The following is a 72,089-nucleotide window of genomic DNA, read 5'->3' as shown; positions in this document are numbered from 1 at the left end:
AGAACCAGTGGAAGAAGCCATCCACTCACCCCATCCTTCCCAGGATGAAGCACACTGGGCACAATGCCCCCTCCAGAACCAGTGGAAGAAGCCATCCACTCACCCCATCCTTCCCAGGATAAAGCGCACTGGGCACAATGCCCCCTCCAGAACCAGTGGAGAAGCCATCCACTAGAGAGACTGTGGCCTTGCACTCCCAGGACCAAGTAGTGGACAAACCACCCACTTGAGAGACTGTGGCCTTGCACTCCCCAGGACCAAGCAGAGGGCAAACCACCCACTTGAGAGACTGTGGCCTTGCACTCCCCAAGACAGCGCACAGGGCATTTTGCCCCCTCCAGGACCAGTGATGTTGTACCATCTTCCAGCTGAGGTGCCCCCCATCCCCTGTCCCCCTAAGGTGCCTGTGTGTTTTCGACCTGATGCCCATGCAGTATTCTCTCCGTGTTGTTGCAGGAGTCAGGTGGGGGCTTGGCCTATGTGTTGGTGCCCTGTGGCCCTATGGCCCAGGGACATTGAGAACTGGCAGTGTCCCTACATTTGTAAATATGTATATACGTTTGTATTTTGATGCACTTATTCATGTTATTTTATCATATTACACTCACTTTCTTCAAATCAGTTTGTCCTTGCATTATTCCTGAGGGGTAGGGGGTGAATATGTAATGTTTGTGCATCTGATTGTGTGTATGGTGTTGGGGTTGTGTGTGTTGCATGTGTGTGTCACTCTCTTTTTCCTCCCCCCTCCCTTGTGTGCTAGGCGGAAGTACTCACCGTGGTTGTCTTCGCCGGCGTTGATGTTCATAATGCCGCAGAAGGTAGATGAGCATCGGAAATATGTGCAGCTCGGGTTCCATGGCGTCATGGTTGTTCCCTGAGTCTCCACAGGTGAGTCCTCTGACTTCTGTGCAGTGTTTCCACCATGCTTTTGATGTCGTTGGTACCGACCCAGAAAAAGGTGGCAGATTGGTCAGTCGTAATAGTGTGGGAGGTACATTGTCTTCTGCCTGGCTGTTGGAGGTTACCCCCGTGGTGCTTGTTGATTCCGCCCTAGCAGTCGGTGTGATAAAGTAGCTGTCTGTCTGAGCAGTTTCTGCCGTAGTTATAATTTCATTTTGGTTACCGCCGGCCTGTTGGCAGTATTACCTCCGCTTTATCACCGACCCCTAGGGTTGTAATGAGGGCCTATAGTTTCTACACAAACCCCTTATTCAGAATACATGAACACTTGTTAAAACTTTTATTTAATACACCTGTGCTTCAATGACACACACAAACCCTGAGCGTTTGCAGGAGGCATTTACACAGATAGCCGATCCTTAGTGGTTGTCTGTTTTCTAAATATCATTAATTAGCAATAATGCATTATTAAAAATGGCAGAACAAAGAGGGATGTTTAAAGGCAAAAAATCTTCTCCTTATATTTATTTAATTGTTCCACGTTCTCTCGAGTTTTAGTGTTCCTAGAGACCAAACATGAGAAATCTCTTTCGCATCCATCACATTCACTTCCTCTATGTCCTCTTGCAATTTATTTTGCTCCATCGACTTGAATCAGTGTCCCAGTTATCAGAATGTCAAAACACATATCGTCTCATGTACTGATACTAGAGTAATAAAATACACCTATTTGAAAAACTTATTTCAACGTGATTTAAATCTTTTGAACTTGGCCAAACATTATTATTTCAAATTGCTCTTTGCTTCTACAAGTAGACGTCCGTTCAGTAATGTTAATAGGCTGGGGTATCAAGAAAGGGATACGGGATAAATGAATAATTTGGTTCATGTGTGGCACGCCTTGATTTAAATGCTAAACATTTTACAATATAATTGAATACAATATAAATGGATTCCTGGAGATTTTGAAACCCACTTTCTTACTGGAGGGGACAGTGGGGTGAAGACAGCATAGCAGATGTTGAAAAGTTGCTAAGGCTTTGTTTACTTTATTTGCCTGTTAGTGTAACAAGTTAATGTGTGCCATTTTGGGTCTCACCTACCTGTTTGTCGAGAGCTATAGAAAATGAAAAAGACACAATAAACACAAGGCACACAACATACATATAAAAACAGATATGTTAACAGAAAAGGACTTTGGCTACTGCAGTTCAGATAGCTTTAGGCATGGCCTAACAGGCTCGCCCATCCAAGCTAGTATCACGAATATAAAATCTTTAAAGTAGCTTCACACACATCAGTGAACATTTATTAATGTATTTCCCTCTAAGCGCCCCTGCTTTCCCTCTACGTGCTCTTACTATACACCATTTCTCTCTAGCTAACTGGGGCTCCCTGCACCAGTCCCATTCTTTATGTTTATTTTATTCCAGTTGTGTGCCAGCTGCAAATTGATGCTGGTCGACTCCTGTTTTCGTGGTCCTGTGTGTAGGAAAGCACCCCTATTTGACATCACCCCCACCTTTTTGCCTGATACATGATGCAATTTTGACTGAAAGTGCACTGGTTTCCTGCTACCAAGGTCCCCAGTAATAGATCTCTTTCCCACAAACTATGCAATTGATCTGCAATTGGCTATACCTTTGGATGCCCCCTTGTAAGTGGTACCCCTGGTACTCAGGGTATGGGTGCCAAAGAGGTTCCCGAAGGACTGCAGCACGTAATGTGCCGCCCTCAGGGATCTCACACCTAGCACAGGCAGACTGCCATTGCTGGCTGCGTGTCTTGGTGCAGCTGAAAGTGAAATCATGACATGGCACACAGTCTGTGTGCCATGTCCCCCAACACTGCATGCAATATACGTGTCACCTCCACACTAGGTCTTACAGCCCTAAGGAAGGGTGCATGATATTACATGTGAGGACATATGTGCAGAAGCAGAAATGACCCTGCTATGTCTTTGTCGATTCGCAAACGTAGTTAGTCAACAAGGAAGCCATTTTAAGTACATATGCTGGACGCTGGTCAGTATGAGTTCCCCAGCTACATGATTACTTCATTGAAAATAGGGATGTTTGGTATCAAACATCTCATTTTAATAAACCCTCACTGACTCCAATGATGGATTTATTCATACATGCACCTGAGGGCACCTTAGCAGTGCCCCCTGAAAACCTACCCTCTACACTTGTGCTGGCTGACTAGTTTTAACTAGTTTGCCACCAACAAACATGTTTCTGACTCTCATGGATGAAAGTCTTTGCTGTCGGACAGACAGAAACAACACCTGCTCTGGAAGGGAAGTCAACACACCCCTCCTAACAGAATGACCTGCAAATCTTCTTTCTAAAACAGGAGCTTCACAGTAACCCACAGCCCGTTGTATGCAGATCTGGCTTCCTTCAGAAGGGAGATGGCGACTCCTCTGCTCCAGGGTACATTTGGCACATGGACAGGCAGGAAATTTAGTATTCAGAGAGGTGTGTCCACCCATCAGGTCAGTTCCACCCCGACAGTGAGCTGCCTAACATGAACACAACACTTAGAAATCTGCCATCTTGGTGTTGGCAGAATAAGGAACTCTGGGACATGGTTATGCCCACTCCCCTAAACAACCCTAAATTCCGTATTTAGGGGAGCCCCTGGTACCAGGAAATCAGATTCCTTCTGCCCTACAAAGAAGGGCACTCACAAGCCAAAAAAACAAATACTGAGGAAGATACACCTGACTTGGCCTCAGCCCTACCTGATGGTATTGACTTTGGTGCCTAAACATATATAAAGATACTTGTTATTTTTGTAAATTGGTGTGAATCTCCTTATTGATTTGTGCATCTCCTTTATTGACTGCGTGTGTATTTGCAGATGTCTAATATTCTCTCTGAAAAGCCTAAGGCTGCATTGATCACACTACCCCCTAAGAAATTACTTTGAGATTGCTAGAGCAAACCCCAGCCCACCAGTAAGGAAAACCCCTGGACTATTTTCTCTATATTTCTCATTTTGATACCTCCTATAAAGAGCCAGCTTCCTACACTGTGCACTTTATTTTTCTATTTCTGCTTTAGAACTCTTGAGAAGGCCATTAGCAATGTGGGAAAGGTAAAGTGAACCGTACAAAATGGCTGGAGTGCTGCAGGGTGAATGCAGGGGCTAGTGCTGTGATTCATGCAAGCACATTGCAGCCTTCATAGAATGCATCAAAACCAAACCAAGATGGCCACCATTTTTCCACTTGTGTTCAGTTCGCAAGCCCACTCAACTATGAGTTCTCTCGGTGGAGAAAACCTGATGCCTCAAGATACCTCTGCACCTGTTGCCCCTGGCCCATGGAGAAGAGGACCTAAGGTGTCCCTACATCCCATGCATCTCAAGATTTGAACCCACTTGTTGGTTCACCTCGACTGGACTCCCAGTGAAAACCTGCAGCCTCTTTTCAATCAGACGATCCCCATTGACTAACATTGCACTTCAGACGCCGTACTACACCTCTGCACCTGCCACCACAGTGCTGTCCAATGTGACCTGTTGGTGTGGCCTTGACCCTTGCCCAATTCTTACCTTAAGTCGAGGAGATTGGACCCGTAAGTCGCTGTACTACACATGTATGCAGTACTTGTTCTTCCTCCATAGGATAACATTGCCACATCTGATAAATGCACTGTTGACTTTTGAAAGCTAAAAGTATCTCTCATGCAAAACATACTTACCTGATGGTATTGATTTTGGTGCCTAAACATATATAAAGATACTTATTTTTGTAAGTTGGTGCCTCCCCTTTATTGACTGCATGTGTATTTTTAGATGTTTAATACTTCTCTCTGAAAAGCCTTAGGCTGCTTGATCACACTACCGTCTAAGTGAGTGCTTTGGGATTGCTAGAGCAAACCCCTGACCACTAATAAGGCGACCCCTGGACTATTTTCTCTATATATTTCATTTTGATTCCTCCTATAAGGAGCCAGCTTCCTACACTGTGCACTTTATTTTTCTATTTCTGCTTTAGAATTCTTTGAAAGGCCATTAGCAATGTGGGATAGGTAAAGCAAACCCTACAAAATGGGTGGAGTGATTCAGGATGAATGCAGGGGCTAGTGTTGTGATTCATGCAAGCACATGGCAGCCTTCTTAGAATGCATCAAAACCAAACCAAGATGGCCACCATTTTTCCACTTGAGAACTGATGGCTGAAGGCCACTTCAGAATGGTAAAAGTAAACAAGCACTGGCAAAGCCACTACGTCGGCTCACCTTTTTAAGATGATACTTATTAGCTATGGCAATGCTTGTTATTACTGCCACAGGAATAGATAATTATTGCTAACCTGAACTCTAAATGCATCCCTAGAAAAAAATGCTCATACCATCCCAATATTTAACTACATAAGTGTAACGTGAATAAGGCCATCTGCAGGAGGGTCGGGGGGAAATAATGTATGTTACTGTAAGAATATTGAGTATGTTTTCTCGGCTCATTTGCTGGACTAGATAGCTAAGATCCCTCTGCCTCCACACCCCTAAAAGGAGCCCCTGTTCCTCAGGCTACTTAAGTTTTCCTTGTGTCCATAGGACCAGTACAGCCCTGTGTAGCCCTGTTTGAGATATCTGTTTAGGTGGAAAGGGAATTTAGAGCATGATTGATTTCTGAAGAAGACTTGGCAACATTTTTTTATTTAGTGGACAGAGAACTGTAGGAGGCCAGTGAGTGTAATATTCTCCTGAATTAGTTAATTGTGGCAATTCCAAACGTGTTTGAATTTTAGAACTTTTGGTCTGCACAGTCAAGCATTTGTGTCAAATGGCGCTCACTAGTGAATTGAATGGTCGACTCTCTGGTTATGGTGCACTTTTCTTTTTTGACAAACATCAACCCCGCAGCCATAATGCACTCTAGCAAACGTATTCATATGTCATACTACTTCGAAAATATTTTTGTGGGTCACAAGTCTTCAGATGGTTGCTTACAGTATAATACGCAAAAGTATCCATCATAATTGCAAGGACTCGAAACACAATAAAACCTCAACGTATTGCCATTAATTGCGTCAATGAACAAAATGATTTAGTGATCAATAAAAGGGAATTTAATTAACTGGTAGTACATATGTGTAGCCAATCTGGGTCAGATAAGGCAGCGTTGTTAGGGAATATAACATATTCTTCTGCTTAGGCATTAACATTGCCAATAAGATGGAGCAGACACTGCCCGTGACAAAGGTTATGGAGAAAGCCATTAATCTAGTGTTGAGTCGTGAGGTTGTTAGGACATTTTGCAATTAGATTACCCCCTTAAAAGCGAAAAGTATTCAATTGTAGGTGAGAGTTATCTGGGTGTTCAGGATGACAGTTTACGGATTTGACTGTCTGAAAATTTAGGAAGAGTTTGCTGATGTAATCAAAATGGATACTGAAGAGGAGTGAGTGATTTTTTCCTGAGGTACTGCATGTAATTTTTGCAAAACGTACACATATGAAGTGAAATATATTTCACCTGTTGTCTGCATCAAAATTGTACATAAGGTACAAAACTCTGGTGAGATACCACAGGCTACTGATTCAAGGAGACATGGCACACATCCATTTCATAGATCCTGCTAGACATTTTCTGCTCAAACCAATCTGCCACGGGCAAAAATGACATGGAGAAACATTAGAGGAGGAAACAGTTGTGCAAAATATGCAAAACTCAGTCAATGATCTGGAATTTTGTGAGATTACTGATGCTGACTCTTGATTGTGATATTGGATTCAGCCCATTATTTTTTGTAGTATGGAAGAGGACTGATTCCGTGCTTAATTGAGAGCAACATACAGCTTATTTCACCTCGTGGACAAAGTGTGCACAGTGTAGTCAAATGTTTAAGTGAAGGCCAAGACCTGGCGAGATATGTTTATTTTATTTCATTTTATTTTAGCTATTTGATAGTGTGCAAATCTTGCTCCAAGGACTAGTTAAGCAGGATCAACACAACTACCCGTAAGAGCAAAAACTTTATGGTGGTCATTACAACCCTGGCGGTCGGTGTTAAAGCGGCGATAAGACTGCCAACAGGCCGGTGGAAAAAAAAGGGAATTACAACTGTGGCTGAAACCGCCTACAAAGACAGCCACTTTAACACTCCGACCGCCACGGCGGTACAAACAAACAGCATGGCGGTCACCGCCAACAGACAGGCGGGAAACAATGTACCGCCCACAGTATCACAACCTATCAATCCACCACCTTTTCCGGGGTGGTTTAACCGCAAACAAAAACATGGCAGAAACAGGACTGGAAAGGGAAAGCGCTCACCTCTGCACACCCCACGAGGAACCAGGACGCTATGGAACCACAGCTCCACATTTTCCAGCCTTTATCTTCTTGCTCCTCTACCAGGAGCAGGAATGCCGGCAGCGAAGACCATGGTGAGTACTGCACCTACGACACAGAGGAGGGGGGAGGCAAAAAACAGTGAAATACACACACAACACGCAACACCCCCACCCCACTCACTACAACACACACACCAATACAGCATGATACATTACAGTTACACCCCCCAGCCCCCCGGAAGAATGCAAAGACAAAAGGAAATGAGCTGAACTATTGTAATATATTAAAATTCAGTAGTCAAATAATATACATACACTATTTACAAATATATACACCAAGAATATTAGTCCAGGGTATTCCACCCTTAAAGTCCGTGGAACACTGGGCCCACACTGCATGGGCGAGGCCCACACAAGATATCCGAACGTGACGGAGAGAACACTGCAGGGGCATCAGATAGAAATAAAACAGGCACCTCAGGGGGAAGGGAAAGGGGAGGGCACCTCAGCCGGTTGAGTGCACGACGCCAAATCCACGAGGGGGCCACATGCCCACTGTTCAATCCTGGGGAGTGCAAAGCCACAGTCTCTCAAGTCTCTACAGTGGGTGGGTTGCCCACTGTTCAATCCTGGGGAGTGCAAAGCCACAGTCTCTCAAGTCTCTACAGTGGGTGGGTTGCCCACTGTTCAATCCTGGGGAGTGCAATGCCACAGTCTCTCAAGTGGATAACAGTCTCCACTGGTTCTGGAGGGGGCTTGGTGCCCAGAGTGCTTCATCCTGCAAAGGACAGAGGTAGTGGAAGTGATACTCCACTGGTTCTGGAGGGGGCTTGGTGCCCAGTGTGCTTCATCCTGCCAAGGACAGAGGTAGTGGATGTAACTCTCCACTGGTTCTGGAGGGGGATTGGTGCCCAGAGTGCTTCATCCTGCCAAGGATAAAGGTAGTGGATGTGATACTCCACTGGTTCTGGAGGGGGCTTGGTGCCCAGAGTGCTTGATCTTGCTCGTGGCCGCCTCAGTAGCGTCAGTGCATTTGGCGCTCATGGGCCTGCGGTGCTTGTGACGGTCCTGTCTTTGGCAGCGGTGCTTCTGGTGGTCCTGGCTTGTGCAGCGGTGCTTGTGGCGGTCCTGTCTTTGGCAGCGGGGCTTGTGGCGGTCCTGTCTTGTGCAGCGGTGCTTGTGGCGGTCCTCTCTGGGCCAGCGGGGCTGCTGCTTGCTGGCTGGCGGTCCTCTCTGGGCCAGAGGGGCTGCTGCTGGCGGTCCTCTCTGGGCCAGCGGGGCTGCTGCTGGCGGTCCTCTCTGGGCCAGAGGGGCTGCTGCTGGCAGTCCTCTCTGGGCCAGCGGGGCTGCTGCTGGCGGTCCTCTCTGGGCCAGCTGGGCTGCTGGCGGTCTTCTCCGCCGTGGTGATCTTCTCAGACTTGCCGGGTTTCTTGTGCCCCTTCTCCACCTTGGAAAGTGTCGCTGCTGACTCCACACTCCCACCTGTGCCCCTGGGAGCGGCTTTGCTGGCTGGTGTCTTCCCCCTCTCCCGCCGGACACTGGCCAACTTTTGATGCTCGACAGGTGGGGGACTGTCCGTGCTTTGGCTCCTTGCCACACTGGCTGCCCTGCTGCCTGGTGCACTCCAGAATCCGGTGACTACTGGCACCACTGTTGCTGGAGATGTTGTGGCTGAGGTGCTAGGTTGGAACCTGGAGAGTCGGGCCCTAGGAGACTGACGGTGTGGGGGACGTGAGGGAAAGAGGTCAAGGGTGGACAGCAAAAGTTTCTTAGGAACACTGGGTTGGGTAGATGGACGGGGTTTGGGAGTGGAGGAAGAGGTTGTGGTTGTAGGAGGTGTACGTTTGGTGACTTTGGGTGAAGGTGCATGTGCTGGAGGCTGTCGTGAGGTGGATGGCTGTTGGGTGGGTGTGTGCCTGCGTTTGTGTACCTTGGAAGGTGGCGTCACAGACACACTGGGAGAGGACACAGGGGATGTGTGAATGGTAGTTGGGGTGGTGACTGCACGTGTGCGGGGTGTGGTGGTGGGTGTGCTGGTGATGGACGTAGTGGCTGTAGATGTAGTGCATGCAGGTGTGAGTGGAGACAAACTGGGAGGGAGGAAGGGGACACAGTGGAGGCAGTGGATGTTGCTATGTCTGCATGTGTGTGATGCTTGCGTGAGTGCCTGTGGGATGTGTGGTGCTTATGTTTGCCTGAGCTTCCCTTGTGTGTTGAGGTGTGTGCATGCTGGTCTGATGGTGTGCTTGGGGTAGGCAGAGGTACAGGGAATTGGGTCTGGGTGGAGGAAGTTGGAGGGGGAGGCTAGAGACAGGGACAATGGCTGCCATCAGTCCTGAGGCCAGAGTCTGAAAAGCTTGCTGAAGGGCTGCCTGACCAGAAAGAATACCCTCCAGGAATGCATTGGTTTGTTGCAACTGCCTCTCTACACCCTGGATGGCATTCAAAATGGTAGACTGCCCAACAGTGAGGGACCTGAGGAGGTCAATGGCCTCCTCACTGAGGGCAGCAGGGGTGACTGGGGCAGGGCCTGAGGTGCCTGGGGCGAAGGAGATGCCCACCATCCTGGGTGAGCGGGCACGGGCAAAGGCTGAGGGGCTGCTGGGAGGGCGGTGCTGGAGGGGGGTGGCGGCTGTACCTGTAGATGCGGGGGGCACAGATGGGGCCACCACCACAAGGCAGCTCCCATCAGAGGACGAGTCCGTATCGCTGGTGTCAGCTCCTGTCCCCACCATGGAGCTCCCCTTGCCCTCTGTCCCACTGGTGAAATCTGACTCCGTAGTGTCACCCTCCAGGGCCATGTGGGATGCAGCTCCCTCCTGCTCCGGTGCCACTGCTCCTCCGTCTGATGATGCTAATGCACACGTACAGGGAGACCACAAAAAGGGGGGGGGGCAGAAGAAAGACATATTGAGTGCATGCATTACCACTACCGTTGCCTGATACGACAGACACAGAAGCCCCCTGCACTACGCCGCGCACTTGGGGTACACTAATCAATGCCTGGTAAATGGTCTACAAGGCTAGGGCTGATATCTGCACACATGGATGTCACAGGAGCCGGACTAGGTGTAGTTGGCACTGTACCCAGGTGGGGAAGGTGCCACAGGGTCTGCCTGAAAAATGGGACTGAACTAGCACACTCACCCTGGCCTAGGGAAACCCACAGCCCACTTCCCCCAGCCGGACATCTCAACTGCGCGCTGAATCGGCAGAATGAGAGTGTACTCACCCCCTTGTTTTGCTGCTGTGATGCCCTCAAGTGCCCATCCAACTCTGGGTACACCACTGCCAGGATCCAGAACATCAGGGGGGTCATGGTGCGATGGGTACCCCTACAACGTTGGGAGGCCATCCCCAGCTGGGCCTCCGCCGTCTTCTTGCTCCAGCGGCAAATGTCCTCCCATCTTTTACGGCATTGGGTGCTCCGTCTGTGATAGACCCCCAGGGTCCGGACGTCCTTGCCAATGGGACGCCAAATATCCTTCTTCTGGTGGGCGCGGACCTACAGGAATTGTACAGGGGAAAAAGAGAAGTTATTACCAACTGCACCGTCACAGTAATTGGCCCGCATCCCTACCCTTGCCATGTGGCACATGCACTCACCGTTGTTTCATGCACGCATCATTCTGCCCCCCTCTCTTTCATTCACCCCACTCCACACAGGCATTGCCCATACAGCATGCTCACAGTGTACTTACCTGTTTGTCTGGAGGACCGTAGAGTAGCGTGTACTGGGGGAGGACCCCATCCACGAGTTTCTCCAACTCCTCCGTGGTGAAGGCAGGGGCCCTTTCCCCAGCCGCACAAGCCATTGTTTCTTCCAGACTGAGGTCACAGCAGCACTTGCAGTGTAGGTCCTCTCCTGTCGAAGATCAGGTATCAAGTGATTGAACAGATAGAAAATGGCAGTCACGTCCACGACGGTGCGTACCATCACCGCCGGCGTACATCGTCGTTGGCTCATGGGACCCATAGGGTCCAATGTTAACCAATGCAGAATTGCGCCGCGGTCTTCGACCGCCTACCGCAACGGTGTACAACGCCAGCGCAGTTACCTCACATCCCATTGTCCCACTTTACAGGTCAGGCAGCCGCCATTTCAGGGGCCCACATGGCTTGATTTATAACTGCGTCACACATACCTAGGCCTTGGCTCAACACTCATACAGGCAAAAATCGGGTTATGAATGGTTTTCTGGGTAAGCTGTGTTTACGTACCTCTGAGTTGGTTGACTCTGTGCTCGCTGATGTCCTTCATAGGCACTGTCTGCTGGGACATGCGAGGAGATGGCGGCATCCTCCGGTGTATAGACCGCTGGTGGACCTGTCGACAATGGAGGAAAGACATGTAATCATCACCTACAGGCTTGATCGTGCCACAATCCTGGAATTGTGTGCCCAGTTGGAGCCAGACCTGATGTCAGCTATCCGCCATCCCACAGGAATCCCCCCTCAAGTGCAGGTGCTGTCAGTACTCCATTTCCTTGCAAGTGGGTCTTTTCAAACAACAGTGGCCATTGCATCAGGGATGTCCCAGCCTATGTTTTCCAACGTGTTGTCCAGAGTGTTGTCTGCCCTGCTGAAACACATGCGGAGCTACATCGTGTTCCCTCACGTGGAGGATTTGCCTACAGTGAAAGGTGACTTCTACGCCCTTGGACATATCCCCAACATCATAGGTGCCACTGATGGGACCCATGTGGCCTTGGTCCCCCCGCAGGAGTGAACAGGTGTACAGAAATCGGAAGAGTTACCATTCGATGAATGTGCAGATGGTGTGTTTGGCCGACCAGTACATCTCCCATGTTAATGCCAAATTCCCAGGCTCAGTGCATGACGCTTACATTTTGAGGAATAGCAGCATCCCTTATGTGTTGGGGCAACTCCAGAGGCACCGTCTGTGGATATTAGGTGAGCAACTGGAACCAAATCGTTGGGAATAGTTGTCTGGGTCTGGGGATATCCCTACAGGTTAGTGTGTGTATAACAGTTGTCCCTCGCTATTTACAGGTGACTCTGGGTACCCAGCCTGTCATGGCTCCTGACCCCAGTGAGGAATCCCAGGACAAGGGCAGAGGAACACTACAATGAGGCCCATGGGCAAACTAGGAGGATTATAGAAAGGACCTTCGGCCTCCTGAAGGCCAGGTTCAGGTGCCTCCATATGACAGGTGGTTCCCTATTCTACTCACCAAAGAAGGTGTGCCAGATCATCGTGGCCTGCTGTATGCTTCACAACTTAGCTTTGCGACGACAGGTGCCTTTTCTGCAGGAGGATGGTCCAGATGGAGGTGTTGTGGCAGGAAGCAGAAGAAGAGGGCGTCGACAACAGGGACTCTGATCCTGCAATACTTCCAGTGAGACACAGGTAAGAATACAAACCTGCCTACTTCATGTACTTTAACAGTACTATCTCTCTACTGTCTGACCTTTTCACCCAGTGTATGGTCACTGAGTTGTCACTTTCCCTTACGATTTCACAGATGTGGGTCCCACTGTGTGACATCTGCTTTGTTTCCTCATGGACTAGAGCTGTGTGACATAAGTATGTTGACATTACAATTGAAAGAGCATTTTGTCACTGTAATTGCTAATACACTATTTTGAAATCACAGACAGACGCCAAATTGTTTTGTGCTTTAAGGTTGTTTATTTAAGTGCTCAATATTGGAGGGGGTTGTAAAATGGTGAGGGGTGATGGTGGAGGAATGTCCATGGCAGAGTCCAGTCTATTAGTCTCACAGGTGCATTGTCCAAAGGGGCACAGGAAGTGGAGCTGGGGCAGTTTGAGAATGGACAGGGTGACAAGGTGGGACACAAGGATGACATTCAGGGTGGTCTCATTTCTTGGCGGGGGTCTTGGCATCATTCTCTGTCTTTGTCCTGGATCTCAGGGACCATTTGCGGGGTGGTTCTCCCTCTGCAGGGGGTGGGGTGCTGGGGTGCTGGTGCTGTGGTGGTGCCTCCTGTCCACTAGCGCCGGCGGAGGTGGTAGGCAGTTCGTCGTCCATGCTAGTGTCCGGGGCCCCTTGTTGTGCCACAGTGCCCCTCCTGGTGTTGAGGACTTCCTTCAGCACCCCTACGATGGTGCCCAGGGTGGAACTGATGGATCTGAGTTCCTCACTGAAGCCCAAATACTGTTCCTCCGGCAGCCGCTGGGTCTCCTGAAACTTGGCCAGTACCGTTGCCATCGTCTCCTGGGAATTATGGTACGCTCCCATGATGTTGGAGAGGGCGTCGTGGAGAGTGGGTTCCCTGGGCCTGTCCTCCCCCTGTCGCACAGCAGCCCTCCCAGTTCCCCTGCTTCCCTGGGCCTCTGTCCCCTGGACCGTGTGCCCACTGCCACTGCCCCAAGGTCCCTGTTGTTGTTGGGGTGGTGGGTTAGCCTGGGTTCCCTGTAGTGGTGGACACACTGCTGATTGATGTGTCCTGGGGACAGAGGTATGGGGCCACTGGGTGGGTGCTGTGCTGGTGTTTCCAGAGGGGGGAAGCTCTGTGGTGGCCTGTGACTGTGTCAGGGGAACCGAATGTCCCGAGGTCCCCGATGGGCCGGGCTGGTCGTCTAGATCCAGTTGGGCAGAGCTGCTGTCATCACTGTGGGCCTCTTCTGTTGGTGGTGTGGACATGTCTGGACCCTCCTGTGCGGTGACGTTGGGTAGGGTTCCTGCAGTGGTAAAAAAGCATGATTATTGCATCTGTGTGTGCCATGGTGTGCAATGGGTGGGTGACCGTGTACCCCAGTGCTTGCATTCCTGTGTGGGACCTTGTATGATGATGGTTAAGGGGTGTGTATGGGTATGTGCAGTGGCCATGCTTTGGTGATGGGTATCCATGCTTTGTTGTTGCATGCAGGGCTTGGTGTTGGGATGTGTGGTTTGTGATATTGGGACATTTGTGAGGAGTTGGAGTGATGGGGGTGAGGGCGAGGGTGGGGGTATGTGATGGCATGCAGGTAGGGTGGGGGATTTAGTAGTAAAGAATTGCCTTACCAGAGTCCATTCCTCCATCTACTCCTGCGAAGCCCTCAGGATGCAGAATAGCCAAGACTTGCTCCTCCCATGTTGTTAGTTGTGGGGGAGGAGGTGGGGGTCCGCCGCCAGTCCTCTGAACCGCAAGGTGGTGTCTTGATACCACGGAATGCACCTTCCCCCGTAGGTCGTTCCACCTCTTCCTGATGTCATCCCTGTTTCTTGGGTGCTGTCCCACTGCGTTGACCCTGTCCACTATTCTTCGCCATAGCTCCATCTTCCTACCTGTGGAGGTGTGCTGCACCTGTGATCCGAATAGCTGTGGCTCTACCCGGACGATTTCCTCCACCATGACCCTGAGCTCCTCCTCAGAGAACCTGGGGTGTCTTTGGCGTGCCATGGGGTGGTGTGAGTGATGTATGGGGTGGTGTGTGTTGTGATGTGTGGGCTGATATTTAGTGGTGTATTGTGTGAGGTGCGTGGAAGTTACGTGGGTGATGGTATTGTGTGCCTGTGGATGGTTGGTTGTAGTTTGTAGTGTCTCTCTCTGTGCTTCGTTCTCAATTTTTGTCGTAGGGGTTTGTGGGTGATGTGGGTGTGTGTTTTATATTGTTGTGTGTGAGTGGGAGTGGTGTGTGTATGTGTATCAGGCGTGTGTATTTGGAATTGTCCAATGTGGTGGTGTTTTGTATATGTGTCTGTATTTTGAGTGTGGCGGTGTGTACCGCCAATGGAATACCGCGGTTGAAAGACTGCCGCGTGGATTCGTGGGTCGTGATAATGTGGGCAAATTTCTGTTGGCGTGACGGTGGAGGTTTTATTTTTGCCAGTTTATCACTAACCTTTGGTGTGGCAGACTTGTGTGGGTGTCTCAATTTTGGCGGATTCCGAGCTCTGGGTCATAATGACCGTGGTGGAATTCCACTGATGCGGCGGTGTGTTGGCGGTCTTCTGCACGGCGGTAAGCGGCTTTTACCGCCAATGTTGTAATGAGGGCCTATGTCTTTTTTTTGGAACTCAAATAACCTCAAGAGGTAATATGCATATGGCTGCGCATAGTTTTTGGAGGCTGGGAGTGTTGATCTGCTGCCCCCCTTAATCTTTGAAATTGTTCTACAAAAGCTCTGAGCAAAATTATCTTGAATATTGAAATCAACAAGGTTGTTTTGGCTGCTGGGATCACTTCACCACCATTTCCAACTCTTGCATTTCATGTTGGACTCTTTTGGGAAAATCTTGATGTTGATGGATCTGAAGAGTCTGCCAAAATTCTGCATACTCCATCCACCAGTACCACAGTTTCCAACTATTAAAGATGCGGAAATATCTGGGTTTCTCCCTGTGTTGCTCCATCTTGATCCCGAGTTGTAAGTACTTGAAGTGAAGATCCTTTTGCCACAGTGCTGCTAGGTCAACCTGGTTGTTGTCTTTCTATTATTGGATAATTTATCTGATTTTACCCAGTCCTGTTTCACTATGAGATGCATATCATACTATACATAGAACACAAGCAATATCCTGACTAGGGAAAAAACCCTGCAATTTGGGCCTTTGTGTTCATATATGTGTAAGAAATAAGGTCAGTGGTTGAGGGGATGAAGCCCTACTCAAGCAGAAACCCCAGTCCTTGTCAGGGTGAAGTCACAAGCAAACCCTAAATTAACCTCTGCTCCAACCTCTGGTAGCTTGGAACAGAGCAGTCAGGCTTAATGTAAAAGTAATGTGTAAAGTATGTATGTAGCACCTGGCACAGTAACACAGTGAAAACACACCACAGAAAGAATCCCACACCAGATTAGGAAAACAGAGTAAATTTGAATAAATATAAAACAAGACAAAACCAATGGCAGTCCTGAGACATGTTTAAAGGGCTACTCATGTAGGTGGCATAATCAATGCTGCAGGCCCACTAGTACCATTTAATATAAAGGCCCCGTGCACATATACTGCACTTTTCTAGCGACTTATTAGTAAATTAAATATGCCAACTGTGGATACACCAATGTTACCATGTTTGAGGGGAGTGAGCACATGCACTGTAGCACTGGTTAGCAGTGGTAGAGTGCCCAGAGTCTTTAGGCCAAGAAAAACGTGTTCAGCAAAAATTGGAGGGAAAAGGGGAAAAGGGGAAAAAGGTAAGGGGTGACCCTGCAGCTGATTACACACCCCACACGTACATTAGCATCTTCACAGTAAACATGGCTCAAGGGCCAGTGGAAAGTCTCTTTTTCTGCAGTGGTATTAATGCATTGAGAGTGATGGTGCATGTGGCAGCAGTGAATATTTAAGCATGATTGCTTTATTTTTGGAGCATTTAGTGAGAAATATGGAAAACTGGGCTGTATGACAGAACCATGCCATTACCACCAGCGGCGTCGACCTGCACGTGGGGGGAGGAGTGCTACTCCGCTAGAAAAATGCACCCAATAACAGAAACATAAAATGGTAATAACTTTGTTTATTACTATTTTATTTCTCAGCACCTTGTCCTGAGTGTCAGGGCGGGCGTGGCAATTGCTGCTGTGTGGCAGTAGGGAGCTGTGCACTTGCTTAAAGTGCATATGTCCCTTTGGCCGGCTGTCCTGTGACGGCCATTCTGACATGCGCACTTTAAACACCTCTAACCCAGCTGTCTTAAAACAGCTGGGTTAGAGAAAGCATAGGCCTCCAGCGCTCTGTTGAGCGCTGAGAGAGTATGCTCCCACCAAACCTGACGCTGATTTAATTCTGGTTACTGGGGGGGGGCTTGGTTGGCAGTGTGCGTGGGGTGGCGCTTGGCTGGCGGTGTGTGGAGTGGCACTTGGCTGGCGGTGTGTGTGGAGTGGCGCTTGGCTGACGGTGCCAGCCAACGTCATTCCACTGTCAGAGTCACCAGATCCTCGGGGTCTGTGCACGTTCCCAACACGTCCACCACTGAACAGCTCCAAGACTCTGATAGATAAATCACAGAGACTGAGAGAGTACAAGAGGGGAAGAGGGGATTAGGAAGGGAACAGCTGGGAAGGAGACCTGTAGTAAGAAAAAGGTTAGAACACACAATATGAAAATTATATCTCCTGAAATCAATACTAGACTATGATTCTAAGCCTAGTCACTCTGAAAACATGAACAATCTAAGAGTTAAGTTTAAAATGACTAAGTTTCAAGATGGCCGGATACCTGGAGGGGAATCAAGATTAATTAAATGAAAACTTTCTTATTCAAGTACTTTCCTTTACATGAGAATCAGAAAAACATTCTGACTAAATTTTAAACCAGTCATATAAATCCTGTTTTGAGAATGTCTACAAGGACCATACAATATTGCATCTAGAAACTCTGGCCTTCTGTGTACTCTTAAAATGTTTCAACACAAATTGTGCATATTGCAGATATATATATATATATATATATATATATATATATATATATATATATATATATATATATAGCAAACACCATAAAAGGATTGTGCACCATGAATAACACAATATGGATACAGGAAACAAATCACATAACTTGTCAACTCGAATATTACATAATAAATATCTTAGAATAGTGGCATACAATAAACAACATGAAATAAACTCGAGGAGAGAATCGTGCGTCTTGCCGATTCGAGTGTTACCATGTAAAATACCAAGAAATGGTAGCACGCAAAGAATATCAAAGTCAAATCATCATTAATCGAATCGCGCGTCTTGCCGATTCGTAAAACCCAATGTAAATGTCAAGAAATAACAGCTCACAATAAATAACAAGATCAAAGTACAATGAAGCGTTTTGCTGATTCTTAAGCCATCATGTAAATGTCAAGAAATGGTAGCGCGCAATGAACAACAAAGTTAAATCCTCATGAAACGAGTTGTGCGCAATGGACAACAATGTTTAAACACCATAAAATGAATTGCGCGTCTTGCCGATTCTTAAGCCACCATGCCAATGTCAAGAAATGGTAGCACGCAATGAATAACAAAGTCAAACCTTTATGAAACAAATCGCGCATCTTGCCTATTTGTAAACTACCATAAAAATGTCAAGAAATGGTAGCGCGCAAGTAATCTGTTACTCATTTAAGAATTAAACCAAGAATATGAACATTCTCAATAACGGTGTCGGGACAGTCCAACCACCGTCTTACTGCCTGGAACAATGATCACCAATGAAGGATGAAGGGCAGAAGACTGGAAGATCCAAATAGGCCTCCGGGACAGGAGCTCAGGAAGAAGCTGCTGCTCTGCACTGGGACCTCTGAATAGTGAGCACTGGGAGTTGGGCTGGCTCTCTTTTATAGAGTCTTGGCCCAGCCCAGAACCACGCCCAGGCATGTTGCAGGGAAAGTCTCTGGAAGGCCCTGGAATGGGGCCACACCCTAACACACTCTGAAAACCTGCAGCAATACATTGCAAAGGAACAGTATTTGTAAGCATATTAAAAATACGTTTTCAGGATTGAACTCTGCAATGCAAAAGGTTAAACCACAACATATCAGCACAATGCATAAATTACTTTGTCTTGAGAGTGCTGGGTTTTTGCATTTTTGTCGCCAATAGAGCGCGTACTGCTCTGGTGTTGACATCCACACACTCCTATCAGATAGTATGATTGCTGTATCAGGCATATGGATGTATGTAAGTGATGGGCCCTTGAGGGGCGCTGTCTGTCGATGCGAGTGTTGTAATGTGCTGGGCCCATGGCTGGCGGCATGAATGGTCTTGTGCATGTCATGTATGAAAGGTGTGTGTGAATGGACTGTTAAGCGGTTGGTGCCTTGACGCGGCTTTACAGCTCACGAGCTGTGAGCCATTGGTTCAGTTTTTTGGCCTTTCTGTTATTAACAGTGCATTTCACTCTTGTGAAATCTCTTGTTAAAAAAATTGGATCTACTGAATCATCATTCACCCTTGTGCCAAATGCAACCAGTATGTGTGGTAAAAATGACAAAACCTGCTCCGCTGTAATAAGGCGTCGCAGCACACTTGTGACACGCTAGGTGTCTCAGGTGGTACCCCGATGACGAAGCATGCCACCAACTTTGTTGGTGGGTGAGGGGTCTTTTTCACATAACCAAAGTGCGTTTCTTTTCACAATTTTAGTGTTTGGCACATCACAGACGTACATGGACACATCAAAATGATAAATTACAAAACTATCTGTGTTTAGGGAGAGGAGGCACTTATGTTTTTGGTCCTAGGTGCGGCCTTCATCTAAAGAAACCTACCAAATGCAGACCTTTTTTAAAACTAGACACCCCAAGGAGTCCAGGGAGGTGTGGCTTACGTGGATCCCCCAAAATTTTCTTACCCAGACTCCTCTGCAAACCTCAAAATTTGCTTAAAAAGGCATATTTTCCTGAATTTTCTTTGTAGGATCACCGCTCCAGCACAAAATTCCTACTCCCCAGCATTCCCCTCAGTCTCCCAAGTAAAATGTCACCTCACTTGTGTGGGTCCCCAAAGCAGAGTCAGCCTAAAGATGTATAAAAGAAAAATATGTGCTATCCCCTCAATCTCTACAGGTCTTTGGCCTTTTTCTGTTGCAGGCACCTGGCCCAACCACACAAGTGAGGTATAATTTTTATCAGGAGACTTGGGGGAATGCTGGATGGAAGGACATTTGTGGCTCCTCTCAGGTTCCAGAACTTTCTGTCACCGAAATGTGAAGAAAATGTGTTTTTTTAGCCAAATATTTATGTTTGCAATGGATTCTGGGTAAGAAAACACTGGGGGATCAACACAGGTCACACCTCCCTGGACTCCCTTGGGTGTCTAGTTTTCAGAAATGTTTGGGATTGTAGGTTTTGCTATATGGCTACTGAACCCAGAACAAAAAACGCAGGTGCCCCCCCCAAAAAAACAGTTAGGGTTTTTTTCGGATAATTTTGATGTGTCCACGTTGTGTTTCGGGGCATTTCCTGTCACGGGCACTAGGCCTACCCACACAAGTGAGGTATCATTTTTATCGGGAGACTTCGGGAAGGCTGGATGGAAGGAAATTTGTGACTCCTCCCGGATTCCAGAACCTTTTGTCACCGAAATGTGAGGAAAAGGTGTTTTTTGGCCAAATTTTGAGGTTTGCAAAGAATTCTGGGTAACAGAACCTGGTGAGAGCCCCACAAGACACCCCATCTTGGATTCCCCTAGGTGTCTAGTTTTCAAAAATGCACAGGTTTGGTAGGTTTCCCTAGATTCCAGCTGAGCTAGAGGCCAAAATCCACAGGTAGGCACTTTGCACCTCTGTTTTCTTTGGGAAAATGTGATGTGTCCACATCATGTTTTAGGGCGTTTCCTGTCACGGGCACGAGGCCTACCCACGCAATTGAGGTATCATTTCTATCGGGAGGCTTGGAGGAACGCTGGGGGGAAGGAAATTTGTAGCTCCTCTTAGATTTCAGAACTTTCTGTCACTAAAATGTGATGAAAATGTTTTTTTTTTAGCCAAAGTTTAAGGTTTGCAAAGGATTCTGGGTAACAGAACCTGATGAGAGCTCCACAAGGCACCCCATCTTGGATTCCCCTAGGTGTCTAGTTTTCAAAAATGCACAGGTTTGGTAGGTTTCTCTATGTGCCAGCTGAGCTAGAGGCCGAAATCCACAGGTAGACACTTTGCAAAAAAACACCTCTGTTTTCTTTAGGAAAATGTGATGTGTCCACATCGTGTTTTAGGGCGTTTCCTGTCACGGACACGAGGCCTACCCACGCAAGTGAGGTATCATTTCTATCGGGAGGCTTTGAGGAACGCTGGGGGGAAGGAAATTTGTGGCTCCTCTCACATTTCAGAACTTTCTGTCACTGAAATGTGATGAAAAAGTATTTTTTTGGCCAAGTTTTGAGGTTTGCAAAGGATTCTGGGTAACAGAACCTTGTGAGAGCCCCACAAATCACCCCATCTTGGATTCCCCTAGCAGTCTAGTTTTAAAAAATGCATAGGTTTGGTAGGTTTCGCTAGTTGCCGGCTGAGCTAGAGGCCAAAATCCACAGGTAGGCACTTTGCAAAAACACCTCTGTTTTCTTTGGGAAAATGTGATGTGTCCACGTTGTGTTTTGGAGCATTTCTTGTCGCGGGCACTTGGCCTACCCACACAAGTGAGGTATCATTTTTATAGGGAGACTTGGGGAATGCTGGTTGGAATGAAATTTGTGGCTCCTCTCAGATTCCAGAACTTTCTGTCTCCGAAATGTGAGGACAAAGTGTTTTTTTAGCCACATTTTGAGGTTTACAAAGGATTCTGGGTAACAGAACCTGGTGAGAGCCCCACAAGTCACCCCATCTTGGATTCTCCTAGGTGTCTAGTTTTAAAAAATGCACAGGTTTGGTAGATTTACCTAGGTGCCGGCTCAGCTTAGGTCAAAATCCACAGGTAGGCACTCTGCAAAAAACACCTCTGTTTTCTTTAGGAAAATGTGATGTGTCCACGTTGTGTTTTGGGGCATTTCCTGTCGCAAGCACTAGGCCTACCCACAGAAATGAGGTATAATTCTTATCGGGAGACTTGGGGGAACGCTGGGTGGAAGGAAATTTCTGTCTCCTCCAGATTCCAGATCTTTCTGTCACCAAAATATGAGGACAATCTGATGTTTGCAAAGGATTCTGGGTAACAGAACCTGGTGAGAGCCCCACAAGTCACCCCATCTTGGATTCCGATAGGTGTCTAGTTTTTAAAAATGCACATGTGTTGTAGGTTTCTCTAGGTGCCGGCTGAGCTAGAGGCCAAAATCCACAGGTAGGCATTTTGCAAAACACACTTCTGTTTTCTTTGGGAAAATGTGATGCGTCCATGTTGTGTTTTGGGGGATTTCCTGTCGCAAGCACTAGGCCATCCCACCAAGTGAGGTATAATTTTTATCTAAAGACTTGGGGTAATGTTGGGTGGAAGGAAATTTGTGGCTCCTCTCAGATTCCAGAACTTTCTGTCACCAAAATGTGAGGAAAAAGTGCTTTTTTGAGCCAAATTTTGAGGTTTGCAAAGGATTTTGGGTAACAGAACCTGGTGAGAGCCCCACAAGTCACCCCATCTTGGATTCCCCTTGGTGTCTAGTTTTAAAAAATGCACAGGTTTGTTAGGTTTCCCTAGGTGCCGGCTGAGCTAGCGGCCAAACTCCACAGGTACTTTGCAAAAAACACCTCTGTTTTCTTTGGGAAAATGTGATGTGTCCACGTTGTGTTTTGGGGAATTTCCTTTTCACAGCTGCTAGGCCAACCCACACAAGTGAGGTATCATTTTTATCGGGAGGCTTGGGGGAACATAGAATAGCAAAACAAGTGTTATTGTCTTTTCTTTCTCTACATTTTTTCCTTCCAAATGTAAGACAGTGTGTAAAAAAGAAGTCTATTTGAGAAATGCCCTGTAATTCACATGCTGGTATGGGCACCCCGGATTTCAGAGATGTGCAAGTAACCACTTGGTCTCCTTCGGGGAACCCACAAACTCTGGGTACCTCTAGAATCCCTGGTATGTTGCAAAAAAAAGGACGTAAATTTGGTATTAAGCACTTTACAGGCCATTCACATACCTTTCATATGTGACACACACAAGACCATTCACACCACCAGCCACTGCCCCAACACATTACAACACTCACATCAAGAGGCAATGTACACCATGGCAAAGAAAGACAGAAAAGACAAATATTACTGCATAACCATCTATTCCTCAAGTACACACACACAATGTTTGGATTTCACATGAGGGTGAGTGTTATTTTTATTAAGAAGAGGCTTCACAAAAATGAAATACTGTTAATAATTTAAAGGTTCGAAAACGGAACCAATGACTCACAGCTCATAAGCTGTAAAGTCATGTCAAGGCACGAACAGCTTTACAGGTAATTCATACACCTTTCATATGTGACACACACAAAACCATTCACACCGCCAGCCGTGGGCCCAGTACATTACAACACTCAAATAAACAGATAGTGCCATTCAAGGGCCCATCACTTTCATATGCCCACATGCCTGACAAAGCAATCACTCTGGGTGGTGGCTGACGGAGTTTGTAACTGGCATTTGGCTACCAGTGTGTGTAGTGACCAGCAGCAAGTCACAACTCACACACTACAAGGCAAATGCCAGCTCATACATCACCAGCCAAGTGCCAGCTCACACACACTGCCAGCCAAACACCAGTCCACACATACAGCCAGCCAAATGCCAGTCCACACATACTGCCAGCCAAGCACCAGAACCCAGCACACTGCCAGCTAAGCGCCTGTCCATGCACACTGCCAACCAAGCGCCAGACCACGCACACCGCCATCACATTTTCTTAACAAAAAAAGATAACTCAAGCCAATTGGAAGTAGATGCATTACTATACCTACAAACACAGCAGCTCTAACTAAATACATCACACTGATGCCAACTCTGAAATCTGAACAAAAAATATAAAATAATACAAACCAAACATTTACGCTGACGGTTGTTTCCAAAAAACTCTGTTGTGTGTGGTACACTATAAAATATGCGGACACACATAGCCCAGGTCTAGAAGGATACTAAGGGCAGTGCATACAAGTCTCCTTCTACACTCCTCTTCACATACAGACTCTACATCTCTTACAGGGATTGTTTTATTTGTCCGTGGGAGGAATGAAATCAGCAAAGTGGAGATCTTTCATTCTACCCACATCCCCCACCACTCCAACCCTAGGAACACTTCCCTTTTCCAATACAATGAGGATGCCTGTCAAAGATTGCTGAACCTAAAAAAAATGTCATATTTGACTCTGGAGAGCAATCTTGAATTACAACAAAAGTATTGAAGGTTGCTAGATTAATCAAATGGATAGCTAACTTCGTATACCAAATGTAAGCAGCAGTGTAGGGTTTCAGCCTCTGATGTACTCTAGCGACACCACCCATGTGCTTATTGTAGTCTAAAATGTACATAGATTTGCACACGTGTCACAGGTGAAGTACTTTCATCATGGTTGGTAGTCAACCTGTAGACATCTGTCCTGTGTGAAAATTTCAGAGATTTCAGTTCATCACTAAGCAAGGCACTGCACTGTCCCCTCTCAAGATTTTTACAGACAAGCTCCTTTGGATAACGGATACGGTTAGAGTAGACTTTTCCACAGGCAACAGTGTCTACTTTGAACAATTTCCTGAACAACTGCACATCAGTGTAGAAGTTATCCATATATAAACGGTGACCTTTGTTAAAAAGTCCTCAACCAATTCCCATACAATTTTCTCACTAGCATCAAAAGTAGAGGGACAACCAGGAGAGTCAATAGTAGAATACCTACCAGTGTATACCCTTAAATTATAGACATTTCATATACTATTCAGACAGTGTATACATCTTAACTCCATAACATGTCCTCTTGCTCGGAATGTTATTCCTAAAAACTAAACAGCATTTTAACATGATCAAAGTCTCATCCATAGCTATTTCTTTCCCTGGCACATAGATCTCTGAAAATCATTCTACAAAGTGATCAAGGACTGGCTGAATCTTAAAAAGATAGACGCAATCATGGTGATCTTGAGGTAACGCTGAACTTTATCAGCAAAATGCAGTATCTGAAGGAGAAGCAAATGCCGATCACAACTCATGATTGCAGGAAATTTGGCTGTTGTCATTAAGGAACTTGTAGACCAATATGAAGAAAGCGACGGCTTCCTTATCAAGCCAAACAACAAAGATAAACCCAAGAACTTCTTCAACTCATCCAGATTTGTGGGGGTCGCTCTATAGCTGGGCTTAAGTGTGGCACTGTTGTCCCTCAAATACCGTTCATCACACAAATTAGTCTGTTAGACAATCTCATCCAAAAATACATCATCCATAAAGAGCTAAAGGAAATTTATAGGCAAAACGTTTTCAGTATTCTATACCCTGCAACACAAGTAAAGCCAGACAACACCAGCTGCACTATGTTTGGGGCAACCCAGAGTTTAGCTCTTCCAATGAGAAGACTTTCATCCCCAGGATGCCTCGTTCTGCACTATCACCACATCAGTGTCCACGTCTAAAAAAGGCACTTCCTCCACACTGAGAGTGGCTTTTTTTTCAGATGATTCCTTTCAGACAGAAAATTCACTGCCAGAATCTTGCACTTCCTCCTTTGCCTCATATGCAGAGTAAGTGTCATAATCATGGTCAGGGGAAGAATCAAAAAGCATACCAACAACCTGCTGAGCAGTAATCCTGCGACCTGCCATAATCCTAACTTATAAAAGTAACTTGACAAATAAGTCAACAACAATGAACACTATGAAAAATAATTAATTTACAGAGTGTGGGTTTATCACAAAAACCTATGATACTCAAAAGCGATACCACTCTCTTGCCAGTGACATCTAGACTCACCAGCAGCTACTTTGCACAAACACAGCAAGCACCAATTATCCCCACTAAAAAGGAAAAACAAAATAAAATTACATATGACAACACAATACACATGATTCACAAATCCAACGAGAATTTCACACACAATAAAAAATAAGCTAAATATGCTGCTATTATCACACAAATACAAAAAATTCATTCATGCATGGCAATGATACGCATTTAGAGTAAACAGTACTAAAACGTTTATCTTATCAAACACATGTATCTACGCAAGCTGCAGATCTACGAGGGCTGAAACCTCAAGCAGGAGTCACAGCAAAGGAACTAAAAGCTTTGCAATAGAACAAAAAGGAGAAATAAAACATTCTGATCACAAATGCAAATAATGCACCAGTTCACACACACCACCAGCCAAGCACAAGTCCAAACACACTGCCAGCCAAGCTCAAGTCCACACCCAGGGGGGCAGAAACAGCCACAACATTCTGCCGCAAAAGGGGAGCGACCCTTGGCCAAGGGGTCCTTCCCCACAACAGCAATATTGCCCAAAAAGGAACTTTCTGGAGTCTAGTGTCTTCTGCCCCCTCTTGGAAGCAGATGGGCCTAAAAGCATATGGCTAATCTGCCTGCAAAATAATCGCCCCCGAAAGGGGAGTGACCCTTGCCCAAGGGGCCGCTCCACACAACAACAACATTAGCCAAAATAGAATCTGTGGTGTCTAGTGGCTTATGCCCCCTGGGGACAAATGGGTCAAAAGCATATGGCTGATATACCCCCAAGGGGGGCAGAAACAGCCAAAATAATCACCCCCTAAAGGGAGCGACCCTCGCAAAAGGGCCGCTCCCGACAACAACAACATTAGCCAAAATAGTATCCCTGGTGTCTAGTGGCTTCTGTCCCCGTCAAGAACAGAATGGGCTTATAAGCATATGGCGGATCTGCCCCCAAGGGAGGCTGAAACAGCCAAAATAATCACCCCCAAAAGCTTAATGACCCTTTCCCAAGGGGCCGCTCCCCATAACAACAACATCAGCTAAAATAGAATCTCTGGTGTCTAGCGGGAATTCCCGCTGTACGATCGCAACCCCATGTGTGATTTTCAGCAGGAATGCACCGCAAAGAGACAGTGTGGAAAATGAAAACCTCATCCTTTCCCCCAATGTCTCTTTGTTCTCCTCGAACCCTCTCTCTGAGGAGAAACTCACCTGTGGGAAGCAAATGGCTTCCAGTGTGTCCTCGGCAACTTCTAATGACGTTGGTGTGATGCACTCACAGACATCATCAGATGCTGAGGAGGGTTGGGGTGGCAGTGGAAGTGCTTTTGCTGCAATTCCTGGTGGGGGGAGGTTCAAGTGGGGGCCCATAGGGAGCACCAGTGCTTCTGCCATGGGTGGGTGCAAGGGCGGCTGGCAGCCGTCCTATGCAAATGCCCACCATGTCATCAGACGGCTCAAGCCATCTAACACACAGAAGCAATTAAAGAGATGCCAAGTTTCATTGCCTACTTGGATCTGCTTATAAGCCAAGACGTTGTACATCTTCAGAAGCCTATGAAAAAAACTAGCTCCACCTACCAAATTCATAATTACTCTATATATATTAACTGCATCCACTAGTTCTAATCCCTTAACTTTAAGAATGCTCCAAATAAATGGATAGTCACGCATTTCATACTAACACATGTCATGCCTTCTTTGCAAACTCATGGAAGAGTATATTTCTAAGTCTCACACAGCTGCTCAATGCACCAAATGTCCATTTAAATCCACTACCTCAACTCAGACAATTGCTCCTTTTAATTTCAGACTGGTTTACCCTACAAGTGAGCCATCAGGTTCAAATGTACAAGGAACCCATCTACTTTAGCATACAGGATTTGATGACATTGGCCCTCATTACAACATCGGCGGTAAAAGCCGCTTACCGCCGTGCAGAAGACCGCCAACACACCGCCGCGGCCGCGGAAATCCGCCACAGCTATTATGACCCACAGCACGGAATCCGCCAAAATTCAGACACCCACACAAGTTCGCCACACCAAAGGTCAGTGATAAACTGGCGAAAACAAATCCACCACCGTCACTCCAACAGAAATACACCCACACTATCACGACACACAAATCCACATGGCGGTCTTTCAACCGCGGTATTCCATTGGCGGTACACACCGCCTCGCTCAATATACACACACATTTACAAAACACAGCCACATGGGACAATTCAAAATACACACACCTGATACACATACACACACCACTTCTACACACCCACTACAATATAAAACACACACCCACATCACCCACAAACCCCTACGAAAAAAACACCGAAAGAAGGCCAGAGAGAGACACTACAAACTACTACCAAGCATCCACAGGCTCACCAGACCATCACCCACATAACTTCCACACACCTCACACAACACACCACTACATATCAGCACACACACCACCCCACACATCACCCACACCACCCCATGGCACGGCAAAGACACCCCAGGTTCTCGGAGGAGGAGCTCAGGGTCATGGTGGAGGAAATCGTCCGGGTAGAGCCACAGCTATTCAGATCACAGGTGCAGCACACTTCCATTGCCAGGAAGATGGAGCCATGGCGAAGAATAGTGGACAGGGTCAACGCAGTGGGACAGCACCCAAGAAATCGGGATGACATCAGGAAGAGGTGGAACGACCTACGGGGGAATGTGCGTTCTGTGGTATCAAGACACCACCTTGCGGTTCAGCGGACTGGCGGCGGACCCCACCTCCTCCCCCACAACTAACAACATGGGAGGAGCAAGTCTTGGCGATTCTGCATCCTGAGGGCCTCTCAGGCGTAGATGGCGGAATGGACTCTGGTAAGTCAAATCTTAACTATTACATCCCCTACCCTACCTGCATGCATCACATACTCCCACCCTCACCCTCACCCCCATCACTCCAACTCCTCACAAATGTCCCAACATCACAAACCACACATCCCAACACCAAACCCTGCATGCAACACCAAAGCATGGACACCCATCACCAAAGCATGCCCACTGCACATACCCATACACCCCCCTAAACCATCATCACACAAGGTCCCACACAGGAATGCAAGCACTGGGGTACACGGTCACCGACCCATTGCACACCATGGCACATACAGATGTAATAAACATCCTTTTATACCCCTGCAGGCCCACTACCCAACGTCACCGCACAGGAGGGTCCACACATGTCCATACTACCAGCAGAAGAGGCCCACAGTGATGACAGCAGCTCTGTCCAACTGGATCTAGATGACCAGCCCGGCCCATCTGGGACCTCTGGACAGTCGGTTCCCATCACACAGTCACAGGCCACTACAGAGCTTCCTCCCTCTGGAAACACCAGCACAGCACCCAACCTGCGGGCCCATACCTCTGTCCCCAGGACACGTCAATCAGCTGTGTGTCCACCACTACAGGGAACCCAGGCTAACCCACCACCCCAACAGCAACAGAGACCTGGGGGCAGTGGTAGTGGGCACACGGTCCAGGGGACGGAGGCCCAGGAACACAGGGGAACAGGGAGGGCTGCTGTGCGACAGGGGGAGGACAGGCCAAGGGAACCCACTCTCCACAAGGCCCTCTCCTCCATCATGGGAGCCCACCACCACTCCCAGGAGATGATGGCAATGGTACTGGCCAAGTTTCAGGAGACCCAGCGCCTGTAGGAGGAACAGTAATTGGGCTTCAGGGAGGAACTCAGAACAATCAATTCCACCCTGGGCACCATCGTACGGGTGCTGAAGGAAGTACTCAACACCAGGAGGGACACTGTGGCACAACAAGGGGCCCCTGACACTAGCATGATGATGAACTGCCCACCACCTCCGCCGGCTCTGGTGGACAGGATGTCCTGCAACAGGACCACCACACCAGCACCCTACCCCCTGCCTGCAGAGGCAGAACCACCCCGCAAACAGTCCCTGAGATCCAGGACAAAGACAGAGAACGATGCCAAGACCCCCGCCAAGAAATGAGACTGCCCTGAATGTCATCCTTTTGTCCCACCTTGTCACCCTGTCCATCCTCAAACTGCCCCAGCTCCACTTCCTATGCCCATTTGGGCAATGCACCTGTGAGACTAATAGACTGGACTCTGCCATGGACAGTCCTCCACCATCACCGCTCACCATTTTACAACCCCCTCCAATATTGAGCACTTAAATAAACACCCTAGAAGCACAAAACAATCTGGAGTCAGTCTGTGTTTCGAAATAGTGTATTAGCAATTACAGTGACAAAATGTTCTTTCAATTGTAATGTCAACATACCTATGTCACACAGCTCTAGTCCATGAGGAAACAAAGCAGATGTCACACAGTGGGACCCACATCTGTGAAATTGTAAGGGAAACTGACAACTCAGTGACCATACACTGGGTGAAAACGACAGACAGTAGAGAGGTAGTAGTGTCAAAGTACATGTAGTAGGCAGGTCTGTATCCTTACCTGTGTCTCACTGGAAATATTTCTGGATCACCGAGTTCCTGTTGTCCATGTCCTCTTGTTCAGCTTCCTCGTCTTCACTGTCCACAGGCTCCACAGCTGCAACAACATCGCCATCTGGACCATCCTCCTGCAGAAAAGGCACCTGTCGTCACAAAGCTAAGTTGTGAATCATACAGCAGGCCACGATGATCTGGCACACCTTCTTTGGTGAGTAGAATAGGGATCCACCTGTCATATGGAGACACCTGAACCTGGCCTTCAGGAGGCCGAACGTCCGTTCGATAATCTGCCTAGTTCGCACATGGGCCTCATTGTAGCGTTCCTCTGCCCTTGTCCTGGGATTCCTCACTGGGGTCAGTAGCCATGACAGGTTGGGGTAACCAGGGTCACCTGCAAATGGCAAGGGACAACTGTTAGACACACACTAACCGGTTGGGATAACCCCAGACACAGACAACCATTCCCACTGTCTTGCTTCCAGGTGCTCACCTAATAGCCACACACAGTGCCTCTGGAGTTGACCCATCACATAAGGGATGCTGCTATTCCGCAGGATGTAGGCGTCATGCACTGAGCCAGGGAATTTGGCATTCACATGGGAGATGTACTGGTCTGCCAAACACACCATCTGCACATTCATGGAATGATAACTCTTCCGGTTTCTGCACACCTGTTCACTCCTGCGAGGGGGGAACAAAAGCCACATGGGTCCCATCAATGGCACCTATGATGTTGGGGATATGTCCCAGGGAACAGAAATCACCTTCCACTGTAGGCAAATCCTCCACCTGAGGGAAAGCGATGTAGCTCTGCATGTGTTTCAGCAGGGCAGACAACACTCTGGACAACACGTTGGAAAACATAGGCTGGGACATCCCGGATGCTATGGCCACTGTTGTTTGAAATGACCCACTTGCAAGGAAATGGAGCACTGGCAGCACCTGCACTTGAGGGGGGATTCCTGTGGGATGGCGGATAGCTGACATCAGGTCTGGCTCCAGCTGGGTACACAGTTCATGGATTGTGGCACAGTCAAGCCTGTATGTGATGATCACATGTCTTTCCTCCATTGTCGACAGGTCCACCAGCGGTCTGTACACCGGAGGATGCCGCCATCTCCTCACATGTCCCAGCGGACAGTGCCTATGAAGGACAAAAGCGAACACAGAGTCAACCAATTCAGAGGTACGTACCCTCAGCTTACACAGCACACAAATCCTATTCCGAAAAGGGGCCTGTATGTGTGTTGAGTCTAGGGCTAGGTATGTGTGACACAGTTAAAAATTAAGCCATGTGGGCCCCTGAAATGGCGGTTGCCTGACCTCTAAAGTGGGATATTGGGATGTGAGGTAACTGCGCTGGCGTTGTACACCATTGCGGTAGGCGGTCGAAGACCACGGCGCAATGCTGCATTGGTTAACATTGGACCCTATGGGTCCCAGGAGCCAATAACGATGTACGCCGGCGGTGACGGTACGCACCTCAGCGGACGTGACCTCCATTTTCTATCTGTTCAATCACTTGATACCTGATCTTCGACAGGAGAGGACCTACACTGCAAGTGCTGCTGTGACAATGGCTCGAGTGTCTGGGAGAAGGAGTTGGAGAAACTCGTGGACAGAGTCCCCCCCCCAGTACACGTTACTTTACGGTCCTCCAGACAAACAGGTAAGTACACTGTAGGCATGCTGTATGGGCTATGCCTGTGTGGAGTGGGGTGGATGTAAGATGGGGGGGTGGAGATTTAGGCGTGCATGAAACGACGGTGAGTGCATGTGCCACATGGCAAGGGTAGGTATGGGGGCCAATGACTGTGACGGTGCAGTTGGTAATAAGTTTCTCTTCCCCCTGTACAATTCATATAGGTCAGCGCCCACCAGAAAAAATATATTTGGCGTGCCATCGCCAAGGACGTCCGGACCCTGGGGGTCTATCACCGACTGAGCACCCACTGCCGGAAAAGATGGGAGGACATTCGCCACTGGAGCAAGAAGACGGCGGAGGCTCAGCTGGGGATGGTCTCCCAACGTGGGCGGGGTGCCCGTCGCACCATGACCCCCCTGATGTTCAGGATCCTGGCGGTGGCGTACCCGGAGTTGGATGGGCACTTGAGGGCATCACAGCAGCCACAAGGGGGTGAATACACTCTCATCCTGCTGATTTTGCACGCAGTGGAGGTGTCTGGGTGGGGGAGGTGGGCTGTGGGTTTCGCTAGGCCAGGGCGAGTTTAGTAGGCAATGTCCCTCCGGAAGGCAGGCCATGTGGCACCCCACCCCACCTCTGTAGAGTGCCAAGTACACCTAGTCATGCCCCTGTGTCATCCATGTGTGCAGATGTTGTCCATAGCCTTGTAGGCCATTTCCCAGGAATTGACCAGTGGAGCCCAAGAGCGCAGCGTAGTGCAGGGGGCTTCTGTGTCTGTCGTGTCCACCAACGGTAGCGGTAATGCATGCACTCAACATGTCTTTCTTCTGTCGCCCCCCCCCCTTTTTGTGGTCTCCCTGTTCTTGTGTGCATTAGCATCATCAGGCGGAGGAGCAGTGGCACCGGAGCACGAGGGAGCTGCATCCCACATGGCCCTGGAGGGCGACACTACGGACTCGGAGTTCACCAGTGGGATGGAGGGCGAGGGAAGCTCCACGGCGGGGACAGGAGCTGACACCAGCGACATGGACTCCTCCTTTGATGGGAGCTCCCTTGTGGTGGTGGCAACATCTGTGCCCCCGCATCTACAGGTACAGCCGCCACCCCCCCTACCAGCACCGCCCTCCCAGCAGCCCCTCAGCCTTTGCCCTGTGCCCGCTCACCCAGGAGGGTGGGCATCACCTTCGTCCCAGGCACCTCAGGCCCTGCCCCTGTCACCCCTGATGGCCTCAGTGAGGAGGCCATTGACCTCCTCAAGTCCATCACTGTTGGGCAGTCTACCATTTTGAATGCCATCCAGGGTGTAGAAAGGCAGTTGCAACAAACAAATGCATTCCTGGAGGGCATTCATTCTGGTCAGGCAGCCCTTCAGCGAGCTTTTCAGACTCTGGCTTCAGCACTGATGGCAGCCATTGTCCCCATCTCTAGCCTCCCCCCTCCAACTTCCTCCACCCAGACCCAATCCCCTGTACCCCAGCCTATCCCAAGCACACCTTCAGACCAGCATGCACACACGTCAACACACAAGGGAAGCTCAGGCAAACATAAGCACCACACATCCCACAGGCACTCACGCAAGCATCACACACATGCAGACACACCAACATCCACTGTCTCCACTGTGTCCCCCTTCTCCTCGTCTCCCTCCTCCCTCCCAGTCTCGTCTCCACTCACACCTGCATGCACTACATCTACAGCCACTACTGCCATCATCAGCACACACGCCACCACACCCTGCTCATGTGCAGTCACCACCCCCACTACCATTCACACATCCCCTGTGTCCTCTCCCAGTTTGTCTGTGACGCCACCTCCCAAGATACACAACCGCAGGCACACACCCACCCAACAGCCATCCACCTCACGACAGCCTCCAGCGCATGCACCTTCACCCAAAGTCACCAAACGAACACCTCCTACACCTCCTACAACCACAACCTCTTTCTCCATTCCCAAACCCCTTCCTGCTATCTGTCCCAGTGTCTCCCAAAAACTTTTCCTGTCCAACCTTGACCTCTTTCCCACACCTCCCCAACCCCGTCCGTCTCCTAGGGCCCGATTCTCCAGGTCCCAACCTAGCACCTCAGCCACAACATCTCCGGGACCAGTGGTGCCTGTAGTCACCGGAATCTGGAGTGCACCGGCCACCAGGGCAGCCAGTGTGGCACGGAGCCACAGCACGGACAGTCCCCCACCTGTCAAGCATCAAAAGTTGGCCAGTGCCCGGCGGGAGAGGGGGAAGACTCCAGCCACCAAAGCCGCTCCCAGGGTTCCCGGTGGGAGTGTGGAGTCAGCTGTGACACCTTCCAAGGTGGGGAAGGGCCACAAGAAACCCGGCAAGTCTGGGAAGAGCAGCACGGCGGGGGAGACCGCCATCATCTCTGTTGCCCAGGAGGCCACCGCCACCATCCCCACTGCCCAGGGAGGCCACCGCCATCATCCCGCTGCCCAGGAGGCCACTGCCATCATCCCCGCTGCCCAGGAGGCCACCGCCAGCACAAGCCCCGCTGGGCTAGAGAGGACCGCCAGCACAAGCCCCGCTGGTCTACAGAGGACCGCCAGCACAAGCCCCGCTGGGACAGAGAGGACCGCCAGCACAAGCCCCGCTGGGACAGAGAGGACCGCCAGCACAAGCCCCGCTGGGCTACAGAGGACCGCCAGCACAAGCCCCGCTGGGACAGAGAGGACCGTTAGCACAAGCCCCACTGGGACAGAGAGGACCGCCAGCACAAGCCCCGCTGGGACAGAGAGGCCTGCCAGCACAAGCCCCGCTGGGCTACAGAGGACCGCCAGCACAAGCCCCACTGGGACAGAGAGGACCGTTAGCACAAGCCCCACTGGTACAGAGAGGACCGCCAGCACAAGCCCAGCTGGGCTACAGAGGACCGCCAGCACAAGCCTAGCTGGGCTAAAGAGGATCGCCAGCACACGCCCCGCTGGGACAGAGAGGACCGCCAGCACAAGCCCCGCTGGGACAGAGAGGATCGCCAGCAGCTGAGTCACTGCAAAGGAGCCCGCCACGTCAAGCATCGCTGAACAGGGCACCGCTGCCTCAAGCACCGCTGAACAGGGCACCGCCGCTACAAGCACCGCTAAACAGGGCACCGCGGCCTCAGGCACAGCTGAACAGGGCACCGCCGCTACAAGCACTGCTGAACAGGGCACAGCCGCCGCAAGCACCGCTGGCCCATGAGCGCCAAGGGCACTGACGCTACTGAGTCCGTCACGAGCAGGATGAAGCACTCTGGGCACCATTCCCCCTCCAGAACCAGTGGAGACTGTCATCCACTACCTCTGTCCTTAGCAGGATGAAGCTCTGTAGGCACCATGCCCCCTCCAGTACCAGTGGAGACTGTCATTCACTACCTCTGTCCTTAGCAGGATGAAGCACTCTGGGCACCATGCCCCCTCCAGAACCAGTGGAGACTGTCATTCACTACCTCGGTCCTTAGCAGGATGAAGCACTCTAGGCACCATGCCCCCTCCAGAACCAGTGGAGACTGTCATCCACTACCTCTGTCCTTAGCAGGATGAAGCACTCTGGGCACCATGCCCCCTCCAGAACCAGTGGAGACTGTCATCCACTACCTCTGTCCTTAGCAGGATGAAGCACTCTGGGCACAGGCCCCCCTCCAGAACCAGTGGAGACTGTCATCCACTTGAGAGACTGTGGCTTTGGACTCCCCAGGATGGAACAGTGGGCAATGCACCCACTGTAGAGACTCCAGAGACTGTGGCTTTGCACTCTCCAGGATGGAACAGTGGGTAATCCACCCACTGTAGAGACTTGAGAGACTGTGGCTTTGCACTCCCCAGGATTGAACAGTGGGCATGTGGCCCTCTCGTGGATTTGGCGTCGTGCAGTCAACCGGCTGAGGTGCCCCCCCTTTCTCTCCCCCTGAGGTGCCTGTTTTCTTGCTCTCTGATGCCCCTGCAATGTTCTCTCCGTCATGGTCGGGGATCTTGTGTGGGTCTCTCCCATACCGTGTGGGCCCAGTGTTCCACGGACTTCATTGGAGCACTACCTGGACTACTAAGCTTGGTGTATATTTTGTTTATGGTGTATATATATATATTTTTTCGTACTTGATTTTAATATATGACAATAGTTACACTCATTTCCTTTTGTCTTTGCATTCTTCCGGGGGGGTTGGGGGGTATAACTATAATGTATAAATATGTATTAGTGTGTGTGTTGTCGTGGGTGGGGGTGTTGCGTGTTTGTGTCCCTGTTTTTTCCCTCCCCCTCTCCTGTGTCGTAGGTGCAGTACTCCCTGTTGTCTTCGCCGCCGGCGTTTGTGCTCCTGGTAGAGGAGCCAGAAGATGAGGGCTGGCAGGATGTGCAGCTCTGGTTCCATGGCGTCCGGATTCCTCGTGGGGTGTGTAGAGGTGAGCGTTTTCCCTTCGAGATCCTGTTTCTGCCGTGTTTTTGTCCGCGGTGAATCCGCCCCGGAAAAGGTGGCGGATTGGTAGGTTGTGATACTGTGGGCGGTACTTTGTTTTCCGCCTGTCTGTTGGCGGTGACCGCCAAGCTGTTTGTCTGTACCGCCGTGGCGGTCGGAGTGTTAAAGTGGCTGTCTTTGTTGGCGGTTTCCGCCACGGTCGTTATTTCCAATTTTTTTACTGCTGGCCTGTTGGCAGTCCTACCGCTGCTTTAACACCATCCGCCAGGGTTGTAATGACCACCATAATATTTTCTGATATGTCTGATTTTGCTTTCAGTTTGTTTCCCATACCACTACAAGGAGCCATTTTGGAACAGTAAATTAAAGGTTAAAGAAAATAAATGGCTGCCACATTGTGATGCATATGCACGTATATCTCAACATACTGCAGCAGCTTGCGTCGTTTATACTGATGTTTTTCCCCATCAGCAAAAAAGTCCAGCAGTTGGAGTCTATGTGAGTACTGTGTGCATTTCTGTTGTGACCGGCATGGGGCCCTGTCTTTAAGGTGTGGTTTGAACATTCCACCCAGTTAACTCTGCATGTTGGAGGTTTGTCCTGCGACTGTGGTCAACAGCGGAGTTTAAAGGGGGGTCCTGGAGACAGGAGGAGGGGCATCCCACCTCAAGACAGCCTCATTGGATGAGGAATAGACACACACTCTGGCTGACATTCCCCCTGAGTTACAAGCTGGTTCAACCCTCACCCTGATTTCTATGGAGCAAGTTATCTGAACGTGGCTATATATCCTTTTGTTTGCTGCCAGTGGGGATGTAGCCGACTTTGCCCAATGGAGATTGGGGCTCTCAATGTTCTCTGATGTGGTGGCAGGCCAGGCCTGGCTCCCAACAATTTGCCCTCTACTGGATTCCCCAGCCTGACCTTGGCGGAATATCATGAATTTGTTTTGTTTCTGACTTACTATTGGTCTGAGGCTTGTTCTTGCTTCACCCGGGGGAGGGGATTTGGGACTGATGTAACTGTCAACATTTCTGTTTCATCTTACATTTTCGTCTGTGTGCATTTGCTGGTGCTTTGCAGAAGGGGGGTGGGTTGGGGAGCCATAGTAGGCACAAAGGGGGGATGGAAGAGAGAGATGTTTAGGCAATTCAGTGATGGCACCAGGTGATGGTGGTTCTCTCCCCATTTATAATTTTCTATTCTGGAACATACAGGGGATGGGGGAACCAAAGCAACGTGTATTGCTGTATTCCTACCAGAAATGCAGACATGTTCACATAGCGTACCTCCAGGAAACCCATATGATGGCAGTAGAGATGCTATGTATGCAGCACCGCTGGAGGGTCAGTTGGTTCGAACTGTCTACACAGCAGATGCTAAGGGGGTGTTGATCTAGGTAGCACCTACAGTTATGTTTCAGATTGTGCACCAGAGAGTGAACCCTAGAGGTTAGCACGTGGTGGTTGAGGGACGTTTGTACTGTGCACCTGTTGCTTTTGTGGTGCTTTATGCAACTAATGTGGGTCAATTAAATTTACTTGAGACCCTTTTACCAGCAACAATTCATGACTTACAAGCGCCGAGCCTTTGGGGGAGGAGATTTTAATTGCATGCATTACTTGTACATGGACAGGTCCACTCCCCCTCTTCCTGGCACTGAAATGACCTGGACAGCACACTCCTTTGCAGATTGGTTGACATACGGCAGACATCATGACATCTGATGCTCCCTGCTCAGGAACACTCTCACTTTTCTCACATTCATCAGGTCCATACCAGAATCAATCCAATTTTGGGTTCCTACAATGATCAGCTGAGTATTTGGCCTGCACCATATCAGACCACACTCCTGGAGGCGTTGAGTTGGGGAATGTGTCAGACCCTGATCCCCACCCAGAGGCTGCCCACTCCACCGCTTCTAGACACTATGGTGGTCATTACAACCCTGGCGGTCGGTTTTAAAGCGGCGGTAAAACCGCCAACAGGCCGGCGTTAAACAAAATGGAATCATGACCGCAACATAGACAGGCACTTTAACACTCCGACCACCACGGCGGTCCAAACACTGCAGCGGTAATCGCCAACAGACAGGTGGAACACAATGTACCGCCCACAGTATCATGAGAGGCCAATCCGCCACCTTTTCCGGGGCAGATTCACCGCGAACAAAAACACAGCGGAAACAGGACTTGGAAGGGAAAATGCTCACCTTTCACACCCCACTAGGAACCAGGACACCATGGAACCGGAACTCCAGATACTCTCTGCCTTTGTCTTCCTGCTCCTCTACCAGGAGCACGAACGCCGGCGTGAAGACCACGGTGAGTACTACACCTATGACACAGGGGAGGGTGGAGGGAAAAGAGAGTGACACACACACGCAAAACCCCATCCCCACCCTCACCCACTACAACACGCACGCTAATACATTATGATGCATTACAGTTACACCCCCTAACCCCCCCAGAAGAATGCAAAGACAAAAGGAAATGATTTGAATGTTTGTAATCTATTATAATCCAGTATTCCAAAATATATACACACTATAAACAAATATATACACCAAGAATACAAGTCCAGGTATTGCACCATTAAAGTCCATGGACCACTGGGCCCAAAATGCATGGGCGAGGCCCACACTCAATACCCGATCAAAACGGAGAGAACACTGCAGGGGCATCAGATAGAAATACAACAGACACCTCAGGGGGAAGGGAAAGGGGGGGCACCTCAGCCGGATGAGTGCATGACGCCAGATCCACGAGGAGGCTTCATGCCCACTGCTGTATCCTGGGGAATGCAAAGCCACAGTCTCACAAGTCTCTCAAGTGGGTGGTTTTTCGACTGCTTTATCCTGGGGAGTGCAAAGCCACAGTCTCACAAGTCTCTCAAGTCGGTGGTTTGCCCACTGCTGTATCCTGGGGAGTGCAAAGCCACAGTCTCACAAGTCTTTTCAGTGGGTGGTTTGCCCACTGCTCTATCCTGGGGAGTGCAAAGCCACAGTCTCTCAAGTGGATAACAGTCTCCACTGGTTCTGGAGTGGGCTTTGTGCCCAGAGTGCTTCATCCTGCCAAGGACTGAGGTAGTGGATGTCAATCTCCACTGGTTCTGGAGGGGGCTTTGTGCCCAGAGTGCTTTATCCTGCCAAGGACTAAGGTAGTGGATGTCAATCTCCACTGGTTCTGGAGGGGGCTTTGTGCCCGAGTGCTTCATCCTGCCAAGGACTGAGGTAGTGGATGTCGATCTCCACTGGTTCTGGAGGGGGCTTTGTGCCCAGAGTGCTTCGTCCTTCCAAGGACTGAGGTAGTGTATGTCAATCTCCACTGGTTCTGGAGGGGGCTTTGTGCCCAGAGTGCTTCATCCTGCTCGTGGCGGACTCAGTAGCATCAGAGCTTTGGGCGCTCATTTTCCTGCGGTGCTGGTGGTGGCCGTGTCCTGTGAAGCGGTGCTTGTGGCGGCGGTGTCCTTGGCAGCGGTGCTGGTGGTGGCGGTGTCCTGTGAAGCGGTGCTTGTGGCAGCGGTGTCCTTGGCAGCGGTGCTGGTGGCGGCAGTGTCTTTGGCAGCGGTGCTTGTGGTGACGATGCCCTTGGCAGCTGTGCTGGTAGCGGTCTTGTCCGCCGTGCAGGTTTGCAGCGACTTGTCTTTCTTTCTGTGCCCCTTCCCCACCTTGGATGGTGGCGCAGCTGTCTTGCCACTCCCAACTGTACTCCTGGGAGAGCCTTTGGTGGCAGATGTTTTGCCTTTCTCCCGCTGGGCAGTGGCCAACTTTTTATGCTTCTGAGGTGGGGGACTGTCCGTGTTCTGGTTCCTTGGCACACTGGCTGCCCTGCTGCTTGGCGCACTCCAGAAGCCGGTTAGTGCTGGCACCACTGTTCCCGCTAATGTGGTGGCTGAGGTGCTGGGTTGGTACCTGGAAAGGCGGGCCCTAGGGGACTGAAGGGGTGGGGGAGGTGAGGGGAAGAGGTCAAGGTTGGACAGGAAAAGTTATTTGGACACACTGGGACAGGTAGATGGAGGGTGTTTGGGAGTGGAGGAAGAGGTAGTAGTTGTAGGAGGTGTACATTTGCTGACTTTGGGTGAACGTGCATGGGCTCGAGGCTGTTGTGAGGTGGATGGCTGTTGGGTGGGTGTGTGGCTGCGTTTGTGTACCGTAGGAGGTGGGCTCACAGACACACTGGGAGAGGACACAGGGGATGTGTGAATGGTAGTGGGGTGGTGAGTGCTTGTGAGCGGGGTGTGGTGATGGGAGTGCTGGTGATGGACATAGTGGCTGAAGATGTAGTGCATGCAGGTGTGAGTGGAGACGAGACAGGGAGGGAGGAGGGAGACGAGGAGGAGGGGGACACAGTGGAGGCAGTGGATGTTGGTATGTCTGCATGGGTATGATGCTTGTGTGAGTGCCTGTGGGATGTGCGGTGCTTATGTTTGAGAGAGCGTCCCTTGTGTGTTGAGGTGTGTGCATGCTGGTCTGAGGGTGTGTTTGGGATAGGCTGAGGTACAGGTGTTTGGGTCTGGGTGGAGGAAGTTGGAGGGGGGAGGCTGGACACAGGGACAATGGCTGCCATCAGTGCTGAGGCCAGAGTCTTAAAAGCTCTCTGTTGGGCTTGCTGACCAGAATGAATGTCCTCCAGGTATGCATTGGTCTGTTGCAACAACCTCTATACACCCTGGATGGCATTCACAATGGTAGACTGCCCAACAGTTAGGGACCTGAGGAGGTCAATGGCCTCCTCACTGAGGGCAGCAGGGCTGACTGGGGCACGGGCTGAGGTGCCTGGGGCGAAGGAGATGCCCACCCTCCTGCGTTAGCTGCGACGGGGCACACGCTGAGGGGCTGCTGGGAGGGCGGTGCTGGTAGGGGTGGTGGCGGCTGTACCTGTAGATGCGGGGGCACAGAGGGGCCCACCACTGCAAGGGAGCTCCCATCAGAGGAGGAGTCCTTGTCGCTGGTCTCAGCTCCTGTCCCCGCCGTGGAGCTCCCCTCGCCCTCTGTCCCACTGGTGGCTTCAGACTCCTTTGTGTTGCCCTCCAGGGCCATGTGGGATGGAGCTCCCTCCTTCTCCGGTGCCACTGCTCCTCCGCCTGATGATGCTAATGCACACAAGAACAGGGAGACCACAAAAAGGGGGGGGGGAGACAGAAGAAAGACATGTTGAGTGCATGCAATACCGCTATAGTTGGTGGACACTATAGACACAGAAGCCCCCTGCACAACGCTGTGCACTTTGGGTTCCCTAATTAATCACAGGGACATGGGGTACAAGGCCTATACCCGAATTCTGCACACATGGAAGTCACAGGAGCCTGACTAGGTATAGTTGGCTCTGAACAGAGGTGGGGTGCCACATGGCCTGCCTTACAAAGGGGCCTTGCCTACTAAACTCGCCCTGGCCTAGGGAAACCTACAGCCCACCTCCCCAACCCAGACACCTCCAATGTGCACAGAATCAGCTGAATGAGAGTGTACTCACCCCCTTGTGGCTGCTGTGATGCCCTCAAGGCCCCATCCAACTCCGGATACGCCACCGCCAGGATCCGGAACATCAGGGGGGTCATAGTGCGACGGGCACCCCTCCCACATTGGGAGGCCATCCCCAGCTGGGCCTCCGCCGTCTTCTTGCTCCAGCAGCGAATGTCCTCCCATCTTTTCCGGCAGTGGGTGCTCCGTCTGTCGCGGACCCCTAGAGTCCGGACTTCCTTGGCGATGGCACGCTGAATATCCTTCTTCTGGTGGGCACTGACCTACAGGAATAGTACAGGGGAAAAGGAGAAGATATAACCGTCAGCACCGTCACAGTCATTGGACCGCATCACTACCCTTGCCATGACACACATGCACTCACCGTCATTTCATGCACGCCTCATTCTCCCCCCCTATCTTCCATCCACACCACTCCACACAGGCATTGCCCATTCGGCATGCTCATAGTTTACTTACCTATTTGTCTAGAGGACCTTAGAGTAGCGTGTACTGGGGGAGGACCCCATCCACTAGTTTCTCCAACTCCTCCGTGCTGAAGGCAGGGGCCCTTTCCCCAGACACATGAGCCATTGTCTCTTCCAGACTGAGGTCACAGGCACTTGCTGTGTAGGTCCTCTCCTGTCGAAGATCAGGTATCAAGTGAGTGAACAGAGAGAAAATGGCGGTCACGTCCGCGGCAGTGCGTACCGTCACCGCCGGCGTACATCGCCATTGGCTCCTGGGACCCATAGGGTCCAATGTTAACCAATGCAGGATTATGCCGCGGTCTTCGATGGCCTACCGCGACGGTGTACAATGCCAGCGCAGTTACCTCATATTCCCTTGTCCCACATTACAGGTCAGGCAGCCGCCATTTCAGGGGACCACATGGCATTAATTTTAAATGCGTCACACATATCTAGGCCTTGCATACACATTAATACAGGCACATAGCGGATTTAAATAAATGTGGAATAAAGTTGTGTTTTCGTACCTCAGTGTTGGCTGACTCTCTGCTCGCTCTTCTCCTCCATAGAGCACGTCCGCTGGGGCAGGTGAGGAGATGGCAGCATCCTCTGGTGTACAGTCCGCTGGTGGACCTGTCGACAATGGAGGAGCGACATGTAATTGTCACATACAGACAGGACCGTGCCACAATCCATGAACTGTGTGCCCAGTTGAAGCCAGACCTGATGTCAGCTATCCGCCATCCCACAGGAATCCCCCATCTAGTGCAGCTCCTGTCAGTACTCCATTTCCTGGCAAGTGGGTCTTTTCAAACTACAGTGGCCATAGCATCAGGGATGTCCCAGCCTATGTTCTCCAACGTGTTGTTCAGAGTGTAGTCTGCCCTGCTGAAAAACATGCGCAGCTACATCATTTCCCTCAGGATGTTTTCAGAGGTACATCTCATATTGAACCAGATGGCTCATAATAAGACCCCCGGGATGGATGTGTTACCGGTGGAGTTTTACTCTGCATATCTGCCTATGCTCACCCAAAGCTTCTGCAGGTATTTCGCTCAGCTAAGACTACATGTGTCCTTCTGCCATCCATGTAAGAAGCAGTGATTTTGGTGCTACCTGAGCCAGACACGGACGGATGCTTTCTCAACTCAACATAGACTGTAAAGTCCTGGGGACGATTATTGCAAACTGTCTGTGCCACATATTGCCAGTCTAGTCCATTCAAAACAAAATGGCTTTATTCCCTAGAGAAATACCTTATTAATCTCCATTGTTTGTTTCGCCTTGTGGATAAGCAACCATTCGAGACACCGCCCAGAATGGCACTTTTGTGAGACATTGAAAAGGCTTTCAAATCCCTGGGTAGACCTTATTTTTATCAGGGGCTGCAACGCATGGGTCTGGTTCTGGAGATCCTGTTGTATTTCCACCTTCTGTACACAGAACTGTTTGCGAGAGTACGCACTGGCAGGGAAATATCAGTACCATTTAAGGTGCACAGAACACAAGGCAGGGGTTCCTGCTCTCTTATCTCATCTTCGCTCTGGCTTGATGCAGTTGTATTTCTCCAGGACTTTCACCATGTCCTTCCTAAGGTGACGGAGGCACTTTATCAGGGTGTCCAGCTTGCACTTGAATTGGGTAAGTCCTGCCTCTTCCCCATACGCAATGTTCCTGAGATGGAGTGGGAGGACCCCTGCCACTCTCGGTAGATTTGGCAATGTGACACATTCTATTACCTTGTGGTTAATGTATACCACGCAGATATAGTGGATAGCAATTTAGGCAGGGACCTGGTGGGAGGACACCAATCACTGACTTCTTGAAACACTCTGCCACTCTCCACAATGGACAGGGTGTACATTGCTAAGATGCTGTTTTTGCATCAGTTACTTTACCACTTTTCAGCCTTCCCTGTTGTTCTGCCCCAGTGCTCCTTTAAGCAACTTGTTTCTCTCTCAACTAATCTGGGGGTCAGGGAGGAGGCGAGTGGACTTGCATACGCTGTTTGCCCCACTAGATAAGGGGGGTCTCAGTGTGTTCTGCTATGAACTATGCTATGTTGCTGTGAAATTAGAGTGGACAATGCAATGGCTTTCACCGGGTCACAATCCCTAGTGGGCTTGCATTGCCTGAGACTTAAAAGTATGAGACATCCTGGATTGATAAGTCAGAGGTTAGGTAAAGAGCAGGTGGGACACATCAGAGGGGTGGCTAAATACAGCTGGGATTAGATATGTGTCCCCTCCTCATAGCCCAGTGCTCTGTGCCTCTGCTCTTCTGCTGTGGGTGCCCCCATCATTCTGCAGGATTTCAGCCCACCTTGGCACAGGTGCATGGTCGGAGGCAAGCGTTCTTGCATTCTGGGTCTTGTAAGAACACCAGCTCCTGATTGCTTTCCAGGAGCTACGAGAAAACTATGAGATTCATGAGGGCGGCCAGTTTCTGACATATAATGCCTCAGTGGTTGCTATTGGTTCTGTGTGGGAAACCAGCATGTTGAACTGTCCATGACCTTGATGCTCCAGGTGTTTGTTGTAGGGCCACTCCCACCTGAGATACACTCAATTCAATTATGTCCAACAGACATATCTGACCCTGATGAACCTTCATCGTATTTGTCTTGGTATTCCTTCAAGATGCCCCAGTCCAGAAGTTGACTTTTATCATATGGTATGAGACTGCTCAGAGATTGTCTGTTACTGTAGGGCTGCAAGGCCAGGTCCTGTCTTATATTAAGGTGCACCCCCTGCAGTTCAATCCACTTCACTGCCTCCTTGAACAAATTATGTGGACTCCTGAGAATAGATATGTTGTCAGGTTCCTCAATTGCATTCATTTTCCTAAAGCGCTGCATAGCTGGAGCTTGGAAGTCTTCTGTAGCCTTAATGCTGTCACTCTGGTTGATGGACCTGTTGAAATGGGTGACCTCCAAGACAGCAACATGGTGATGGCTGGACTTGCAGTGAGGGCAGCACCCCAGCTGGACGGCTAGGATGCCTATGTAGAGAAACTGTCATCCTAGACGGATGAATGCCCCCGAGACCTTGGTGATCACTTGCGAGCATCAACTGGCCTTAACGGGTGGGACTGGTTCCTTTCCCTGTGTATTTTCAACTGCTTCTGACCTCTATTGCTGGGAGTGTCCCCCAACTTCATCAGATCATTTACTTACACTCCAACAGAGGACGGCTTGGGGGTTATTTTTTCCCTGGCAGCACCTTCACCTGTCCCTAGGGAGAAATTAAGTCATAGTGTATACCCTCCTTCCCCTTTATTCGTGACAGATCCACCGTCCTAACCCAGCCCTCCCCTTAGCTGCCCTACTGGATGCTTTGCATATACAGACTTTTTTTTTTCTTTTTGTTGTTGTTTCTTATGTATAGATGTGGTTCCCAGGCTACAGCTTCTCTATGTGCACACTGCACTCTTCCCAAGGGCTCTGTTCACAGCCTCTCTTGCAGCACCTAGCATAAATGTGGGAGGCCCTTTGGTGCTTGGTTTGTCTATCAGAGTACACCCTACGTATGCTGGACAACTATTATGCCATTACATTGCTTTATTGTGAGCTCTCTGAATGTGATGATTGGTATTATATTAACATGTCCACTGCAGAATGTATGTGTACCTATAAACCAATGATGTTGATGTGCCAATTACGATGTTTGTAAATGCTACTAAGAATTCAATAAAGAGCTACTGGGAAAAATGTTATGTTATGTTGTGTTGTGTTGCGTTGCGTTATGTTATGTGTATTCGTGTAGGCACAACTCAGTATGCACACTGTGGGCTGGGTGTCATTAGCATAAAAAATGATGTTGATTTTGTGGGCGCGGATAGTGCTTCTTGTGGAATTATGCAGATGAGGTTGATGGCTTCCCAGGTGAAGGGGCTATGCTGACTGATGGGGTGCAGCCTGTCAGAAAGGTGCAAATCCAGCGAAATGCGGACTTTGGATACCAGCTTCTTGCAGTCTTTGAATAAAGATGGGGGGGGAGACAGTGTTGAAGACCGCAGAATAATTTAGTAGGATGATGGCTGCGTTGTTTCTTCTGTCCATGATCATCCTGATGTTGTTTGTGACAGCATTGAGGGTTGACTCTTTACTGACCTGAATCTGAATTGAATGATGTTAAGGAGATGGTTGCCAGTGAAGTGTGTGGCTAGGTGTTTGGTAATCATCTTTCTCTTGACTTTTGCCAGTAGGATAGCAGGAAGATAGGTCAAAAATTGGCTAAGCTATTGCTGAGATTTTCATTAAGAGGGGGAGTACTTGGAGCACTTCCAGGTATCCTGGTAGCTGGCTGTGACGATTTATTCACTCAGGACCAGGATGATGGCTATACTGATGGGTCCAGCCCTTTGATGAAGACATTGTGAGAGAAGGGGTCTGTGGGTGCCCTGTAGTGTATGGACTGCATGGTTGTTGCAGTTTCTTGAGTGATGATGGTGGCCCAGGTGGTCAGGGTGGTTCTCTGTGGGCTTATAGAAAGGGTCAGGAGGGCTGCAGGATGGAAGGGTCCAGTTGGAGCTCAAAGTTTTTGTAGATGCCTGTGATCTTGTTTCTAATGAATAGGACAGCTGGGAGCAAAAGTCCTGGAAAGGGACTGTATTAGTGAGGAGGCAAAATCTTTCCCTATGGCAAAAAATAGCAGGCTAGTTAGCGGGCTAGTGCGTACAGAATTTGCTCAGTTGCCCATAAAACGAGGACCGATGCGTGGACGTGCACAGACGTGCGCTCCAGAATGCCAAAGGCAAGCCCGCGCGGGGCAGGGATGCTGCTCCTGTTATTACAGGATGTAAGAAAACCCATTATACAAGAGAAAGGCTTCTGAATTGGCGTACAACCAAAGGGTTAAAGGCCTGTAGTATCATTAATCTTGATCATGCTATAAATTTTAAATGTGCCATTAGTCACTAGGACCTAGAATCTGGCACAAATTCATATGGCGACATATGCGTTAGGAGAGAAACTTGAAGGGAGAGGTGAATCCGTTAAAAGGGAGATTTATATGTGTACTGTTTAATGCTCGTTCTATGGTAAAAAGTAATTTGGAGATTCACTACCTAGTAGAACATCATGATCTTGATTGTTTATCACTAAGTCCTGGAGTAAGAAGGACTTAGGTCCAAGACTAGCAGTCGCTTTACCAGAGCGCTATCTTATAACCACTCTTGACCACCCCTCACTTAGTGGAGTGGGTCTGGCAATTATTTTCAAGAACTCCCTATCCTGTAAATTGCGGGCTGCTAAGACTGAGTCAGCAGATATCTGTGACTCAAGGCAATTCTTTCTGAAAGACAGACAGCTACCCTTTCTTACTGGTCTTCTGATGTATCACCCATCGAGTTTCCAAATTAAATATATGGAGGCATGGAATGCTATTTTCAAACCTTTTAGTACTAGCTCCCAATATACTATACTAGGTGACTTCAACCTCCATTTAGAAGTCAAGGAAAGAAAAGATGGTGCCACCCATCTGTTTTTTTAATTTTAGCTGTTCCCAAGCAGTAAATGGTCCCACTCATATTGCAGGAAACTCTATAGATGGGATTTTTGTCAACCAGTCACTGGTAAGGGTGGAAAAACATATCTACTTTGCTGGACAGATCACTTTTTATTAATTTTTATAGGGACTCTTCCTAGGGCAGAAAGTTCAGGTACTCACAGACCCATTACATATAGAAGGTGGGTTAAAGTATCTGACCTGGAGCTTTCAGCAGCCTTAGAGGAAACCCTAATCGGAAAGTTTAGCTCCTATAATCCTGATCCAGAAGATTTTGACACTCAAATGATGGAGGCAGTGGAAAAGGTAGCTCCCCTAGGATCTATGCAGAATCATAGAACTAGGGCATCAGAACTTTGGCTTCCTGATGAACTAAAAGCTCTCAGAAGGGTATGTCACAGGCAGGAACGGAAAGGGAGCATGACCCTCACAATTGAGGATAAAAATAAGCATAAGGCATTCATTGTTACATAGAAACAGGCATTTATGGGGTAAAGTCTACCTACTAAATGGATAAAATACAATCAAACAACAGGGCTAAAGGGCTATTTAATGTGGTCAAACATTTGGCACACCCTCCAGCACATCAGTCACTTGAAAACTCACAGCCTTTTTGTAATAAGGTTGCTGGATATTTTAGGGAAAATATCTTAAGAATGTATACTGGTTTTAACATTAAAGAAGTTGAGATAGATTGTGCAGAGGAGTTAGGGAATTGAATCAATAAATAATCCATAACAACTTTGCACATCTTGACCGTGATGTCTCAGTCAGACATGAGAAGGTTTCTGATGGAGCTACTGCTAGCACATGTGTTTTAATAAAGAGTTATTAATGAGTATTCATGTATTCTGAATAATGTAGTTTGTGTAGAAAGTATAATAACATAGAAAATAATGCACGCATTTGAAAATGTGATTACGATGAGTGGCCGTCAATGTTCACGAAGTGTACTTAATAATATTCTAATACTGTGAAATGTCGAATATATGTTTGACTACTGTAGTGATATGTCATATTAAAGGCTATGCATTATGTATTAGCTTTATTAGTTATTAGTTATAGTTATAGGCCTTAACTTAGCGAAGGTTTTGGCTTAATTGCTAAGCCTCATGTCAAAGCTGTATTTCTTAAGGTTTAATAAATGGCTGCCCTAGAGTGTTAAACTGTGATTTTCCATTTGCATTGTTTAAATGTGCTCATAGCTGAGATCTTTTCTCATAAGAACCGACTGCTAGAAGATGCTGTTCTTGCTAATGTAAAATTTTGTGTGTAATGTGTGTGATACTGACTGGAGTAGAAGCTGAAACAATATTGTTACCTGACAAGCCGGATGATGAGGACATTCCAGGACAACCAATCAACAACATGTGAACGGAGAAATAATAGAATTCATAGATTTGGAGTTTTAGTTTTATTGGACAAAGTGTGAACATGCAATTAATTGACCAATAGGGATTTGAGACACAGGGGGTCATTACAACCCTGGCGGTTGGTGTTAAAGCGGCGGTAAAACCGCCAACAGGCCGGCGATAAAAAAAATGGAATCAAGACCGTGGTGGAAACCTCCAACATAGACAGCCACTTTGACACTCCGACCGCCACGGCGGTACAAACAAACACCGCGGTGGTAACCGCCAACAGACAGGCGGAAGACAAGGTTCCGCCCACTGTATTACAACAGGCCAATCTGCCACCTTTTCCGGGGCGGATTCACCGCAAACAAAAACACGGCGGAAACAGGACTTGGAAGGGAAAATGCTCACCTCTACACACCCCACGAGGAACCAGGACGCCATGGAACCAGAACTCCAGATTCTACCTGCCTTTGTCTTCCTGCTCCTCTACCAGGAGCAACAAAGACGGCATCAAAGACCACGGTGAGTACTGCACCTACAACACAGGGGAGGCAAAAAAGAGTGACACACACATGCAACACACAACAATCCCACCCCCACCCTCACCCACAGTCTCACAAGTCTTTACAGTGGGTGGGTTGCCCACTGCTGCATCCTGGGGAGTGCAAAGCCACAGTCTCACAAGTCTCTCAAGTGGGTGGGTTGCCCACTGCTGCTTCCTGGGGAGTGCAAAACCACAGCCTCACAAGTCTTTACAGTGGGTGGGTTGCCCACTGCTGCATCCTGGGGAGTGTAAAGCCACAGTCTCACAAGTCTCTCAAGTGGGTGGGTTGCCCACTGCTGCTTCCTGGGAGTGCAAAGCCACAGTCTCACAAGTCTTTACAGTGGGTGGGTTGCCCACTGCTGCATCCTGGGGAATGCAAAGCCACAATCCCACAAGTCTCTACAGTGGGTGGCTTGCCCACTTGATGCCTTACTCCACTGTTTCTGGATGGGGCTTTGTGCCCAGAGTGCTTCATCCTGCCAAGGACTGAGGTAGTGGATGCCTTTCTCCATTGGTTCTGGAGGGGGCCTTGTGCCCAGAGTGCTTCATCATGCCAAGGACTGAGGTAGTGGATGCCTTTCTCCACTGGTTCTGCAGGGGGCTTTGTGCCCAGAGTGCTTCATCCTGCCAAGGACTGAGGTAGTGGATGCCTTTCTCCACTGGTTCTGGAGGGGGCTTTGTGCCTAGAGTGCTTCATCCTGCTAACGACAGAGGTAGTGGATGTAAATCTCCACTGGTTCTGGAGGGGGCTTTGTGCCCAGAGTGCTTCAGAGGTAGTGGATGTAAATCTCCACTGGTTTTGGAGGGGGCTTTGTGCCCAGAGTGCTTCATCCTGCCAAGGACAGAGGTAGTGGATGTAAATCTCCACTGGTTCTGGAGGGGGCTTTGTGCCCAGAGTGCTTCATCCTGCCAAGGACAGAGGTGGTGGATGTAAATCTCCACTGGTTCTGGAGGGGGCCTTGTGCCCAGAGTGATTCATCCTGCTCATGGCAGCCTCAGTAGCGTCGGAAGCTTTGGCGCTCATTGGCCTGCGGTGCTGGTGGCGGCGGTGTCCTGTTCAGCGGTGCTTGTGGCGGCGGTGTCCTTGGCAGCACGGCTTGTGGCGGTGGTGTCCTGTTCAGCGGTGCTGGTGGCGGCGGTGTCCTGTTCAGCGGTGCTTGTGGCAGCGGTGTCCTTGGCAGTGGTGCTTGTGGCGGCGGTGTCCTGTTCAGTGGTGCTGGTGGTGTCCTTGGCAGCGATGCTGGTGGCAGCGGTGTCCTTGGCAGCAGTGCTGGTGGCGGTCTTGTCCGCTTGCAGGTTTTTGCCGACTTGCCTGTTTTTCTGTGCCCCTTCCCCAACCTGGATGGTGTCGCAGCTGCCTTCCCACTCCCAACTGTACCCCTGGGAGAGGCTTTGGTGGTAGATGTTTTGCCTCTCTCCCGCCGGGCACTGGCCAACTTTTTGTGCTTTTGAGGTGGGGGACTGTCCGTGGTCTGGCTCCTTGGCACACTGGCTGCCCTGCTGTTTGGTGCACTCCAGAAGCCGGTTACTACTGGCACCACTGTTCCCGCAGATGTTGTGGCTGAGGTGCTGGGTTGGGACCTGGAAAGGTGGGCCCTAGGAGACTGAAGGGGTGGGAGAGGTGAGGGGAAGAGGTCAAGGTTGGACAGGAAAAGTTTTTTGGACACACTGGGACGGGTAGATGGAGGAGGTTTGGGAGTGGAGGAAGAGGTAGTGGTTGTAGGAGGTGTACGTTTGCTGACTTTGGGTGAAGGTGCATGGGTTGGAGGCTGTCGTGAGGTGGATGGCTGTTGGGTGGGTGTGTGGCTGCGTTTGTGTACCTTGGCAGGTGGGCTCACAGACACACTGGGAGAGGACACAGGGGATGTGTGAATGGTAGTGGGGGTGGTGACTGCACGTGAGCGGGGTGTGGTGGTGAGTGTGCTGGTGATGGAGCTAGTGGCTGAAGATGCAGTGCATGCAGGTGTGAGTGGAGACGAGACAGGGAGGGAGGAGGGAGACGAGGAGGAGGGGGACACAGTGGAAGCAGTGGATGTTGGTATGTCTGCATGTGTATGATGCTTGCGTGAGTGCCTGTGGGATGTGTGGTGCTTATGTTTGCCTGAGCTTCCCTTGTGTCTTGAGGTGTGTGCATGCTGGTCTGATGGTGTGCTTGGGATACGCTGAGGTACAGGGGTTTGGGTCTGGGTGGAGGAAGTTGGAGGGGGGAGGCTAGAGACAGGGACAATGGCTGCCATCAGTCCTGAGGCCAGAGTCTTGAAAGCTCACTGTTGGGCTGCCTGACCAGAATAAATGCCCTCCAGGAATGCATTTGTTTGTTGCAACTGCCTCTCTACACCCTGGATGGCATTCACAATGGTAGACTGCCCAACAGTGAGTGACCTGAGGAGGTCAATGGCCTCCTCACTGAGGGCAGCAGGGCTGACTGGGGCAGGGCCTGAGGTGTCTTCGGCGATGGAGATGCCCACCCTCCTGGGTGAGCGGCCACGGGGCACACGCTGAGGGGCTGCTGGGAGGGCGGTGCTGGTAGGGGGGGTGGCGGCTGTACCTGTGGATGTGGGGGCACAGAGGGGCCCGCCACTGCAAGGGAGCTCCCATCAGAGGAGGAGTCCGTGTCGCTGGTCTCAGCTCCTGTTCCCGCTGTGGAGCTCCCCTCGCCCTCCCTCCCACTGGTGGCTTCTGACTCCATTGTGTCGCCCTCCAAGGCCATGTGGGATGCAGCTCCCTCCTGCTCCGGTGCCACTGCTCCTCCGCCTGATGATGCTAATGCACACAAGAACAGGGAGACCACAAAAAGGGGGGGGTGACAGAAGAAAGACATGTTCAGTAAATGCAATACCGCTACCGTTGGCGGACACTACAGACACAGAAGCCCCCTGCACCACGCCGTGCACTTAGAGTTCCCTAATTGATCACAGGGACATGGGGTTCAAGGCCTATGCCCGATTGCTGCACACATGGAAGTTACAGGAGCCTGACTAGGTGTAGTTGGCTCTGAACACAGGTGGGGAGGGGTGCCACAGGGCCTGCCTTAAGAAGGGACCTTGCCTACTAAACTCGCCCTGGCCTAGGGGAACCGACAGCCCACCTACCCCACCCAGACACCTCCAATGCGTGCTGAATCAGCAGAATGAGAGTGTACTCACCCCCTTGTGGCTGCTGTGATGCCCTCAAGCGCCCATCCAACTCCGGATACGCCACCGCCAGGATACGGAACATCAGGGGGGTCATGGAGCGACAGCCACCCCTCCCACGTTGGGAGACAATCCCCAGCTGGTCCTCCGCTGTCTTCTTGCTCCAGCGGCGAATGTCCTCCCATCTCTTACAGCAGTGTGTGCTCCGTCTGTGGTGGACCCCCAGGGTCCGGACTTCCTTGGCGATGGCACGCCAAATATCCTTCTTCTGGTGGGCGCTGACCTACAGGAATAGTACAGGGGAAAAGGAGAAGATATAACCGTCCGCACCGTCATTGGCCCGCATCCCTACCCTTGCCGTGACGCACATGCACTCACCGTCATATCATGCACGCCTCATTCTCCCCCCCCCTATCTTTTCTCCAGACCACTCCACACAGGCATTGCCCATTTGGCATGCTCACAGTGTACTTACCTGTTTGTCTGGAGGAACTTAGAGTAGCGTGTATGGGGGGAGGACCCCATCCACTAGTTTCTCCAACTCCTCCGTGCTGAAGGCAGGGGCCCTTTCCCCAGCCATTGTCTCTTCCATACTGAGGTCACAGTAGCACTTGCAGTGTAGGTCCTCTCCTGTCAAAGATCAAGTATCAAGTGATTGAACAGAGAGAAAATGGCGGTGACGTCCACATCGGTGCGTACCGTCACCGCCGGCGTACATCGTCATTGGCTCCTGGGACCCATAGGGTCCAATGTTAACCAATGCAGGATTGCGCCGCGGTCTTCGACCGCCTACTGCGACGGTGTACAACACCAGCGCAGTTACCTCTTATCCCCTTGTCCCACATTACAGGTCAGGCTGCCGCCATTTCAGGGGGCCACATGGCATTAATTTTGAATACGTCACACATATCTAGGCCTTGCTAAAAAAACACTAATAAAGCCATAGATCGATTTTCAAAAATGTTGCTATAAAGTTGTGTTTACGTACCTCAGTGTTGGTTGACTCTCTGCTCGCTGTTCTCGTCCATAGAGCCCGTCCGCTGGGGCAGGTGAGGAGATGGCGGCATCCTCCGGTGAACAGACCGCTGGTGGACCTGTCAACAATGGAGGAGCGACATGTAATTGTCACATACAGACTTGATCGTACCACAACCCTGGAACTGTGTGCCCAGTTGGAGCCAGACCTGATGTCAGCTATCCGCCATCCCACAGGAATCCCCTCTCTAGTGCAGGTCCTGTTAGTACTCCATTTCCTAGCAAGTGGGTCTTTTAAAACAACAGTGGCCATTGCATCAGGGATGTCCCAGCCTATGTTCTCCAACGTGTTGTCCAGAGTGTTGTCTGCCTTGCTGAAACACATGCGCAGCTACATCGTTTTCCCACAGGTGGAGGATTTGCCTATATTGAAAGGTGACTTCTATGCCCTGGGACATATCCCCAACATCATAGGTGCCATTGATGGGACACATGTGGCCTTGCCCCCCCCCCCCCCCACAGGAGTGAATAGGTGTACAGAAACCGGAAGAGTTACCATTCTATGAATGTGCAGATGGTGTGTTTGGCTGACCAGTACATCTCCCATGTAAATCCCAAGTTTCCTGGCTCAGTGCATGACGCTTACATTCTGCGTGATAGCAGCATCCCTTATGTGATGGGGCAACTCCAGAGACACCGTGTGTGGCTATTAGGTGAGGACTTGGACCCAATACAGTGTGACTAGGTGTCTGGGTCTGGGGATGTCCCTAAGAGTTAGTGTGTGTCTAACAGTTGTCCCTCGCCATTTGCAGGTGACTCTGGTTACCCCAATCTGTCATGGCTACTGACCCCAGTGAGGAATCCCAGGACAAGGGCAGAGGAACGCTACAATGAGGCCCATGGGTGAACTAGGAGGATTATAGAGAGGACCTTCGGCCTCCTGAAGGCCAGGTTCCGGTGCCTCCATATGACAGGTGGTTCCCTATTCTACTCACCAAAGAAGGTGTGCCAGATCATCATGGCCTGCTGTATGCTTCACAACTTGGCTTTGCCATGACAGGTGCCTTTTCTGCAGGAGGATGGTCCAGATGGAGGTGTTGTGGCAGCTGTGGAGCCTGTGGACAGTGAAGACGAGGAAGCAGAAGAAGAGGACATAGACAACAGGAACACGGTTATCCAGCAATACTTCCAGTGAGACACAGGTAAGAAGACAACACTGCCTGCTACATCTGTTTAATTCTTCTACCTCTCATCTGTCTGTCATTTTCACCCAGTGTATGGACACTGAGTTGTCACTTTCCCTTTCGATTTCACAGATGTGGGTCCCACTGTGTGACCTCTGCTTTGTTTCCACATGGACTAGAGCTGTGTGACATGGGTATGTTGACATAACATTGGATATAGCATTTTTGCACAGTTATTGCAAATATACATTTGTGAAAGCACAGACTGACTCCAGTTTGTTTTGTGATTTAAGGGTGTTTATTTAAGTGCTAAATAGAGGAGGGGGTTGTAAAATGGTCAGGGGTGATGGTGGAGGTATGTCCATGGCAGAGTCCAGTCAATTAGTCTCACAGGTGCGTTGTCCAAAGGGGCATAGGAAGTGGAGCTATGGCAGTTCAAGTATGGACAGGGTGACAAAGTGGGACAGAAGGATGACAATCAGGGTGGTCTCATTTCTTGGCGGGGGTCTTAGCATTGTTCTCTGTCTTTGTCCTGGATCTCAGGGACCGCTTGCGAGGTGTTTCTCCATCTGCAGGGGGTGGGGTGCTGGTGTCGTGGTCCTGTGGCGGTGCTTCATGTCCACTAGCGCCGGCAGAGGTGGTGGGCAGTTCATCGTCCATGCTAGTGTCAGGGGCCCCTTGTTGTGCCACAGTATCCCTCCTGGTGTTGACGAGTTCCTTCAGCACCCCTACAATGGTGCCCAGGGTGGAATTGATGGATTTGAGTTCCTCCCTGAACCCCAAATACTGTTCCTCCTGCAGCCCCTGGGACTTCTGAAACTTTGCCAGTACCGTTGCCATCGTCTGCTGGGAATGGTGGTAGGCTTCCATGATGTTGGAGAGGGCCTCGTGGAGAGTGGGTTCCCTGGGCCTGTCCTCCCCTTGTTGCACAGCAGCCCTGGGGACAGAGGTATGGGCCCGCTGGGTGGGAGCTGTGCTGGTGTTTCCAGAGGGGGGAAGCTCTGTAGTGGCCTGTGCCAGTGTGAGGGGAACCAACTGTCCCGAGGTCCCAGATGGGCCAGGCTGGTCATCTAGATCCAGTTGGACAGAGCTGCTGTCATCACTGTGGGCCTCTTCTGTGGGTGGAGTGGACATGTCTGGACCCTCCTGTCCAGTGACGTTGGGTAGGGGTCCTGCAGGGGTGTAAAGGCATGATTATTGCATCTGTGTGTGCCATGGTGTGCAATGGGTGGGTCACCCTGTACCCCAGTGCTTCCATTCTTGTGTGGGACCTTCTGTGATATTGGTTTAGGGGGATGTATGGGTATTTGCAGTGGACATGCTTTGGTGATGGGTGTCCATGCTTTGGTGTTGCATGCAGGGCTTGGGTTTGGGATATGTGGTTTGTGATAGTGGGACATGTGTGAGGAGTTGGAGTGATGGGGGTGAGGGCAAGGGTGGGGGTATGTGATAGCATGTAGGTTGGGTGGGGGATATGGTAGTTAAAGGTTTGACTTACCAGAGTCCATTCCTCCAGCTACTCCTGCGAGGCCCTCGGGATGCAGTATAGCCAAGACCTACTCCTCCCATGTTTTTAGTTCTGGGGGAGGAGGTGAGGGTCCGCCGTCAGTCCTCTGAACCGCAATCTGGTGTCTTGAGACCATGGAACGCACCTTCCCCGTAGGTCATTCCACCTCTTCCTGATGTCATCCCTAATTCTTGGGTGCTGTCCCACTGCGTTGACCCTGTCGACGATTCAGCGCCATAGCTCCATCTTCCTAGCTATGGTGGTGTGCTGCACCTGTGATCCAAATAGTTGTGGCTCTACCCGAATGATTTCCTGCACCATGACCCTGAGCTCCTCCTCAGAAAACCTGGGGTGTCTTTGCGGTGCCATGGGGTGGTGTGGGTGATGTGTGGGGTGGTGTGTGTTGTGATGTGTGGGGTGATATTTAGAGGTGTGTTGTGTGAAGTACTGGATGTTGTGTGAGTGATGGTGTTGAGTGCCTGTGGATGTTAGTGTTGTTTCTGGTGGTGTCTCTCTCTGGCCTTCTGTCGCAATCGTTGTCATAGGGGTTTGTGGGTGATGTGGGTGTATGTTTTATATTGTATTGGCTGTGTGTGAGTGGTGTGCGTAAGTGTATCAGGTGTGTGTATTTCAAATTGTCCAATATGGTTGTGTTTTGTAAATGTGTGTGTATTTTGAGTGCAGCGATGTGTATCTCCAATGGAATACTGCGGTTGAATGACCGCTGCGTGGATTCGTGGGTCGTGATAGTTGGCGTATTCCTGTTTGCGTGACGGTGGAGGTTTTGTTATTGCCAGTTTATCACTGACCTTTGGTGTGGCAGACTTGTGTGGGTGTCTAAATTTTGGCGAATTCCGAGCTGTGGTTCATAATAGCTGTGGCGGAATTCTGCGGCGGTGTGTTGGCGGTCTTCTGCACGGCGGTAAGCAGCTTTTACCACCAATGTTGTAATGACCCCCCTAGTTTTAGTAGTTTTTATTTCACAAGACTGCACTGAGAAAAAAGCAGCATTCTGTCTTTTGCATTTTGCCTTAAGCATTCAGCATTTGCCACACCATCATTGGCCATTTACTTGCTGGCCGAAAGGTCAATATTTTCTTATGTGTCTTGACAAGAGACGTGCTTAACTTTAATGCTTAAAGACTTTGCGTTTTCTGAACTTTGATGCTGAATCCTGATGCATTGCTGACAAACTGATGTCCTGAGGACGAAGACTGACTCTACTTGTTGATCCACACTGAGGACAGGTATTATGAATTAGACTATTGATTATCATGCATATTTGTTTGTTTTTTCTAGGGACCAACTGCACTGTTTTGATAGAGCCATAGTTAGATTTTTTCTTTTTTAATTCGTATTATTAAATTGTTTTGCATGAAGCCCGAACATGCTGATGCTAGTCTGATGTTAGTTAAGGATCCTTACTAATGAAATTCTGCTAATAGGGAATAATGCTTGATGAATTTCCCTGCTGAACTCGAATGTATGTAATCACTCCAACGCAGTTGACTTTGGTATTAATTTGCACCATAACCTTAAAATGTGTTGTAGTTCAAGCTTTTATTCGATTACGATTCTTCCGCCGCTTTGGACAGCCAGTATTGTTTCTGTATGTGTTTTGTTTGATTTTGAGATTAATCTACATGACTTTAGCATTGTTAATATAGGTAAATAAATATTTTACCGTTTACTGAAAGGTGCGGGTATTCATAACCGAAAGGTCATGGTGTGTGACAATTACTGACTCTAATGATTATCAATGTTATTGATTGTTGTTGATTATGCATGTACTGGAGTTCTGGTAAGAACAACTTAATTGCGAGTCAAAAGGTTCATCAACCTATTTGCGTCCCCTTGTAAGTTTACTTATTGAGGTCAGACACGCTAACAGTGATGGCAGCAGAGGTAATAGTCTCCTTAAGAGCTTATCATAGACGTCCGGTACAGGATAACAGGTGTTAACAGTGTTGATAAAGAGGTGAAGGTTTGTCTCCTTAAGAGCCCATCATAGATGTCCAGAGATAGTAACAGAGGTGAAGGTTCATTATTATTGAGGTTTGAATTTGATTTTTCAATGATGCTAATTGGAGAGAAAATGTTTCCCTAAGTCCAGAAATGACTTTCCCAGAATCCTGGATCTGGCTAATGGTTGTTTGAGAATGTTCTTGGTGTTCTAGTGACAGTGTGAATGAAGTAGGTTGCACTTGCACAGCTTATGCAAATCGCAGGTGAATTGTGGGGATTGTGAAGTTTAGGGAGTCTGCGTACTCAGAATGAAGTTGTAGAAGGAGTGTGCGTACTCCACAGTGTGAGACTGGGAAGTCATCGAACTTCATATGTGTGTTGCGCTTAAAAATTGTCCACGTGGTTGTCGATGTACGGACCCTGCGTGGTCTAAGACTCCGGAGTATATTGAAAAGTGTACGAGACACTTGGGTTTTATGGTGTATTCTGTCTGGTTTAGAAGATCGATCGGGCGTGGTCGACAAATCAGAGTGTGAGTCAAAGTGAGTGAAAGAAAGTTTCGACTGAGATTTGGCGACTCCTATGTGCACCAGGACAGACCCACTGATCAGTTGAGAGTAAAATTTGTGGGTCGGATTTTGCTTGCGAATCTGGGAGACCGAGAAAGAAGTTGCAATTGATAGAGCGAGAGTCATCAGTGAAAAATCACGCACGGATTGGCAGCCGTCCGTGAGAGGCAATTGGTTGAGAAAGTAGGTGAAAGGAATTCTGGGATTAAAAGTCACTTCCTGATTTGATTTTGAATAACAAAAGGGCTGAAAAAATGACAGTTTTCAAAGCTTTAAAGAGTGCGTTAAGGGGAGATTTACATTACAACGAGTACAGGCGAGGCTACACCACCAGAAGGTACACCAGCTTACATTGTAATGGAAGAGAAGGGTGTTGCGCCATGTCTTTGGCTAAAGCAATGGTGCAAAGTGACAGAGAAGGATGGGAACTTAGCATTTCCTACAAATGGGACGTTCAGTTTGAGGGTTTTGGAGCATTTAAGGATGGTGCTATATGAATTGAAGCCCCTTCCGAGACCTGCACAGTTTGAGCCATTAGAGATTTGGGAGCCAGTAGCCAGACAGCAACAGCAACAGAAATTTGCGAAGAGGATGAGAAAGGCAGAAAAGACTTTAGCAGAGACTAGGTGGGACAGTGATCAGAGAGTTTGGAGAATGGAGACTTTGCACAGAATTAAGTTGTTTCTTGCCATTACGCAGGACAATGAGAAGGAAGGAAGGAAAGCTACTAGAAAGACTAACAGACGTCCATCCAAAAGTAGGGAGGCTAGAAAGTCTTCAACGGTGGAGGAGGAATCAGATGATGATGAGTTTATTACACAGTTATTGAGAAATCACCCACCACCACATACAGCACATGAGAGTGGTCTGAGTACCAGTGCTGACCCGACAGCCCAGACACAGGCTAATGGGACAATGAGTCAGATGCAGGTTGTTGCTATCCTGACACAGAATGTGATGCAGAGTGGCCTTAATGTGCCTACTACTCCTGTAGTGCAAAATCAGGTGCATCTGCCACAGGTTCAGAGAATTTACCCTGATGTGCCCTTTATGGAAACAACTTTGAACTTAATGGTGCCTACGGAATGGGTTTTCCCGAGACCGATGTTGGTTCAGACTGAACCAACTCCACTTTTACTGCCCCAAGTGCAGCTGCAGGTAATGCCACGATTCACTCTAGTAACAAGGACACAGTCAGATATGTCTCCGATGATGAATCAGATTATGGGAGTTACTCTCCCGCAGAGTGTAAGTGCCAGACAGCCCCAGGTGCTATATCTCTACCTATGACTGTGGTCCAGCCGTAGCTTTATTTGCACAGAAGAAACCTACTGTATGTGAACAGGGAGCAATGTCCCAGAGTATAATGAGGGGAGGTCATAATGAAAATGCTTGAGTAGTATCTCCTGTGGACAGACTTTTGATGATCAAGATCATTGTTAGACCTTTGTCCATTTGTAGCACTTCCAGATACTGTGGCAGGGTCAAACATTAGCCAGAGTTTGAAATTATTGACACCGCAGACCCCAAATGCAGTTGCACGGCTGGTGCCACCAGTCCAAGCAAGGAACATTTTGCTGCAATGATTGACAGCTCAGCAGTTGACTGAACGGTTAGACAAGCTGAACACCCCACAGAGTGCTCCTAAGGTAGAAGAGTGTTTGAACTATGCCAGGCTAAGCATAGAAGCAGGTGAACTAATTGAGGGAACTATGAGGGTGAACAGGTTAGAATCCTACACAGAGGCAGAATTGAGATATTTATGCCCGAAGAGAGCAATGTGCATCAGAAACTAGCAGGCCTGGCAGAGAAGTATGGCATAGAAATAGAGAAAAGGAAGCATTTGAAAAGGAGTTACAGATTGGATTTTGAGGCTAAAGATTTTGAACACATGAGATCTGCTGGAATGAAGGCACACCTTAAGGACTTGCTTCAAATGCCCAATCCTGGGGAGCATTAGACAAATGGGAAGGCAGATGGGTAAAGAAAAGAGACAAAAGAAAAACGGATTCTGTGGAGCTGACTGCAAAAGTGCAGCATTATAAAGATCCAGTGAAAATGTTACCAATGAGAGAGATTTCAGGGGGGAATTTTGTTAATGTCCCTTGGAGCAGAAGTGACATTCTATCATTTACAAATGATTTTCCAAGATTGAGAGAGAAGCCAGTAGAGTGGTATCTGCAGACAGATAGGTTTGTGAAACTTGCGAAATGTCTGTGGGAGGACTTGAACACATTACTATAGATAGTGGTTCCAGCTGGTCTGTAGATTGAGTGTAAGAGGTGTGTATATTGGCAACAAGCAAACCAGAGAGAGACAATAATACAGGTGCACCATCTCCTGAGGTAATTAAATATTACCATAAGGTGATTGAGTTTTTGAATACGAGAATTTCGCCCAAGAATATTGATTGGCAGAGGATTGAAAGGACAGCTCTGGAGGCAAAGAGTCAATACATGCATATTATGGGAGATTGTTGCAGGCGCTTAAGCATTACAGTGGTACAGAGACAATTGAAGCAAGAGACATGATTCATTTTGTGTTCAGATTTGTGGAAGGGTTGAGACCTGAAATTGGCCATATGATTAAGAGTTCATTGATTTTAAGGCAATGAAAGCTGATTGATGAGGTGTTCTAGTATGCAAAGTACTGTAGTGATGAGATTGAGTTGAAGCAGAAAAAGTTGAAAGAGAAGGCAATGGTGCTGCAGATTAAAGCAGCTCAAACAGGAATGCAAGGAAATTTTCCACAATAGTTACCACAGCAGCAGCAGGGAAACATGATGTTTCGGCCCCAGATGAGAGGTAGAGGTCGTGGAGGAAATATGACTTGTGGTCCAGACTTAGGTACTGTAGGGGTTCAGAATGATGGGTAGGGAAGGAAGAAGTTATTGCTATGTTGCGTTTGTGGAGGCGTTGGGCATTGGAAACAGGAGTGTCATTCAGCAGAGTAATGACATCAATTAATTCCAGAACATGAGAGAACCGAGAGTGAGAGGTCCTAATCCAAATTTTCAAAATAATGTGAATCATGTGCAGAATTTTCAACCCATGCAGCAGGTGCAAATGCCACATGTACAAATGACACAGTTGCAGCTAATGCAACAGTATGTTCCCATGGTACCTAGACAGCAAATTCAAATACCTCAAGCCCCAATGGAACAGCAACAGTCGATGCTTTCTCAACAGGTCACAAGTCATAGGCTTAACCAAAGTAATAACACAGTGCACCAATTCCCGTTACACAGTGAGAATGGAATAAATGATGATTGGATGAGTGACAGTTCAGATGAGGAGCCGTGTGTGCTTGCGACTTCCTTATAAGTAGATCGAAGAGGTCCCTATGTGAAGGGAAAGGTTATGGGTCACAAAGTTTCATTTGTGGTTGACACAGGAGCTACACACTCTACAGTGAGAAGTGCAGAAGTTCCAAACTTGCCCCTTTCAGGTAGAACAGTTCAGATTGTAGTAGTAGCGAATCAGTATTTGGCCACCCCGATTACAGAGTCGGTTCCGGCTAAAATTGTCAACTTTCAGGGATTGCACAAGTTTGTAGTCTGTGATTCAAGTTCGATATCCCTACTGGGAAGAGACTTGGGGGGTCATTTTGACCCCGGCGGGCGGCGGTCGCCGCCCGCCTGGAGGGAACCGCCATATGGCCGCTCCGCGGTCGAAAGACCGCGGAGGCCATTCTGGCTTTCCCGCTGGGCTGCCGGGCGACCGCCAGAAGGCCGCCCGCCAGCCCAGCGGGAAACCCCTCCCCACGAGGAAGCCGGCTCCGAATGGAGCCGGCGGAGTGGGCATGTGCGACGGGTGCAGTTTGCACCCGTCGCGTATTTCAGTGTCTGCTAGGCAGACACTGAAATACACAGTGGGGCCCTCTTACGGGGGCCCCTGCCGTGCCCATGCCATTGGCATGGGCACGGCAGGGGCCCCCAGGGGCCCCGCGGCACCCCCTACCGCCATCCTGTTCCTGGCGGGCGAACCGCCAGGAACAGGATGGCGGTAGGGGGTGTCAGAATCCCCCATGGCGGCGCAGCAAGCTGCGCCGCCATGGGGGATTCCAAGGGCAGCGGTAAACCGGCGGGAGACCGCCGGTTTACCCTTTCTGGCCGCGGCAGAACCGCCGCGGTCAGAATGCCCTTCGGAGCACCGCCGGTCTGTCGGCGGTGCTCCCGTGGCCGGTGACCCTGGCGGTCACCGGCCGCCAGGGTCAGAATCAGGCCCATGCTGTTTAAAACAAAATGTTTGATTACTTGTTCAAATGATAGAATTGAGATTCAGATGAATAGTGATGATGAAGATGACCAAGCACCAGAGTTCGAAAGGGAACCTATACCTGAGGAGGACCCTCTGATTACATTTTTCCCGATGTTCACTGTGAAAGAGCTTCCTCCTGATTTGCAGGGAACAGTAAAGGAGAAAGTATGGGATTTGACAGGAAAAGAAGTAGGTCTGATAAAGGGTGTTGAGCCAGTTAAAGTTACTGTAATGCCGAATGCAGTTTTTCTACAACTTCCACAGTACCACATGCTGCAAGATATCCTCACGAAGGTTGCCCAGATAATTGCAGTAAAGCAAGGGGTTTTGAAGGAAGTATTGAGCAGTCCATGTAATTCACCGATCATGGGTTTGCAAAAGCCCTGTGGGAAAGTTCAAATTGTCCAGGATTTGACAAAAATAAATGAGATTTTGGACAATGTTGTCCAGTGGTGCCAAATTCAGCCTTGATAATGTTTTAGATTCCATGTGATGCTGAGTGGTTCACTGTCATTGATTTGTCGCAAGCCTTCTTTTCTGTGCCTCTTCATAAGGATAGCCAATTTCTCTTTTGTTTCATATTTCTGGATCAGGTTTTCTGCTGGTGCAGAATTCCTCAAGTGTTTCCAGAGTCATCTTCCCTATTCAATCAGATCTTAAAAAATAATTTGGAGTTGTTGGAATTGCCTTTCCAATCGACCTTGGTACAGTACATTGATGACTTGCTGATTGGTCCACAACAAGGGACGAGTGCAAGTATGATACAATTGCCCTATTGAACCATTTGGGAAAGAATAGTCAGAAGGTGTCTCCGCTTAAATTGCAATACTGTCAGAAAGTTGTGAAATACTTGGGTCACCAGATTGAGACGGGATCAAGAAAAATATCCAGAGAAAGGATTACAGCCATATTGCAGATAAATCCCCTGACCACACAGAGAGATGTCAGGATGTTTTTAGGGATGGTACCTACTGTCGCCAATGGATTCCAAATTTTTCAGTCATTTTGAGACAATTGCAGAAGCTGACTAATAAGGAAGTCACTGATCCTATAGTGCTAGACCAGGCTGGAATGAAAGCGTTCACTGAATTGAGAGAGAGTCTGTGCAAGGCTCCAGCTTTGGGTATGCCTGACTACAAGAAACCTTTCACATTGTTTTGTCATGAGATTGATGCATGTTTTTTGTCTGTCTTGACACAGGTCCATTGAGGTGTAAACCGCCCAGGAGCATTTTTTGCAGCTACTTTGGACCCAGTTGCAGCAGCCTTACCAGGTTGTTTGCGTGCTGTTGCAGCGGTTGGTCAAAGCCATACACAATGTGAAGGCATTGTGATGGGACATCCTCTGACTATAATGGTCCCTCACTCTATTGAGATTCTACTTACAAGGACGAAAACCCCAAATTTGACTGGTGCGAGGTCACCCACATATGAAACAAGTATTCTAGGGTCACCAAATGTGTCATTGAAAAGATATACAGCGCTGAACCTGGCAACCTTACTCCCAAATGAAAATGTTGAAATTGAAAAGATGGAAGATGTTTAGCATGATTGTCTTGAAGTAACTGATTTTTGCACAAAACCGAGACCTGACATTAGAGACACTCGATTGGAAGAAAATGACCAAATTATCTTTGTTGATGGTTCTTGTCTGAGAGACAATGCAGGGACACCGAGAGCAGGATATGCTGTGTGCACAATTAGTGGTATTTTAGAAGCTTCTTGGCTTCGAAGAGTGTATTCTGCCCAAGTAGAGGAAATGGTAGCCCTTACTAGAGCATGCCATGTTTCTGATCAGCTGAAAGTTACAATCTATACAGGTAGCCAGTATGGATTTGGAATAGTCCATGATTTTGGCCAGTTGTGGTCACAGAGAGGTTTCATGACCTCTTCTGCTTCACCTGTGAGAAATGCTGAAAGAATTAAAGAACTGTTACATGCTATTCAAATGCCTGAAAAGATAGCCGTGGTGAAATGCAGTGCACATCTGAAGTCGCAGGAGTTTGTATCATTGGGAAATGGATATGCGGATCAAGTCGCAAGGTTTTGCACATTGAACTGTATATCGTTCAAAGATAAGTGGGAACTGTTATCTGAAGATGACGAAACATGTCTGAGCTATGCATTGAAAGTAATTGACACCTTGGAGAAATTGAAACTGTTGCAGAATAATGCTGACAGGGAGGAAAAACTTTCATGGAGCAAAATGAAATGTGTGCATAGACAAGATGAATTGTGGGTTTCAGAAGAGGGTCAATTTGTTTTTCCAAATAGTCTGTTGTCTCAAATACTAGGTAAGGCAAGGTACTATCATGGTCAAGCACATATTGTAAGGGATGCAATGATTCGGTTGTTGAAACATGTTTGGTTTAACCCAAGGTTTAGACAAGTTGCTGAAGCAGCTTGCCATTGTTGTGTCATTTGCCAACCACTGAACAGGGGAAAAGGGACAGTGGTTAATTTGTGCCACATTGGAAGAGCGGGAGGTCCATTCAGCAGAATGCAGATGGATTTTATTGAGATGCCTGTGTGTGGAGGTTTGAGATATGTGTTGGTGACTGCTTGCATTTTTAGTCACCGAATTGAAGCTTACCTTACCCAAAGAAATGATAGTCTCACAGTAGCGATACTACTGCTTTGGGAACTGATACCGCATTTCAGGTTACCGATCTCTTTAGAATCAGATAGGGGAAGTCACTTCAACAATGAGTAATTAAATTATTGTGTGCAGCATTGAACATTGAGCAGAAATTGCATTGTAGTTACCGCCCTGAAGCATCACGACTAGTGGGACAGATGAATGGTACCTTGAAGTCAAGAGTTGCAAAGATGTGTGCGTTCACAAATTTGAAATGGCCTGACGCATTGCCTTTAGTTTTGATGTCAATGAGAAAAACACCTGACAGGAAGACAGGATTGTCAACGCATGAGATCCTTATGGGCCGAGCCATGAGCAAATGCACTTGTCAAAATTACAGATGATATGGTGTTGGACTACTGCAAAGGTCTAGCTGATGTGGTTCGCTCTTTATCTCAGCAGTGGAAGCCACAACTCTGCCACCGATCCATGACACAGGGCACAACCTGAGAGCCGGAGACTGGGTTGTGGTCCTGAAACACGTGAGGAAAACATGTTTGGAGCCTATTTGGGAAGGTCCTTTCCAGGTAGTTCTGACTACTACCACAGCTGTGAAGTGCGCTGGAATTCCGAACTGGACTCATGACAGTCACAAGAAGAAAGTGGCATGTCCACTGGATCATGAGGAAGAAAAGTTGTTGAGAGTATCAACAACAGTGAAACAAGTCTCAGGGCCGGAAAGAGAACAAAGAGGAACTGAGACCGGATCTGAGCCTGTTGAGCACGGTTCAGTCACTCCAGTGAGAGACAAAGAAGACCTCCAGGAGGGTGATGGAGAGCATATCTCAATTGTGGCAGCAGGAGAGCCTAGTCAGAGGAGGGCTTTCCCAGAAGCAGACGATCTTGAGAGACAAAAAGAGCAATTGTCAGACCCAGAGGGGAAAGAAGTTGAGGTGGATCGACGTCACTATGATCTGACTCCTCCTGAACCGATAGCAGGTCTGTCAAGAGAAAACACTGCAGAACAAGGAGAAGGTTCAAGTTCGACTCTGAAGAGAATACTGACAAAAGGTCCACTGAAAGGAGATAAGTGGCCGAAATCGCAAGTAGAAAAAGAGAAGGAAGTGGTTGTTGAGACAACAACAGAGGAAGAACTAGAAACAACTAGGAGAGCTATAAGGAAAGGGGCACTAACAATTAGCCAAAGATGTGGAGTGATAGGACGTAAGGCTAGCACTGCAACAAGTCCTCCTCTGACCCTCATCTCTGAAATCTACAAAGCCCAAATTCGTGCCGCAGCCCTATATGGAGCGGAACTTTGGGGATTCCACAGACAAATGGACACTCTTCAAACCAAAGAAAATAATTTCCTTAGATGCATATCCAGACTGGGGAAGGGCACGCCGATGCTCCCCCTAAGACTGGACCTGGGTCTAAATAGCATTAAGGACACAGCATACCTAAGACCACTTCTGTACTGGGTCAGATTATGGAAAACGGAGGAACTCGAACCCTTCAGATTAGCAGTCAAAGAACTATTGCCACCTTGCTATGGATGGGAAAAAGTACGGTGGCTTAGGGAGATGAGGGCGGCTTGGGTTAAACTGAACTTAGCCCAGTATTGGCAGAATCCCGAGATGATCCCTGGCAATGCAAAACGCCTGATCAAAGACCGCTATTGGGAAAAGATCCATGAGGAGTCCCTCGGCCCAATTGGGTTGGGTCGGTTGACAGTAGAGTTTCTGCTGGTTAAGCATGAACCTCTGCCTGAAAGCTTCCTGGATCTCCCTATGCCAGCCCGTGCTCGTTCCTTATTACTTCAGTTCAGATACGGAACATTGGCAGTCAACAGCTTCACAGCTTGCTGGCCAACCAATAGTTCTCTATCTGACAAATGCATAAACTGTCATCTATGCAAGGAAACCTCTGAGCATGTCCTATTTTTCTGTCCTCTGTACAAATGCCCTCGTGGGAAGTGGATTATCCCTCTGTGTAAAACACTGCCATCACAAAACCGAAACAGTGTATATAGAATATGCAAATATGACACTTCCATGCTGATAGTGAGTTCGGTTTCCAAATATTTGGCAGCAGCATGGAAAATCCGCAGTAGGATTACTACAGATTTGAACCCATCGGTCGAAGAACGGTCTAGAAGTTAGCGAACTAGCACCCTGCTATATTAATCTGGGATTTCAAATAAAACGATTAGTATGACCTATCGACGATGAAAGAATGTAGCCCCGCGCATGATGGCCAGTGGGTTACCCCAATTGAAGTGACTCATAGTTCCTCAGCATATATAATTTTAAAAACCGCAAGTTGCAATCTATTCGATCATCCTATTTAATGGAACTGATTAACTTATGGCATTATTTTCCACTGGTTGACTCCTAGCCTTTGCCAATTGGAGCTACTATATGTAGTTTTTATGTCTTATTTTATATATAAACCTGTTTTAGAATGATTTTCATGCTTTTAACAATTGGTTAGTACTATTTTAGCACTTAGCCTCTTGCATAGGGTAAGATACAGAGATTATTTAGAGAGCTTTGTTTTAATTATTTATGAAACCGTTTATCTAATTTTATGAATTTTTTTCTTTCTGTATTAACTGCCAAATGTTTTTTTTACTAAGTGATGGTTCATGGCTTCTATCTTTTTGTATGTATGATCACTACCAACTATTCAAATGGTCCAAATTAGGACCGAATAAACTATTGATTGATTGACAACTAGGAGAGAAGATCTTAGTAAAGGAGAATTGAATGGTGATCGAAAGTTTAAAAGAAAGAGAATAGAAAATCAAAGATATGCAGGTCCTGAATTGGCGTATGCAACTACAAGTGAATGGCAGCAAGAATTTTTGTCTTTTTGTTTTGATGGAGACATTCCGCGTCAGTATGTTGGCACTTGAACGAAGCTGATGAACTGAACTGTTGAAACAATCTGAGAGAATTTTTTTGAAAAAGAGACTGATGAAAATAACTGGAGGAGACATTGATAACCTGATTTGACTTTTGAAACCTGATTTTGATAAGCTGCTTTTAGCGAAGGATGGCGGAGTCTGTTGAATGATTAATTCTAGGGATTGTATATTCCTAATAATAGTAAAGAAATAAGAGGCTTAGGGCCAGATGTATCAAACGGTTTTACCCATTTTGTGTCTATGGGAAAATCTGTTTCTACATATGGCCCTATATTCTTACCACTCTAGTTTTTGCAACAGGAGAGAAAGTGTAGGACTTCAGAGAACTTAGGTATACTATTCCTATTCCAGTCACCACAACAGTAAGAAACGTGTTGGACTTTGAAAGAGTTAGACTTACTTATATTTACTATTCCTACCCTAGTCAGTGCAACAGTAGAAAAAGAGTTAGATTTCAGAAGGGTTACATTTACTATTCCCACTCCAGTCTAAGCAACAGTAGGAAAACTATCGGACTTCGGAGGGGTGAAATTTACTACTTCCCCTTCCGTCTTAACAACAGTAGGGAAAGTGCTGGACTTCAGAGGGGTTACGTTTACTATTCCCACTCCTAGGACTGCAACAATAGGGAAATCATTAGATTTTGGAGCAGTAAAATTTACTGTCCCCACTCCAAATAACTCAACAGTACGGAAAGTATTGGACTTTGGAGGGGTAAAATTTACTATTCCTACACCAGTGTGTGCAACAGGAGGGAGAGAGTTGGACTTCATAGGGGTTATATTTACTATTCCCACTCCAAACAGCGCAATAGTAGAGAAAGTGTTAGAATTAGGAGAGGTAAAATTTACTGTTCCCCCTTAAGTCTCTGCAACAGTAGGGAAACCATTGGCATTTGCATGAGTTAAATGTACTATTCCATCTCGAAACAGCAAAACAGTGAGGAAAGTGTTGAACTTCGGAACTGTTGAAATTACTATTCCCACTCCAGTCTGTGCAACAGGAGGGAAAGCGTTGGACTTTGGATGGGTCACATTTATTATTCCCACTCCAAAGAGTGCAACAGTAGGGAAAGTTTTGGACTTTGGATGGGTAAAATTTACTATTCCTGCACCAATCTGTGCAATAGGCGGGAGAGCGTTGGATTTTAGAGTGATGAAATATACTAATCCTGGTCCTAAGGTGTAGAGGTCAGCTCATTCTTGTTGGTAATACCAAAAAACACCAGCAATAGGCTTAAATCGCTTCCTTGCCTCAGTATCTCAGATATCACCTTACAAATTTTTGACCTGAAGGGTTGTATGCTGGGACACTGTGCTATCATTTGAACGTCGTCCGCTTTCACCATGCCACACTTCAGTCACTTCCTCAATGCATGGCTGTCCATTGTCGACATACTTAATGGGGTCCATTGTACTCTGTGCGGGGTAAACAGATGGTGTTTTCCTGGAGGTGCTTATTTACTGTTTCATATAACATGCAGATAGATACTTGCCATTTGTTTCTTATCTCCAACAATGGCAAGCTGTTCTTCCATATCTCCTCTCGCAGCATGTAGGCCATCTGCCACCTCCATTAGACCCCAGTACCACAGAACAACAGCTTTCTTCTTAGGGGGTCAACTTGTGTATCCTGTTCTCCCATACTGGGTTGCCTTGATCTCCTTGTCTCAGAGTCTACACCCAACAAACGATCTGAATGATTTAAACAGAGATAGCTTATCCCCTGTTTCCCTCGCAATTGCTTTATATGACAACAGACTTTGCCTTACAATACCTGGCCCTACCTATCAAAGTTTGCTTTCTTCAAAGGTGTTACTAAATGGTCCTTCAAACATTCCCGGGTCCTTGTCTGGATATATATTTGGGCAAATTCACTGTAATATGGTATCCTAGATATTTTCCTGATTGCACCCAAAGCCTTGCTGCTTCTTGAAGTGTTTTTTAATTTCTCCTTCTTGAAAAAGTTATAGTTGACAAACATATATAAGAAGTGTGACTCACCCTGATGAAAGTATTTGATCATATCCTGCAGTAAGAGCGCTGTCTGCAATTGATCCAGGGCCTTCAGATGCAATTAACAATTTTACACTGAAATGCCCAGCAACATAGCTGAAAATCAGGCATTGCTGATTCCCCCCTCCACTTCTCCCACTTTCTTTGCAGCTTTGTCCAAGCAATTTTAGCCCCTTTGGCCGACCAAATGAAAATACTAAGTTTCTCATGTAGGCTACTGAAGCACTGCTTTTGAAATGATAAAGGAATAGATTTTAAAAAGGAAAGTAAACTTGGGAAGAATCAAAATATTCACTATATTCGACCTATCAAAAATTGTAAGATGAAGATTCATCCAAGCTCTTAAAACCCCACTTGTCTCCGGCATAACCTTATCCAATATGACCTGTGCCATCTTATCTAGATCATGTATTATCCACACACCCAGATATCTAATCTTACTCTTTAGCAAGGGACTCTCAACAGGAGTATTCAAAGCCATTACATCAGTCTTAGAAGAATTCACATTGTAACATGACACCTCCCCAAACTCCCTGATTTCCGAGTGTATGTTGGGCAAAGAAGCCACACAATCCAAGGAGTAGATCATCAGATCATCTGCATATAATGCAACCTTCTTTTCCAAATCTATATAAAGGTATCATACCGAGCTTCTCTCAAAAACTCCTGGTCAATGGCACATTATATAAATTAAATAACAGAGGAGAAAGTGTGCATCTCTGTTTCATGCCCATCTTATTTTGATTGGATTTGTGAGCTGCCATTAAGAGTTACTCTCACCTCTGGCATCCTGTATAGCAGCTGCACTGCCCTACAACACCTCTCCCCCTGCTCATTATGCTTGAGGACAGAATTTAGATACTGCCAGCTGACTTTGTTGAATGCTTTTTTGGCATCAAAAGTTAATAGTGCCAACAAGAGTTCCTCAGCTGTTGTCATGTCTATTGCCGCAATAAGACCATGTATCAACTCATGTAATTGGCGACAACCTATAAAAACATTTCTGGTTCTAATGAACTAAGGCAGCCACCACTTTGGTAATTTTATTCACCAATAAACATGTAATTGAATAGTGAAATAGGCCTGTATGATCCACTTAGCTCAGGGTCCTTGTACAGTTTTAAGAGTACGTAACAGTATGTTGATTATCGCCTCCCCAACATAGATGTCCTCTATCAACCTAGTAAAATCCGGCACAGTCTTCTCCTCCAAGTTCATATACAGTTCCTTAGGCAGTCCATCTAGCCACCGCTTTACCCCTCTTGCTCTCTTTCAACACCTCTTTCACCTCTTAATACTGAATCTCTTGGTTCAAAAAACTCTTTTGATCCAACTGGAGCTGTGGGAGTGTGAACTCACTTAACCAGCACTTAAAACTTCCACCCGATGCCTTTCGATCCTCCTGATACAAATCTTGATAGAAGGTGACAAAAACATTTGTTATATACTTACAATCTGTCATTACCCTCCCGAAAGTATGGTCTTTAACCCCTCTAATTATATTCTTTGACTGACTAACTTTTGTTTTCCTGGCCAGGAGCTAGCTACGTCCCTCACTGTACTTGAAGTGTGCTTGCTTACTTGTGTCCTGCCTTTTGCGTATGTTCTCTTTGGGGGACTCAGCTAACTTGTCCTGTGCCCCCGGCAATTT

This window comes from Pleurodeles waltl, chromosome 11 (genome assembly GCF_031143425.1).
Source record: "Pleurodeles waltl isolate 20211129_DDA chromosome 11, aPleWal1.hap1.20221129, whole genome shotgun sequence".
Lineage (NCBI taxonomy): Eukaryota > Metazoa > Chordata > Amphibia > Caudata > Salamandridae > Pleurodeles > Pleurodeles waltl.
Note: the sequence above shows the minus strand (reverse complement) of the source record.